General features: G+C 42.0%; 2 protein-coding genes and 1 long non-coding RNA gene across 3 annotated transcripts in view; 1 reads left to right on the top strand and 2 right to left on the bottom strand.

Moving 5' to 3' along the window:
* LOC137146251 (uncharacterized) overlaps positions 1-16,294 on the bottom strand; it is a 16,486-nt gene extending 192 nt beyond the window's left edge. Inside the window, exons 1-2 of the long non-coding RNA XR_010917870.1 lie at positions 16,253-16,294; positions 1-441 (exon numbers count right to left, since the gene is read on the bottom strand). The exon at positions 1-441 is cut by the window's left edge and continues 192 nt beyond it. This is a non-coding gene — a long non-coding RNA (uncharacterized lncRNA). The remainder of the gene's footprint in view (positions 442-16,252) is intronic.
* Positions 16,295-21,562: 5,268 nt separating this feature from the next.
* Positions 21,563-39,803, bottom strand: CUNH18orf63 (chromosome unknown C18orf63 homolog). The gene is made up of 12 exons (XM_067537456.1): positions 39,670-39,803; positions 38,848-38,926; positions 37,401-37,457; positions 35,953-36,064; positions 32,140-32,181; positions 31,431-31,507; positions 29,503-29,612; positions 29,283-29,379; positions 29,052-29,164; positions 24,138-24,321; positions 21,661-22,269; positions 21,563-21,577 (listed from the first exon to the last, which is right to left on the bottom strand). The coding sequence occupies exons 1-12, from the start codon at positions 39,801-39,803 to the stop codon at positions 21,563-21,565; spliced, it is 1,629 nt and encodes a 542-aa protein (XP_067393557.1).
* Positions 39,804-45,273: 5,470 nt separating this feature from the next.
* Positions 45,274-67,961, top strand: CYB5A (cytochrome b5 type A). The gene is made up of 5 exons (XM_067537506.1): positions 45,274-45,466; positions 61,001-61,129; positions 63,370-63,399; positions 66,337-66,371; positions 67,462-67,961. The coding sequence occupies exons 1-5, from the start codon at positions 45,320-45,322 to the stop codon at positions 67,538-67,540; spliced, it is 420 nt and encodes a 139-aa protein (XP_067393607.1). The 5' UTR covers positions 45,274-45,319; the 3' UTR covers positions 67,541-67,961.
* The last annotated feature ends 3,960 nt before the right edge of the window (positions 67,962-71,921 follow it).

Raw genomic sequence — 71,921 nt, 5'->3', positions numbered from 1 at the left:
ATAACCGATAATTTACCAGAAAGGAAACACAACCACTCTACAGCCCATGTCGTCTAATTGTCTCACTGCAGAAAACTTACACTACCAAATGTAGTCCAAACTTTGTAGGGATGACTGTTCTGCAGGTTCTGAAAAGTGAATTTGCATTCTAATGTTCAGCAATCACAAATGTGATTTTGCTTCCAGTTCTGCGGACTTGGGTCCTAGATTTTGTAATTTGTGTATAAGTTAGATTCTGTTCAAGTGCCCAGTTGCCTTTGGGAACAGGCACTGATAAACTAAAATTATGTCAATGACTCCTTATCATTTAAAAATCAATATTTTTGAGGTGGAAAACAAACAAGGAAACAAACAAACAACCTTTCTTATAGTTCTGGCAGAAATGTTCCTACTCCACACGATGAGACAAATGCAAACAATGACTTCTGTTCTCTCTTGTGCCTAAACAAATTAAAATGCTGATTAAATAGAATCCCTCACAAAATCCAAAACGTTTTTATGAAAAAACACCATCCTGACAAAGCTATACTACAATAATATATACCAAGAATGTTCACATTAGGCTCCAACAAAATCAGTCCCAAGGTGAAAATATTTTAATGTTCACCCCAAGTAAATGTTGAGCTACAATGCTTCAAAAAGTTATAGCAGCTAGCATTATAACACTAATTTCTTTATTTTTATTTCATATTTAAGTATTCAAAATATTATTAAAAAACATATTGGGGGAGACAGCATGTAATAATCACAAATAAAATCCCATACAACATCTCATCTTAGTTACATTGATTCTGATACAACTACTCAGATGTCTCTGGCAGACATCCATATCTCTTGTGATTTGCTGGAGAGGGGTATCAACAACTGGACTTAGATAAATCTTTTACAGAGTGATGTTCATTCCAAGGAAGTGAAATTCATTAAAAACCATAAGAGTTAAGGATTCTGGCATCAAACAGACCATCTGATAATCCCCCAGGAAAGATAATGGCCATTTAGTTTCAAACCATTATCTAGACAAGGAATAACTTGTTTAGCATTTTGCAAGTTTTAGTAAAGAAGGAAAGAGGCCTGGGGGGTTGGACAGAGCAAAAAATAATTGTCACAAGGACTGTGACTTCAAATTGACAAATGGTTTGGGTGAAAGTTTAAATTTGTAAGCATGTGTATTAATACTTAATAATACTTAATTAATACTTAATAATCTCTGAAAGTGTCAGGTTTTATATAAAAATAATGGGATTCCCCCCTACCCCCCCATATAATTAACTAAATATCCAAATCCATTTCTGAGGCTCATTAACTTGAACTGTCAAGATGGGAAATTTGTAGTGACTCAGTTGTATTGAAAGGTATTTAATGTTCAATTTTTCATCTTGTACCAGGTACCACTAACTCTAAAGAAAACAGAACTGAGATCACAAAGCCCATTTGTGACCCTAGACACCACTGTATCCACATCCTACATGCTTCTGTAATAATGTTTGTATAAAATAGGCCTTTTGAGGAATTGTAGGGAATCTAATAACATGCTGATTATTAATATAATTGTAAAATGCATGTGTTAGTGATTTATGTGAAGTTATGAATTCCCTCTGTATGATATTACTAAAATGTGTTTGAACCAGAAAAGTCTGCAGAGCGGGTAAATAGATTTTTTCCACACAAAGAAAAGGCCAGCACCTTCAAACAAGTGCAATCACAGTCAAGTGACCATTCATTGGCATATCAGAGGCTGCAGGGACAGATCAATGCACATTGTAGAAAGTACCAGTGGGGAAGAAACCAGCATGAAACTTCCTTTATATGCCTCGGCACCTTTCTTCACAGTATTGTGAGAAGGATACATTTCAGAATTTCATTGGACTATAAAAGAGAGCGACACAGAACCCCAAGTTATTTTTCACCTAAGAAGACAAGGGAAACCAGCTCCTTGTACTTCTGTGGAAGATCCTGACTGACAGAAAGTCAGCTCTGGCTAGAAAGAAGAAAGACTGGTAAAAAAATCTACCTTGAACAAAGACTATCACTTGTTAAGTCTTAGCAACTAGAAAAAACAGTCACTAACTTTTCCGTAACTTGTTCTTTGAGATGTGTTGCACATGTCCATTCCAGTGTAGGTGTGTGAGCGCCCTGAGCACAGTCACTGGAAATGTTTTTCCTTGGTGGTAACCATTGTGTTGGCTCCAGCACTCCCTGGCGCTGCGTGCTCAGAGCGCCGGTATAAAGGATCTGGCCAACCCTATGCCCCCTCAGTTCCTTTTTTCCAGCTAACTCCAAAATAAGGTAGGAGGGAGGTTGTGGAATGGACAGGTACAATACATCTCGAAGAACCACAGTTAGTGTGATACTGTATGACTGAATATGACCATTAATATCATTGTTATTGCCACTGTTACACAATTGCAACAAATCTTGTACAAAGTATGTCATCTAAGGTGTCAATGGAAAAGTTATGATTTGCTAAGTATGATTATCCTGTTTATATGCATGTATCATTTTTGTATCTGAAGTTATGAATAATGGTTATGTACTGGTTTCATACATGTGTGTTGGATTCCTGGCTAACACCCACTAGATAAGATTTACATCAAGGCTAGACAGCTATGTGTTGATTGCCCATTAAGGACACTTCACTTTAACAAAGGGTGATAGAAGAAACTCATCCTGTCCAGTAAGCCTTCCTGCGGATGCCTCAGCAAGAATATGGGCCATGGCTGCCTCTGAGAGTCATCAAGCCAGGTAGGACATGTGATATGCTCATGTGACCCTAGACTCCATCTTGAGCCAGTGACTTTCCACAGAGTATTTGAGCTGTGTTTGAGACAGTAAATTTCCAGGCATGTGCCAGAAGATATAAAAGACCCTGGACACATCTCCATTTTGCCTCCTTTCTGCCCTGATTTTCTGGACAGTGGATTTACAACTAAAAGAGACATTTTGAACTATGGACTGAGGACCTTCCAATCTTTTGGAAGTTACCAGACAGACTTTACAAGATAGCAGCTTATTCCACCACTGTTACAGACTTTGCAATTATTTGTATGTATATAATCTATTAACTATTATTAACTCTCTTCTTTCTTTTATTATTAAACCTTTAGTCTTTAGTTACTAAAGGATTGGCTTCAGTGTGCTTATTGGGTAAAATCTGAGTTATATATTGACATGTCTAAAGGCTGATCTCTTGGGATTAGACAAATCCTATGTTTGATTAAATTTTTTTCAGTAGCCACTCATCATAGAGTCCAGTGTTTGGGTGGGACAAGGGCTGGAATGCCAGGAGACTGCATCTTTGACTTCTGGTTAACCAGTGTCATCAGATAGAAGTTTACTTTTGTTACTGGCTTCATATAATCTAATGACAGAATAACCAACAGTTTGGGGTGTGACTACTCTAATTCCCAGAAGTTGTCCTGAATTTGGCATCCTCAGCTGTGACCTACTGAGGCACGGTGGCAGTTAATAACTGTTTTTTCTTCTTGGAGTGTTTGCACACGTCCATTCCAATGTAGGTGACTTCCAAGATGTAACATAGGGTGGTGGGATTGAAGTTCAGGGACATGCTGACTGAAAAACAGCTCTACCAAAAGTGACATCGTCCCTGGCTTGTTGAGTGATGGCGTAATGAGTAGAAAATGTATGCACTGACGACAACAATGCTGGATAAGGACTGGGGCCAGGAATGCCGCTGCTGATGGACATAAACAGGCAGGGGGGAGCACGTTCCTTGGCCCTCTGCCAGGAAGCCATCTGCCTGTGGGACTCTGCTGTGAGGCACGATTTCCACTTTTCTGCCTCTCACCTCCCGGGAGTGAGGAACTTAGTATTAAAGTCTGCAGCCTGGTCCTGGGGCAGGGCCTCGGCGAACTGCCTAAGGGAGTTCCACAGGTTGAAATTATATCTGCTCAGGAGGGCCAGATGGTTGGCAATCCTAAACTGAAGGCTTGCCATGGAATAAATCTTTCTCCCAAACAAGTCCAGCTTCTTATTGCCCTTGTTCTTGGGAGTCGACCCCAGCTGATCTTGCCTGTCTTGCTGGTTAGCTGCGTCAACTACCAGGGTTCCCGGGGTGGGGTGTGTGAACAAATACTCAAACCCCTCAGCCAGGACGTAATAGTTCTTTTCGGCCACCTTTGACGTAGGGGCGACCGAGGAAGGGGTTTGCCACAGGGCCTTCACAATCTTAAGGACCCCTTTGTGGACCAGCACATTAAAGAGGCTATCTGCTGCCTCTTTTAGCTCCTCCACCTCCAATCCCAGGTTGGAGGCCACCCTCTTGAGCAGCTCCTGGTTTGCCCTGAAATCCTCCAGTGGCACAGAGTGATCCCGGGAGACTGCCTTGTCAGGCGAGGAGGAAGAGGACTTCAGAAGTGCAGCCTGTGGTTGTGCCCCCTCCTGGCAAAGGGTTGCACCCGCTGAGGTTCCCTCCAGGGGGTCTGATTCCTCGTCCGAGAAGTGGTGTTGATGGGCCTTGTCCTGTGCCAGGGGCATGGACTGCACCCCTGACAATTTAATGGATTAGGGCCCCGGCCCCACTTAGATACACCAAGGGGTCCAATAAGGCCATTGTTGCGGCCACTGTCCCTGAGCCCAACCCAGGGCCAACTGCACCACAAGCTCTGACGCTTTGTGGGAGCGTCGACTCGCCCGATGACTGTCTCCCTGGAGGACCCCAAAGCATCGTTGGACTCTGACCTGGACTGGCAGTGCTATATTCGTCCTTGGTCCCGGGCACCCTTCTGTGCCGGGGGCCGCCCTCTCGATGCCACCGACCTGGAGGACAATGATGACTGCCTCCTTCGCTGCGAGCGGTGCCAACGAGCGGGGGTGCACTCCAAAGAGCTAGAGGTACCGGAGCGTCATCTCGGTACCAATGATTTCCACTCTCTTGCCCTGTGGCTCTGCAAACATCTTCAGTGACTGAGGTCGGCACTGTCCCGACCTCAGTACCGAGCCAGACTCATGCAACTGCGGTGCCAAGTTTTCCTCCAACGACCAGGTTCCATACCACCTCGATGCAGGTGAACTCATCGGTGCCGGGTCCTCCGACCGTGACCAGGTTCTGCGCCATCTGGGTACGGGCGAACTACTTGGTGCCGAGGATCTGGAATGGGAGCTGTCCCCGAGGGCCGCCTGGCAGACCTCGACCGGTGCCGACTCCTGGTGTGTGCTGCCTCTGGTGCCGGGGAGCAACGTCGGCGCCGAGAGGGAGACTCCACGTCCCATGCCGGAGCAGGTCGGCTCGACGACACTGACCTGGAGCAACTACAAGGGGAGCGGCTCTGCTCCACCCTCGGAGACCGTCTGGCAGGCAATCTTCCGCCCCATACCGGGGATCTCCACCGGGGACCCAACACGGGTTTCCCCCATGACACCGGCCCCTTCTTCCTTGGCAGAGGGGGGGCGGAGGTGGTGTAGGCAAGACCAACAGGCCCTTGCTGCCTGAAAAGCCTTCGGTGTCGACAGAGTCGGCAGGGGTACTCTCCCACTCCCAGGAGTTGGGGGAGGCTCCCTGACCGGAGAGGCAGGCACCGGAGAAGTTTCGATTGGCTGGGTTCGGTGCATCTACGTACTCGACCCTGCCCGTACCGTCGGTGCAGGGAAATGTCCGTGCTCCGTGCGCTGCTTCTTTCTCCTCAGTGCCAGTGATGTTGCACGGTGCCAAGTGGAGGGCGGCGCTGATGGGGAGCTCTGTACTGAAGTCACGCTCGGTACCGAGGCGGAGCAGGTCGGTTTGGACGCCGAGCAGAGTGCTGGCTCTATCAACAGGGCTTTCAACCGTATTTCTTGGTCCTTTTGAGTCCTTGGTTTGAAAGCACTGCAGATCTTGCACTTGTCCTTTCTGTGGGCTTCTCCCAGGCACTTAAGGCAGCAGTCGTGGAGGTCACTGAACAGGAAGGCCTTCCCGCAGGAGGCACACTGCTTGAAGCCCGGCGACTGGGGCATGGCCCGGACGCGCGAGGTCCCTGCAGGACTGCCTTATCTCTAACTATACTTAACAACACTTAACAACTACTTAACTAAATAAAACTAAACGTAGAATACCAAACAAGTCTCTTAAAAAAGGAGAATAGTACGTGCTGTGAGCAAGGCTAGTTCCAGCAACCGTCACAGGTGGAAAGAAGGAACTGAGTGGGCGTAGGGCTGGCAGCGCCTCATATACCATGGCATGTGTGCGGAGCCAGCACTACGGGATCTGCTAAGGGGAAAAACGTTCTGGGTAACCATGCACGGAGGCATGCACACACCTGTAGTGGAATGGACATGAGCAAGCACTTGAAGAAGAATGTGAAAATAGGCATCTTTCAAATCGAGGGAGGCATACCAGTCCCCGGGATCCAGATAGGGGATAATGGAAGCCAGGGAGACCATGCAGACCTTCAGTTTCTTGAGGTTGCCGCTGAGTTGGTGTAAGTCTAGAATAGGCCTGAGACCACCCTTGGCTTTTGGAATTAGGAAATAGCGGGAGTAAAATCCCTTCCTTCTTAAATCCTATGGAACCTCTTCCACAGCTCCCACTTGGAGAAGAGCTTGTACCGCCTGGACTAGAAGTTGCTTGTGAGAGAGGTCCCTGAAGAACGACAGGGAGGAGGGTAGCAGGGGGTAGAAATAAATTGGAGAGTAAAACCTATCTCCACGGTGTTCAGCATCCAACAGTCTGTGGTGATACGAGACCATGCTGCGCTTAAGTGGGATAGGTGGTCCGAAAATAAAGGGGATGCAGGATCAGGTGGCACAGGAACTGGTATAACATCACGGGTATCCCATTAAAAGATGCTTTGAACTCACTGGGTGTCTGGGCGGGCCAGATGTCGATACAGAGATACACAGGGGTGGCTATCTGTGCCTAAAATCCCTATTCCATTTCCTCTGCAGGTCTTGACAGGACGATGAGGCGGAGTACTGGTAGACTGCTGAAGCCTGTAATGCTTCCTCGAAGTCGCTGTGGTATAGAGAGTCCTTCAGAGTCCTCTAGAGTCCTTCAGCTCATGGACTGTCATGTCAGTCTGCTCCAAAAAGAATGATGCACCTTTGAAGGGGAAGTCCTGAAAGGATTGCTGGAGACTGAAGCTCCTATGTATGGCTCCTATGTATGAGCTCCTATGTATGGCCACTGCAGAGGCCATGGACCTGGCTGCCGAGTCTGCTGCATCCAGGGCTGCCTGCAAGGAGGCCCTGGCTATCGCCTTCCCCTCTCCACCAGCGATGAGAACTCCTGCCTGGACTCTTGGAGAAGCAAGTCTTTGAACTTCAACATGGAGTCCCATACATTGAAGTTGTATCTGCCCAGCAATGCCTGCTGGTTGGCGATCCTAAGCGGGAATCCCCCAGTAGAATAAACCTTTCTACTAAAAAATTCCAGTTTCTTGGAATCTTTCGCTTTAGGAGTTGCTCCTTGTCTCCCCCTTTCAATGGCCACAGAGACCACCAGAGAAGGGCGATCAGAGTATAGGAATTCATAACCCTCAGCGGGCACAAAGTACTTCCTCTCCAGTCTTTTTGATGTGGGGGGAAGGGAGGCTGGGGTTTGCCACAGGGCTTTCACTGTGTCTATAATGACTTCACTGAGACTTTCAATGGGCCGCCGTGACCAGGATGTCAACAAGGCTATGGGAGGATTCTTTCACTACATCCCCTTGCAAGTCTAAGTTTGAGGCCACCCTCTTCACTTGTTCCTGGTGGGCCTTATAGTCGCCTTGAGGAGGCAATATGCCTGCCACTGATACCACCTCGTCCAAGAAAGAGGAGGCCCTGCACTGGCATGGGGCCCTCCTCCTCTCTTTCTGTGCCAATGGGATTCCATGGTTCCAGATCCTGAAGCTTGGTACTGGGCTCAGTACTGAAGTCCGGATCGGGCACTGCTTGATGGTATGGAGGTGCCCTTCTAATGATGGCTACTGAGTCAGAGCATCACAAATGGGGTCCTGGCATCAGGGGGAATCCCCATGGGTTCCAAAAGGGACACTGCCTTGGCATAGGCCAGGGACTGGTAGGCCAAGAACTTAATGGCACTCCTGTGCCGGGATTCCCAGTGGGATAGGGATGACTGGAGGGATACAAGGGTGAGTCCTCAGATGAGAGGAGTATGACCCAACCGCTGAATCAGATGATGAGCCCTGCTCCGGGGACCATGGAGTTGTGGTTCCTACTGGTGCCAGTGATCAGTGCTGGGGCAGGAAGTCTTGCACCAGGACCAGCAAGGACAGTTTCCCTCTGGATGGTACTGCAGGGCCTGGAACCAGACAGCACCTTGGGGCTACATGCTCCCTCCTGCCCACCACCACCACCAACTCTTGTACTGCAGCAACAGCAGTGCAAAGAGTGCCAGCAGGTCTCTGGCTGCAACAAATGCCTCCGAAGTGGACGGCACCACAATGGCACTGGTGCCGCACTGTCCCTATGGTATCAATGGCTCATCTGGGACTGGAGTCCACAGTACCTGAGTATGGGCCAGAGTCAACAGTGTCGCCTGTGATCCTCAGGCAGAGGAGTAGCTTGACTTAGGTCACACTCCACTATGCTCCCCGTGCCTGGCCTTTTTTGGAATTGGGGCATGTTCCCTTTCGGCCAACTTCTTTCTCAGCACCGGGAATGGTGAAAGGTGCTGAGATTCCCGTACAGCAGGAGGAGCACTCTGCACTGATGCTAAAGTGCGGTGCCGAATCCAACCAGCTTGTCTGGGAGGAAGGTCTAAGCACCGTTTTCATCAATAGGAACTTTAACCTGGCTTCCCGGTCCTTATTCATACGAGATTTAAACTCACGGCACATCTGACAGCAATCCCCAATGTGAGCATCACCCAATCACTTTAAGCAGCTAGAGTATGGATCACGCAAAGGCATAACCTTGTTGCAGAAGGCACAAGGCTTGAAGCCCAGTGACCAAGGCATGCCTTGGCACTAGGAATGGACAAAACTCTGCTAACTGATGGAGAAGCGCCAACTAACTAAACTAGCAATTATTTACACTCTAACTATACAATATGAAGAAACAAAGACAAATGAAGACCATTGAGAACAGCTTGCCATAGCAAGAACAGGTCCAGTGATCATCACAGGCCGTAAGAAGGAACTGAGGGGGCACAGTGTTACCTGGTTCCCAAAATGACAAAATTCCCTTCCTCCAGGATGTCTAACCAGACCTCAATTTTAGAGTGCTGTGTGCAAAGGTGAGCTGATGTATGCACTGAATGAGTGTCGCATGCAGACGATTTTAGAGCTGTGCGCACAGTTTTTGAGGTGTAGTGTGCTAAGTTGTGTACCATGTGCATAAGGCGGGTAAAGGAATAGTTCTGATTGGTGGGAGTTTCCATACTTAAGACTTGAGAGCTTTCCTACTATTGCTGTTCACCCACGTGGCAGCCTCCAGTCAGTTTACTCCCATTCTCCTGTGACCCCTGAGAAGGATGATCCTTCTGTCAGTGTTGACAGAGAGACTTACCTTAAGTTTTTCGTATCCCTGCTGTGGATTAATCCTTGTGGCTCCTGGTTTCTGTTCCCTGCATCTTCATTGTTCCCTGTTCCTGTCCTGGTTCCTGCCTCCTGAGTCTTTGTCATTCCCAGCTCTTGTCCTGGTCCCTGCCTCCTGCATCCTCACTGTTCCTGACTCCTGTCTACTCTGTCCCTGCGGTTCCCGTTCCCTACTGGTCATGTTTTCTGTCTTCTCTGTAGATAGACTGGGAGGTGAGTGTAACAGATCTAATTTCTTGTTTATACCCGATACTGAATTGTTTATTCTTTGGGGTTCCAAGCTTTACTGTCTTTCTGGTTCCGTGCTAAGAGATGTGTTTGGTTCACAAGTTGTCTCAGTCTTCCCTCCAGTGAGGCCCTGGCTGACAGATGCTGGCTGAGGTCAACGGCTTGGGAGGTTCAAATAATAAATTTGAACTTGTTGATTAATTTGCATTTTGGGGTGTGGTTCAGGCACACTGGCTCTGGGTGGGAACTGAGCTTGGTATCACGGCATCTCCTTGCACATAATGAGAAAAGTCAACATAGGATCAGCTGGGCCTTTTCACTGGCGCTAGGAGCACATGGCACCAGGAGGGACCAGGGCTGACCCAACAGGTACCCCTGGGGGAACGATTTCTGGTGACTATGCTTGGGGCACGCACAAACCTACAGTGGAATGGACATGTGCAAGCACTCAAAGAAAAAAGCATATTTTACTTTTATTTGGTTGTAACCATTTTTGTCTTTATTCCTTGTACTTAAACTTACTTAAAACCTCTCTCTTTTTGTTAATAAACTTGTTTTACTTTTATTCTATACCAGAGATTCTCAAACAGGGGGACAAACCCCTTTGGGGGAGGTGAGGAATGTAATCGGGGGGGGGGAGAGAAGAGGGGGATGAGGGGATGAGAAGCTTTAGGGGGAAAGAAACTTTTTTCACACATTTTGTCCACAGCAATTACTAGCACATCTGATTCCTCCAGACATATCAGGTGCTCAGATGGCGCTGTGCATTTGACGACATTATGCATTTTGATGGATTTCTGTTAAGCTTGCACAACATTATACAAAGTTGTTGCCATTTGTATGTTAATCCATTTGCTATGACGCTATGTGCACACTTAATTGTAAGCATTGACTACAATTATAGTTTTGATTTTGCTCTTATTACAATGGATAATTGGCTCTGTTTGAATCAATGTCTTACTGTTTTTAATATTTAGTGAGAGTTGCATGTTGATTTTTTAAAATTGGTATATGTACTTGTGTGGGGGGGGCAGGGCATAAACTACTACAGACACTAAAATGGGGGTGTGATCAAATAAGTTTGAGAACCACTGTTCTAAATCAACCCACTACTTTGTTGACTTGAAGTGATTATTAACTGCAGTTAAAGCAACAAACTGCTGTGCTTTTGTCTTTTTTAAGGAGCAATGGAACTTATTATTCCCCTGAATGTTCTAGGAGAAGACTGGACAGATGGTTTTGGGGAATTTTGGGAGTGAGGATGTGTTGACGTCACTTAGCTAGTAGTATCGAAGGCTTGGGAGACTATGGTGTAATAATCAGGCTGCTGTAGTCAGAACTGCTGAAGAAGGGCTGCTCAACACAAATACTCAGTGCATGCTTGTATGCTAGCTGGGAGCATCTAGACAGGGAGCGACAGAAGCAAAGCAATTTAAGGCACTCAGGTTTAGGACAAGTGGTAACACTTCTCACTGGTCTGATTTGCACCACAGAACATGACACCATTGCAGCTTCATTCCTTAACTTCAATACTCTTCTGAGGATTCAAATTCAGAAAAACACAAAACGAAAGTTCAATTCACTAAAGAGAATCAGACAGTCAACTTACAAGCAAATGTCACTGTATTTCTGCTCCAATATTAGTTTGGGTTCTATTTATGAAGTCAAGGTCTATAACATACTAATTACAATGTCTCATTATGTAATAATGAGAATAAATAAGTTCTATGCTCTTGTAAAACTATGATGGATGGGTATGTTCATTTTTATTTTACTCTGTAGATGTTTTAATATTTAATAAATGATTAACAGTCATTAAGCAAGGACACTGTTGCCTGATGTTTGATTCCTTCTGTGTTCAGGTAAACAGAACTTTATGTCTTTGTAAATAAACAAGATTGCCTCAAATGAAATACCTGACTCTCTCACCAAATTTTCCTAATTGGAACCAGACTGACCAAATCTCCTGGTATGTAACAAAAAACTCCTGATTCCTGATTTAATAATGTTATCTTCCGCAATGTGGAAGGGGGAACTCAGGGAAGACCATCTCGTGGTGCCAGGGCCAGGAACAGGTCATCACGGGGTGTTGCAGGGCAAGGCCCTGCCTGAATGCTGTAGCTAGAGAGCTTCAGTTGCCACTGGAATAGGAGGTCATGGCTGCTGACATCTTGGATCACATAGCTCAATAGTGGCTCATGCCCTATGAGACTGGAATTATGCTGTCTTGCTATTGGCTGAGGTGGGAACTGTGAGTGTGTCCCAGTGGAAGAAGTGAAAGAGAGAGATACACACACACAACCGGAGAGGAGTGGAACTGGGGAGAGCACAAGGGGGTGGAAGTGCCTGATGCCTTCCCTTGTAGTGAGCTCAATGTTGGGCAGGGAGGGAGAAAGGGCTCAGGCTGGGTCTGTGGGGAAAGGGTCTGAAAGGAGTGCGAAGCTGCGGTTAACTCAGCTCTGGAGGGCCTGGGACTTATGAATTGGAATCTGAGCTGGGTGGGGAGGGCCACTGATGGGCTGGGGTCTCACTTCATTGAGACACTGAAGTCTGATCAGTTATTATAATGGGTTTACGTGATTTCTCCCTCCTAGAGCCCTTTCTCTCCCAGCTTTCAAAACAGGAACTCTCTGGAGGCATAATGCTCTCAGAAAAGAGCCAGTTATTTTAATCCTCCCACTCCGCACGCCAAATACTGTGCTCTTTGTAATGAAAGTTTAATATAGACAGTTTTGTCCCCTTGCATCCATTTCTAAAAGAAGAATTACAGCAATAGTAAAGAATGAAAAACATTGAAATGAACAATTTTATATATGGATTTAATTTGCTGAAACTTTAGCTCCATGTGGGAGGGAAGAATCGGTGCATCAAGGGTGCAATTATTTTTACAGAATACAGATTTAATATAGCGGTCATAGTCTGATTAAAGATCCCACCTTAATCATTGGCTATCTTGTTTCTAAATATGCAAATGCTTAATAGAAAAACATACAGCAGCCTGTTTTTCAGGAGTGTATGCTGTGGCGAGAGCCAAGGGGGTGGTGTGGCGAGCTAGGGTCAGCCCCTTGAGTCAGGAGCTGCTGCTGCGAGGTGAGTGTGGGGCAGGCTCATGCTCCAACTCCTCCAGGGTCTTCCAATCCAAATCCCCCCCAAATTACTTTGAAAATGTTGATCATTATGACTGGAATAACCTTCAACACTCCAAATTTGGCTAACCAGCTAGGTCAAAAGGGATAACAGTATCAACAAGGGACTGCAAAATGGCATCAAGGGGGAAAATTGATACAGTTTAGTAATTAAACGTGCAATGTTAAATCGGAACAATCCTACACTCATGGACTGATGGACTGGATAAATAAATTTAGCATTAAACCATTGGTAAGGTATGTGGTTTTTTGCATGGCTCAGGGGTTTCAACCTCTTCAGAAAGGCACTAATACTTACTAATGAACATAATCCATAGTAGATTATTATTACTATCAAAGCTGGTCAGGAAATGATTTTTTTCTGATGAAAAACTTCGGGGATTTGTTGAAAAATCATAAACTGAACATTTTCAGGTATCAGTTTTCCAATTAACATACAGATATTTCCATCTATAACAATTTTTGTCTGTGAAAGATTTCAACCCAGCATATTTTAATCGAAAATGTTCATTCTATTCAAGCTATTACAATACTATTTACATTTCTATTTCATACTTAGTAAACGTTTTAAAAATAGTTTTGTTAAACCAAAAGGTAGTTTTGTTCCATTACAAAAAGTAGTTCCTAATAAAAAAATTAAAACAGAAGGACTTTTCTACATGTTTTCATAGGGTGAACCACATTTTAATAGAAGTAGTCTTGTGGACCTCCCTACCCATCCATTCAGAATTGGTGAGACCACTTCCCTTTCTATTTGTGATCATGTGGCTCACCTCTCCTCCCCTTCATAATCACATAATATCCCTGCGACATCTGTAGCAATTGCTTCAATGGAAAAGTAGTATTTTCAAAGTATTTAATATATTTTAAGCTTCTTTAAATGAAATTCAGCAACTAAAACTGAGGAAGAAAATCAGCTCTACATGACAAGGCAGATTTCTGCAGATGAACAGAAAGTGCTTTGAGAATAAGAGTGATTCACAGAACAGTTTGGGAACAAATGTTCTGCTATTTTAAATATCTTTATTGCTCTAACCCCTTTTATATTTGTAACTTTTTTCTCCCCTTCTTTTAAGATCCTTCTGCACCTCTCCTGACCTCCCCTACAATCCCAACTTCCTTTAAAACAGCAGTTTTGTGACCCAGAAAACCACAGCAATTCACTTCCTTTTATAAAAGATTAAATTGGAATACTGAACATCTGCAAATTTAATTTTTACCTTAGAAAATGAATGAAAAGTGGCTGAAATGGTCTATAAACTGCTAAAAATTTTGGTCATATAGATTTTGGTTAAACTATAAAGGTTTGACTCTTAATCTTTAACTTCTCTTATTGTCCCAAGGAAAGGCCTGAGTTCCTCTCCCAAGAGAAGGTGATTTTATATATAGTGGACAAGATTTATTAAATATTGTTCCTGATGCACTTCTCACACTGGCTTTATATCAGTGTGATCCTACTGACTTTAGTGGAGATACCCCTGATTTCCCCCAACAAAAATTAGAAGAAAATCAGGACCATATCTGTGATTTTCTGTGCCAGAGGTTATGGAGCTTGGCTCCTATTGAGCAGAAAAACTCTCTCCTTTCTGTAAGGAAATTGTAAATAAAAATATTTATATAATTATAAGTTGTGAAGCCAACCACCTCCTGCAGAATACAACAATGAATTTATTTTAAAAACTTCTCATCTCAATATGTTGCCCCATAGTAAAAGTTAAAGGCTCAGGAGTAATCTTAAGAGAACAAATGTCAAATGCAAACAAGCATTTGTAAGTGCTGAATATGGGTGCAACACTGGCACAACAGCAGGACAGGTCAGGATAGTAAAAAGAAGCTGTAGAGCAAGACTTCTTAGTGCCAGACACTCTGGAACCACTACACTGGCAAAGGCTAGTTTAGCAGTAGGTTTCTTTAGGCAGCCTCCAGCACTGAGGAAAAATCCACAGCAACAGGATCCTTAGAAACCATTATATTCTAAACTCTTTGGGACAAAGATTGTCCCTTTTTGTGTTTATACAGCACCTAGCACAATGCAGCTTGGGGAAGCTGGGCCCTACTGGCACACACATAATAAAAAGCTGGAATCAGCTTCAGTACAAAATTTTGATAATGCTAATCTCACAATTCGGAGCAAATGTCTTTAGTACTGAGGCCTTGGTGCTACTCAGAGATTTCAGCACTACAGACTAGGATGTTGAACCCTCTAGCACAGATTTCCTTTTTGATGGGGACATGCCTCAACTGCCTGATTCTGAAGCTGAAGGGGCAGATGACTAATCAAATATCACATCTAAAGACCGGGCTTGATCAGGGCCTGAGATATGAAGGTCTACACACAGAGCACACTCATCTAGGGACTGGGCTTTCCCTAGGCAGAATAAAGAATGGGTTTTTATGTTATTTCAAGGGATGAATCCACCTCAGGGAACAGAGGGGCATGAAATGCACTGCTTGACAGAGCCTGAATGCCTGGCTATCATCACTTATGCTGAAACCAGAAACTGAATTAAAAAGGAAATAATCTTTAAACACTTTCCCTCTATTAAGACCCTGTGCATTCTCATTTATTTGTGTGATGTATACATTGTACTTTTGGTCCAGTCGTGACTCATGTGATCCCTCTCTTCTTTTTTTATTATTTTGATATTTTTCTTTTGGACTCATGTAATCTCATTTATCTTGATGATTGTTAATCATAGAGTCTGCTCCCTCTTGTAAGTTTTGGTTGATAACTTTTAACTGGCAGCATAATGAATGAAACTGCCCTTTTCTATCATGCTCTCTGCATCCCTAATGTACAGGAAGAATGTTTTTCCCTAAAAGACTAATACTAACATAAACTTCCCACATTTTGAGCCCTGAATGGAACTGTATAATTTTTAATGTTTAGCATGGCAGCCCAATTTGTCCTTTTATTAGTTCTTATCTCTGCCCAAATTCCCAGACATCATGCTCAACCTTACAGGAAATGATGCACATAACTTCAGCTGGATAGGGTCCTGTGATGTTAACTATACCTTAGGTTAAAACTGCATTCAGCAACTCACAGAAACTAGATTTCATTTGATTTGAAAAAAGAAAGAGAAATTATCCAATCATACATGAGTTTAAGTCAAGTCGGAGCACTTCTAAGGGCAGGAATCTTTTATATTTCAATATACAGCTTGTTTGCCAGAAAGGATCAGACAAGCAAAATGGAAAGACAGCTCTATCTGCAAGTGTTCGAAGAAACCAAGAACCCTGGCTTTGTTGTTATGTTAGTATTTTATACTAGCATCCAGCTGATCGTATAAGGCAATTTCTGTACAGACAGTTTATAAAGTAGTTGTGATCCTTAAGAATGGGAGAAGACATATAGAGTATTATTTTATGAAAGAGAAGGTCAGATTTGTAACACAGAAATACCTCATTTTTCTTTCCATGCTCCTTTACATCCACATTCTAGATAGAAGGCTTACTTGTTCTGGATTTCTTTGACTTTGAATAACCTCCTCCTTCTTCCTGCTAACAAGTTAAAGTAATAAAGCAAGGTCAATTACAGCACTTTGTGCTGAGTAACACTAAGCCAACAGCTAAACTAACAAATGTCATTTCTTCATATAAGAAATTTTGATTGAACAGCATAGGAAATAGAAAATAAGCATTGATCAATTAAACAATGTTCAGAATGTGGGGATAATGTACAGTATGTAACGGAAGATTAAATTAAAACCAAAATTGCTGAAAATATCCTTTTAAATGTTGGATCTGCCATCCTTTTGCTCATTCACTTAGTTTCGTAAGGTCCCTGTGGAGTTCATCATAGTGTTCTCAAGTCTTGACTATTCTAAATAATTTTGCAACATCTGCAGATATTGCCACATTATTTTTCACCTTTTGATGAAATGAATGAGATACTGGACCAGATAGACCAGTGGTCTAATGTAATAAAGCATTTCCTATATACCTAGTTAGTGCTGTGTGAATACTTATGCAGTGTTGATGTGATCAATGAAGCTGATCGCTATGCACCTCAATTTCATGTCTCAATACTTTGGATCAAGGAGATGGTGGTAATCTGTAACATACCTGAATTATCTGCAAACTGAAATGACTTTATGGAACCATAAAGTTAATCAGTCTTCACTGTAATTACATGCATTGGTATGTGAAATAGATGGAGTCCACGTTTTCTACAATAGTTTCTTTGCATTATGATTAAACAGAGTAAAATACATGTGCAGAAAAAAATGTTCTAAATTGATGGCATTTACATTAGCAAACAGGAAAAGCTTTCATGCAATCAGAAGATTCTCATTCATATGACCATTATAAAGGGGATTAATAAATCCCAGAAATAAATTGTATGGTATTGTGAATGACTTTTCTAACAAGATTTTTGTGTGGAATCAGAAAAATTATTTTCATAAACCCTAAAATAATAAATTTACATTAAGTAAGATTGTTAACCTTATCAGTGTTACTAAATAGTTAATTTCTGAAGGAGTATGTTTCCAAAGTTTTAAAAGTTGGCAAAAAAAATTCTGAAGATACAGGACTGAAATACAAATTTTACTTTATCCAGGCTGTAAGGGATTTCTTGTATTCCCTGTTTTGTATAGGTTTAACTGATCAATATTCTAAAGTCAAAAAGTACATAGTTTTTTTTTATCACTTAACGTGTCTATGGATATTAGTGAGTTTTTTACCTGCCTTCTTTTGCCACAACCTTTCTTTGAAGTTGTTTTCAATTGGGTCTCCATGTTTGAGTAAATCTGCTTTGAGGCCACTGCTTCACAATGCAATGGATCATTCACTGTCAACATCTTAAAAGGCAAAAGTTGATATTCCTTCATTAGCTGAAACTCCAGTACTATTGTAATGCTTATCATGACAGGACTTCTGATTGATATTTTTGGCTGCTTAATCTCACCATTACAATCCACCATGACCTGTAACTTCTATTAACACTAACACCAATGTGAATTATGCAGATAAATCTGTCACTCACTGTCCAAAGAATAGACCTCTATCAATATGTACCTTTTTTTTTTTAAATGAAGTACATTCTCACTCTACCAACTAACTTATGTCTGTGAAGCATTAATAGCCTAGTGCTCCACATTTCTAGAGACTTTGGCATTTAAAAGTCAGTAGACATAATGAAGAACTGTGCTCACAGAATATATTCAAGATCCCCACACAACCAAAACCCCTTCCTCAACCCTCCCCCACATAACAAACAAACAAACCCCAACAATAATAAAGTTAGACTGAAAAAGATTTACAGTCTACCAAATTCATCTTTATAAATTAAGAAAATAACGGGAAGAAAAATACCACTTCAAACCCTGTGCCCCACTCCCTGCAGTTTTTAGGATAGAGCATCTTTTCATTCACTCTTGGTGAAGTGAGTTCTTAAACAGCAGCAATAAAAGGTTCTATATCTTGTGAAAATAGTATAACAAAAATATACAGATAATTTTCTTAAAGTTAAAAGCCTCTGTAAATACAAATTAAAAGCAAAAGCAGGAGATTCAAAGTACATCTTATGTTCTTGAAAATCTGAAAAAACTTGGTGCCAAATTCATTCCTGTTATTTCATTGAGCTCAGTTTAGCACTTCTTGTTTTATTAAAACACAACAAAGGAAGTGCATACTTTAAATGGTTTTAGTGTGCCATTCAGCCTGAAGGTCAAGTGCTGTTAACAACTTGCATTTTTACTAAATTGTAAGCAAACAGCTATTAGACATGCAAACTCTTTTAATGAACATGTAGTAATAGGTGTATCTACTAAAGTTTCAAGCTTTGTAAAAGCACTGGGCCTATATACTCTGTAGTCTACAGCTATGAGGTGATACAATCACACATTTGAGCCGGTATGACATGCCATCCAGTAACTGGTTGTTGTACACAACACTGTGTGAAGACAGACTGACACATAGAAAATTGAAGCATATTATTACTTACTTACTGGAATGAAGTAAAAAGCAATTACCCTTCCTTTCAGAAAGTCACAATTATAAGGTTGTTGAGCGGGGCCGTCCCTCCCTGTCAATTACAGAGGGATGCCACACCCACTCAATACCCTGCTCCGGCGAGTATTGGCCTATGCCGGGGAAGGGAAACAGTCTTTTGGCCCGGGAGGGGAAGCCCCCAAGCAATAGTGCAGAGCCCCCAGCTGGGCAGCACACAGTTCAGGCACTCCCGGGGTGATCAGAGAGGAGGAGAGGGACGCAGGCCCACCCGACTCCACTGCGTTCCAGCCCAGGTCCCTAGCCATGGCAGAGGGGTGTGCCACGGAGTCAGCAGGGTCCCAACCACAACACGCAGACTCACTTTCCGGTCCCTAAGTCCCTGGACCGGGTTTCCCCTCCCCTGGGCTACTTCCTGCCCCCTTTCCTTCAGGTACCTGGTGAGCCACAGCCCAGTCGGCCTCATCGGGGTAGTCCCCAGGGGTAGGCTGCAGAGCCCTTCTGTCACGCTGGTTAGATGGCGGGGGACATTTAGAATATGGTTTAACATCAATATGTCAAAATCATAATAATTCATGTGAGATATGCCATGTCACGTACTGTTAGAAAGGTTAACATGTATTAGGTAAGATGATAATACTTAAGTTCATGCGTGATATATGTAATGGAAGTTATGGATATATTTGACATACCTGTATTTCAAATTGTAATGCGTGAGACACCCTAGACAGGCGGAAGGACAATAGCCTGTTCAATGGCCCATTAAGACACTCACAGAGGCCAGGGGCCCAGGGGAGAAACCAAAGACAGACCTGAGGAGTCACCAGGACTGGCTCATGTGACTCTGGACTCCAGTTTGGTTCTGGTAAAATTCCACAGGCAGAGTGTAAGGGACCAGAGGGTATATAAGGCAAGGCTTTGGAATCCATTTTATTCTCCAGTCGGGATTCAGCTTCAGCTACCAACCTACCTCTGGATCAAGCCATCTGCAACTGAAGCTGTGAAACAAAGGACTGAGGCCCATCCAATTACTGGATGTATACCAGAGGAACTTTACAAGCCTGCAAACACCACAATTCTTCTAGAAACCTGATATATATGGACTTTTAATCATTTGTATGTATCTGATTACTTTAAGCCTTTAACATTTCTCTTATGGTTTGTTTCTTTCTTTTATAATAAACCTTTAGTTTTAGTTGCTAAAGGATTGGCTGGCAGCGTGGTATTTTGGGTAAGATCCAAACTTATACTGATCTGGTACTGTGGCTGACCTTTTGGGGTCAGAGGGAACCTTTTTAGTAAAGAGCATAGAATTTAAATAACTGGTCTCTTTATTTGGACCTAGTGGCTGATTGGGAGCCGGAGAATGGAATGCAGTAAAAGGGGCTGTGTGTATTTGTGTACTGGTTTCTTGATAACCAGTGTGGTAAATCAGAAGCACAGTTTGTGGCTGGTTGGGAAGTCTGACTTCAGTGCCACCCACCAGTGCTGGGAGAATCTGCTCTCCTTTTACAGCCTGCCCTGACCTTTGCATTTGCAGGTGGCTGCCCTGCGCACGAAAGGGTCACACCCTTGATATTATCAGGGGCTGGTAGGTCGGGCAGCTTGTCGGGGAAGTCGTCATAGGGCAGTTCCTCCAGGTTCAGGCCCGTCAGGGCCCTCGTCCCGTCATCAGCCTCTGGCAACTCCGCCAAGGGCAGCTCCTCTAAGCCCGGTCCAGTTCGGGCCCCCTCCTCGTCATCTGCGTCCTGCAGCTCCTCCAGATCCTGGCCCGTCTGGATCACCGGGTCCTCCGGGGTTACCTCTGGGCCCCAGGCCGCCTGCCACTCACTCGCCGGCGCCCAGGCCCGCGCCCTGGTTCGCTCGCCTGGGTACCAGACCACAGGCAGCTCTGGAGAATGGGGAGAGATGTCCTTCCCCTCTAGGAGCTTGCCCCGGACTGAGCTCATGGGCCTTCCTTTTATACTTCCTGTCCCGCCCCCTCGCTTCCAGGCGGGTGGAGAGGCAGTCTCTGGCTCCACCCCAACAGGCTCGGCCTCTTCCTCCCTGTCAGTTTCAGAAGGAGGCCACACTCATTCACTACAAAGGTATACAACTCAGATGATAAAACAAATCATACTGCCTTACTGTAAAAGGAGGCAATGGTTAAAGATTGAAATACAAATTAGAGCAAATATTAGAAACACACAATCTACTTGGCAGAACTAAGATGCAGCATCAAATGCAACGAAGTTGAATTACTTCAGCGCAGCAAGTGCGCACACATCCGCATCCACACGCACACACATACACATGCAGAGTTAGTGAGAACTAGTAAAAGTGAAACCTATTATTTACTGTACCTGCTCAAGGCTGAATTGTGAATGGTGACTGGCTGGCTTGGTGATATGGTCCTTTGATGATTTTAGTGATTGTTGATGTTCTTCTCTTTTGGGTCTGTGCACTGTACGGTTTAAAGCCAATCTGTGAATATTTAACCTTGCTCCTTCAGTTGGGCTCTTTGTTTGATGCTGTGATATGCTGCTGTTTGCAATTTCTTTGTTCGACTCAGAAATCTGTAGATGTACCTTCTTTGAACTGTAACTTTCCCCAACAACTTTTGTGGTGTTTTGATTTGCTAACTTTCTGCCCTTTTTTGTAGTGAAGCTACGTGGTGCAGGTTTGCTCAAACACAGATCGGCGTTTGATGTCTGAAGCATTGATTTGTCACTAGCAGATAATGAAGAATTTAGCTTCTCAGGTTTGCCTTCACTTGAATTCCTACCTGAATCCGGGCTATTAGAAAAAAGAGAATTTGCCAGCTGCCTACCAGGTTCTGTTTTCTGCTCATATGTAGGTCTACCACTTTTTACACTTACTTTCCCAGTCATTCTCTGGACAGCAATGCCATTAGTAGGAGTTTTGAAAGGCACAATTTGGACAGGTTTGTATACCTGACTTACATTGGGTTTGCATACAGTTAATTTAGACACTGTGACATCTCTAACTACTTTTGGTGAATGCTGTAAAACACTCCATTTTTTCTTTCCTTCAATGGCTCTTGTTGCCTTTACATTCATTTGCAGCAACTTTCCTTTGAAAATGGGTATAATTCTAGTGGCATCTTTCCTCTGAGAATCCACAGGTGAATTCTTAGACATTTTTAAGGATTCAGCTGAGTGCACTAATACCCCTGATGCTCCTGGAGTCTGCTGTTGCTGTCTACTATGCATTGTTTTCTCCATGGCCTCAGACATAGCATCCTCTGGACATGGAATGAGATTTGAGAAAATACATGTTTTTGGCTGATTGATCAAAAGCTCCATCCTGTGGCTGACCTCCGAACTGCATTGTGAAGACTTCTGCTGCAAAGTGTCTCTCCTTGGAGGAGCTTGAGTCAGAGATACCTTGCATATCCGCTTGCCATTCAGATTTGCAGGTTTAGAGTTTACTCCCTGAAACACACAGCAGTTGCCAAACTGAATAAACTGAACAAAGAGAGTTAACAATGCTACAATAACTTACCCTGTATACCACATATAATGTATACATTTTTGTATTGGTTATTTTACAATTCAATTTTTTAAATAACCTGGAATTAAGAATATTGTTTGCCTGCTATTAAGACATTTATGGAAAGATTTTTTTTTCAGGTTGATAAATGAGAATTAATATGTATGCAAATATCTGATTGTCAAGATGGCAAATATACTGCAGAGTATATATCCTTTCAAGCAAGAATAAAAAAGCATGCAACAAGCTATATATAGAGATTACTTAACCCACCACTGAAATGAAGTTACACTAATCATGGATGGAACCCAGCAATCTTTTAACATCACACAGCAACAATAAAAGACACAAGGGGATTCTTTTAATTACAAATACAAGTAGAGAAACCATTTCAGTAATATGCTCCTTTCATATCTGTTACAGTATCACATGATTTTATTCCCTCTTTTGGAAAATCCACTGAAAGGAAAAAAACTACTCTGAAAATTCTGTCTGACTTGCCACACTGAGTTCCTGCTACAACATCCTCTTTGAGGAAAAGGGTTTACAGCCAATAGGGGGAGATCCAGTTCCACCCTTCAGGATCTTGAGGCAAACTCCTCCGTGCTGCTCCCCAGTGCTCTTAGTATGCCACAAGAAACCTAGCTGCCTTTGACTCCCTAATCAGCAGATATGTTCAACCAGCCCTCTCTATAAATGAGTAGTAACTGCTATCATTCAAAATTAGTTTTGCTCTGTGTATAGTTAACTTCCATTACGAAATTATTCTTAATTGCACAGTTATCACAGAGGATAGTACAGTGGCTATTCCCTCCCTCTCATACCAGGCTTACAAACCACCTGAAACCTCACAGAACTCTGACTGCATGGCTTTTGTATGCCGAGATTTCTGTGGACTTGAGGGATGAGGGACAAAACTCATTAGCTTCAGTCTTCACATGCTTTGCTTATGAGATGCACTTTTTGGATTGCCACATTTCTCAGAAGGGGAAGGACTTAACTATTAGAGCAGTACTTCTAAAACTGTGGAGTGCAAAGCAATTTCTAGTGATCCACACAGATCTGGCAAATTGTCTTCCTTGTCTCTAGTGACTTCTACAGACATCTAGACTTTTCATAATGAAGAGATGCCTGTGAAAACTGTGGGAAATAGCCATCCTAACTTTCTTTCATTAGGAGCTGCAGCTACTGGAGAGAGACAGAAAGAAAAAGAAACAGGAGCCTCACTCAGACACTAGATGGTAACATTTTCAAAACTGCAATTTCTACTGCATTCTTCAAATTCTACTTCGTTTTTAAAAAATTAAGTTTTCTTCTTTCAACTGACAAGTAGTCATCACGTGTGCTACTGCTCAGCAATTTTGTATTTCCTACATCTTATTAACCTAAAAGAGTTGTGAATTCCGCCTCCTCCCCAAACTTTTCACCTCTGTGAACTTCAGCCTGACTGGAACCATTTAAATGCTTCCAATAATAAGTCCAGACACTTATTTTCTATAATTTTCTTCTTTTTTAAAGCAAGAAAATTAAATGCTAAAAATAGTATTGTAATATTATGGTGGCAGAGTTAAGATAAAAAATTCAGGAAATGGAAACCTTAGGTTCCAAAACTTGGCTACATATCACTTCCATATTTTGTTATATAGTTAACAGTATATAGCAAACAGTAATATGTCCAGCTACCCATTTAACTAGAAAAACACAAGTATTAACAGTTATTTATGGTTAGAAATACTTTTATATTCTTGCAGTGCTCTGAAAATTCACTTTTTCATGAAAGAGCACTTATCATGAACATTGTGCCCATCAATATAAATATTAATATAAATATAAAACTTCTTACGTGCACAGTAGGTTTGATGAGCTCCTTTGTGGCATATAGTGCTTTACTTGTCATTTTTACTGGAAATCCACATAGATGAGGAAGTTTAGACTTCAGGTCAGAAAGAAAAGAGCTTAACACGCCTTCTAAATCTACTCTACTAAAATATTGCACTGGTTGGCTTCTGATGCAACTTAAAGGGTACCTGAATAAGTGTTAAGGGCTATATAAGGTGGATTTTAGCATTTTGTATAATTAAATTGTTAATCCTTTTCCTGAGTAAAAACTTACAAATACATGAAAACTTCTTCAGAAGAAACAATAAAAATGTTAAAAAACAAACAGTTTTACTATTTTTAAAGGGAGCAGAGACAGGATCCGCAGCATGGAAAACAGCGATGTAACAGGCACGCCTTCCTACAAGCCATAGAATGAAACAATTCCCATTTGCTGCAGGCTGTCACGTATCATCTTCAGTCTGTGGAGCGCCGGTTCTAGTCCCGGGAAACAAGCAGAGACTGGTGGGATCACATCGTTATGAATGTGGGATAATGAGCACTGGCTGCATAACTTTTGTATGTGAAAGGCCACTTTCTTTGAACTTTGCATGGAGCCGTCCCAAGCCCTGAAGCACATGAATACTTGCTCGAGACCAGCTCTGACAGTGGGGAAGCGAGTGGCCATCGCTCTGTGGAAGCTGGTAACCCCAGACTGCTACCGATTAGTTGGGAATCAATTTGGAGTCGGTAAATCCACCATTGGAGCTGCTGTGGTGCAAGTGTGCAGGGCCATTAATAGGCTTCTGTTAAGAAGGGTAGTGACTTTGGAAAATGTGCAGGACATAGTAGATGGGTTTGCCGCAATGGGGTTCCCAAACTGGGGGGGGAGGGACAATAGATGGCACGCATATCCCTATCCTAGCACCTGACCACCTTGCCACACAGTACATAAACCGGAAGGGATACTTCTTAATGGTGTTGCAGGTCCTTGTGGATAACGGGACGTTTCATCGACATCAATGTGGGGTGATCTGAAAAGGTGCATGATATGCGCATCTTTAGGAAATCGGGTCTGTTCAATAAGATGCAGGCGGGCACTTTCTTCCCTGACTAAAAAATAAACATTGGGGATGTGGAAATGCCAATAGTGATCCTAGAGGATCCTGCCTATCCCTTGCTCCTGTGGCTAAGAAGCCCTACACCAAGCACCTGGATAGTGAAAAGGAGCATTTCAATAACAGGCTCAGCAAGTGCAGAATAGTAGTGGAATGTGCATTTAGCCATTTAAAAGTCAGATGGAGATGTCTGCTTACTAGGCTTGACATCAGTGAAAAGAACATCCCATCAGTTATATCTGCGTGTTGTGTGCTCCATAATTTGTGTGAAACAAAGAGGAAAAGGTTCCCCAGGATCGGGCCGTGGAGGCTGATAGGCTGGCTGCAAATTTTGAGCAGCCAGATTCCAGCGCTATGCTTAGAACCAACCGCAGAGCACTTTGGCAAGCATTGAAAAAACCGTTTTGCAATGAACTGCAATAATGTACGTCTGTGTTGTGTCTTATTTCCCATCCCCCACCCTTGCTCCAGCGGCCCCCTCCCCTTCTCTCCCCACTCAAGCTATAAATGAATAAAGATGTTTTTTAATGCTACGAAGTTTTATTTGTGACCCGTTTTAATGGGGAAAAGGAGGATAACTTAACATTGTAAAGTGTCACTGTACAAGCAACTCTGTTTGCGTGCAGTTCTTAAAGGGGCCGTCACATCCTTCTGCTCATCTCCACAGGTGTGGAGTGCAGCATATGCTGCACCCTGCTCAGTATCCTCCTAGACCGCTTGGGGGTGGGGGCTGATAAAGTGGTAGGTGGCAGGGCATTTTGGAGGGGCTGCAGAGGGAGTCTGTCTTGCTGCTGCTTTTCCTGGAGCTTTACCAGACGCCTCAGCATGTCGGACTGATCCCTCATAATATGCAACATGTCCTGTTGCGTATCACGTTCCTGCGCAGATCTTCTGTGTTCCATGTCCATGTCTAGTTTTTTCAGACAAGGACATCCTCCAGGCTCTGAGCTCTGTGTCAGCAGACACGGAGGCGTTCATTAGTTCATTGAACATGTCATCCCGTGTTTTTTTCCCCCTGCTTCCTAATCTGGGAAAAGCTTTCAGCTGGAGTTTGGCAAGGCCGAGATGTCTACTGTAAGATAAGCAAAGCACAAAATTGCCCTTGTTAGCTGACCCAAAGTAGTAAAGGAAACGTTACAATGTAAAAAGTACTCCCCTTCATGTTCACAAGGCTAAGCCAGACCCGCATTCCATTCTGTACATCTCAGAAGGGTCGGACTGGAGTTACAGACATGGTAAGCAAGGGGCCCTTGCATCTGTTATAGAGAGGCTTCATTAGCACTAAAATCCACAATCCACACTTGAGCAAGGAGAGGGATCACCAGGCTCCCCTGTAACATGCCCAAGACCATTTTGGAGGGAATTGGGCAGAACAGATTAGAGGACACTGCAGGTGAATTCTAGCAGCAGAAAACACATGGCAACCAGTGTTCCGACCCATAACACCCATTGCAACAGTACTAGGACTAGGACTAGTCTTGGGGAGGCACCCAAGGACCCCATCCATGGTAGAGGAATAAAACGGAGTGACTGTATTGGTTGGTACTTTAAACTTGTGACATCTTCCCTAGGTGACCATGTGTGATATCAGACTCCTGAGGGTAATGCAGGCGGAAAGGAAAGATTTGCTGCAAGCACTGGGGTACAGGCCTGGCCCTTATGCTGCCATGCTGTGTTCCACAACGATGCCTGCTCATTTAATAGCAGAGTGGTGGGGTAAAGTCTCCTACTGTGGCTGAAGAAATAAAGCTGCCCTCCCCAGAAACCTTCAGCAAAGGTTAACAGATTACCTACAGGAAAGTTACCTTGAGATATCTACGGAGGATTCTCGAAGTATATCTCTACACATAAATAGTCTGCTCCAGGAGTAACCCTTCACTGAAGTTTGCCACTACCCAGTAATACTCTCCCCTCAAAAACACAAACCTTTTAAGAAGCTGGACTGGGGACATAACCGCAAACATTAGATTTGCCACACACACTCACCAGATGTGCCTTCCCCTGCATCTCGATCAGTCCTGCTGTCTTGTGTGTGACTGGAGTGCTCTGGAGTGACTAACAGGTCCTGGCTCTCAGAGAGTATGGATACCCCGCTATCCTGCACCCTGCTCTCCTTGTCCACAGAGTCCTCCTCATTTGTCCTGGACTGGGATTCTTCCGAGGTATCAGTGTTGTGTGCTGGCACAGTGGTGGGGTCATCACCGAGAACTGCATGCAGCTCTTTGTAAAAACAGCATGTTTTGGGTGAGGAGCCAGAACAGCTGTTAGCTTCCCTAGTTTTCTGAAAAGCTTGCCTTAGCTCTTTGATCTTAAAGCAGCACTGCTGTGCGTCCCTGTTGTGCCCCTTCTCCAACATGCCGCGATATCTTCTCATAGATATCTAAATTTATTTTGCTGGCTCAGAGCTGAGGCAGAACAGACTCTTTGCTCCACAGACTGATGATATGCAAGACCTCTGGTCGACTCCAAGCTGGAGAACGTTCAGGCTGTGCAGTCGCCATGGGCAGTTCAGCTATAAAGCTCTCTCCACGCTGTCTAAACTGGAAATGGAAATTCAAAATTTCTCAGGGCATGAGGGGAGGAGCTATTTCCTGTGTACATGGCCACGTTACAGCAGAGCGTGAAAAATGTCCAGAGCGGTCACAATGGGGCATTATGGGATACCTCCCAGAGGCCAATGGAGTCGATTTACATTGCACTCTGCCTACCCTGACACAAATTTGACTCATGGAATTCGAATTCAGTGCTATGCCACTTGCAGAGGTGGTTTTATTAGGTCGACTTCTACCACGCTTTAAATCGATGGAACTTACGTGCCAATGGAGACGCATACTTTAGGAGTCAACGTTAGCGGCGTTATGTCGACCTCCATTGCCAGTATAGACCAGGCCCCAGTTAATTAGAACACATTCTAGTCTACTGGCAGCCATTTCAGCAGCAACATAAAATTTCTGAAACAAGTATTAGCAATGCTATTATTTTTTCAGTATTTCAATGACGCAGTGGTGGATTAAAAAAAAAAAAAAAAAGCTATAATATGGAAGATATTCCTCACCAGATTTCACAAATTGCAAAGTAAAGCAAAAATGAGGCCTAAACTGATTGATGGTGCCCTTGTAAAGGATGACCTGCAAAGAAAAGTCTGTTAGTGTCATTCCTTGTTTCCCTATCAAGAAGGCCTGAAAAGATTTATTTTTATAAAAAGGGAGTTTTTCTGCTTGTGTTTTAGATTATAAAGTCAGAAGTCGTCTAGCTTGGTTTTTTTTGCAAGACAATTGTTGACCAAGGAACAAGTAAGTGTATGACTTCACAGATGATACGGAGATGAAACCAGACTTAGGCTTCAATTATGCAAACTTTTAGAATGTGCTGAACTTTAAGCATGGGAGAAAATGTTTGCAGAATCAGGGACTGAGTGAGGAAGTGATTTTATTCAGATTAAGATTTACTAAAACTTAATTTTTTGCTTGATGATGGTGTTTGGTGGGATTGTTTTTGTTGTTAAAGCCTATTTAACCCTTACGTCTGAGCAAATAGGTGTAAAAAAATTATTCTCTCAAAGATTTGACATTGTAGCCCTTAAAAGAGTTCCCAATGCATATCTCAGGGTCCTTCAAGAAACATCTCCAGCAAAATAGGGAAGACCAGATTTGACATTACTCAATAACACAAAAAGACTGAACTGAATATTTTGGACCATCTTCTCTGTTGACATAGTTCCATTCACTTCAATAGAATTACGACTGCAGTGAATTTGGTCCCTTATTTGAATTAGAGTTTGGATCTTGAATAGAATGGTAAAAGAGAAAGCAATCCAACACAAAAGAAAATATATACATAAAGGATATGTAAAGAGCCGTTCTCCTATCAGTTTGAAGTAAACACTGCAATATATTTTTGTCTCTCCATAATCATCTGGAAGGATATATCCATACTAAAAATAAAATAAACATATAAATGGTATGTTGTTATAAACAATGTGATTAATACAAAAACAATCAAAAGAGACACAAAAGGAAAAAAATAATTTATGTAATCATGTTCTTTCCTACCATATTCTTCCAGTGCATCTGAAAGTCTTTGTATGAATGAAAAGGACACTCTGGTGGAATTATATGGCTGATATTTATGATCTGACCCATTTTCATGCTGTTCAGGAGGTAAAGCAAAGACGGAAAGCTAGATATCACTAATATAACCCACATCATATTTGAAAACACAGTTATTTGGTGAATACAGTTTGTTTCTGCTGGAAATTAAACAGAAACCTACCTTGGCAAGACATAGCACCAGTTACTTAAAATGGAATGTCTCTGAATGACTGTATTTTTATTGTTGTCAAATATTTTTAAGATGTTTGCTGAAATATCAAAGTCTTCCAGCTTTAAATAGAAAAAAATTGTTTGGTTATTTTCAAATATTGCTACAGTTATGCAAAGTGAAAAAAAGAACACAAAATAGCTAACTGGCATTCAAATATACTATTGAAACGTATACATGATTATTCATTTATGTCATTGCAAATGGCTAATTTTAGAATGATATTCACATTATCACATGGCAAAGTCTGTTTCAAATTTTTAAAACCTATACTTCCCAGAAACAGCTAAAGAATTACAAGACTTAAAGGCTGATGAGTCATATTGGAGGTGCTTTAACATGCAAGGATACTGGATACAAAAAAAAACTGAAGCACAAAATAAATGTCCTCAAACTAAGAAGATACTTACTATCCCTGCAGAACTTTTAAATTCTACTCAGAAATCAGCATATTCCAATGCTGGACAATCTAGTGACAGTATTTCGCCATAATAACCAGGGTAGCAAAAGATCCCAGCAAGACTACCAAGAAGCTACTTGGAAAATCAAGAAATGGCCAGGTATTCTGAGAGAAGATATGCTGGAGCTAGAGCTATAGACACTCTTTCAAACCTGGAGAAACATTTTTTTCTGACTCTGTCATGGCTTCCATGCATCCAGTGACAGAAAAGCTCTTTCTATTGCTGTCTGTCTTCAGACTCTAGTGAATTATGGACCACAATTGGATTAGATTGATTATTGATAACAAAAGCACATCATATTAAATCCCATACTCACTGCCTGTGTCATTTTCGAGGCTGATATGTCTTGTGTCATGTGACACAAGTTGTCATGTGATTAGTATGTTGTCCGTCTAGGGAAAAAGGTGGAATTCCTTTCTTCTGAGAGCCAAAGATATTCCAAAGGATAGAAATGAATTGGAAATGCTTGCTTTGTAAGCAAAGTAGTAATCAGAAATTTAGTGCTTATTGCACCAGATCTGGCTATCAGAGCTGATGCTAAATTCTTAATATTGAAGTATGGTTTCCTGATATATTTGCTAACCATATTCATGTCCAGCATGACCCAAACTGCTCCCAACTTTTTTGGGTATCACAAAGAAAATGCAGCAGGTTCCAAAGAAGCATTGTGCAAATGGGACTTCTTTGATAGCTCTAATGGCTATCTAATGGTTGATTGATGGTTTTGAACATAACGTTACTCTAAACTATTAATGAATGAAAGTGAGAGAAAGATTATCTCCTTGGGAATACTGAAGAATATTATGGTATAAGGAGACCTAGTGGCATAATGACACCTATCCACTGTAATTATCATGAACTGTGTGTAGATATCCTTCTATTCCGTGGAGACTACAAGGAAGGGGTCAGAGACCCTAGTGTCAAACAGGGGTTTTGGTGTTTGTGGATGATACAGTGCTTGAATCTCAATGGCTTCATCTGCTTCTATTGCTACTAATTCATCATCTTCTCTAGAGGAATACTGTTCTGCAACATCTTTGCCCAGTACTCCTAAAGGGATGTGTGGTTCATATGAAAGATTGGCTATCCTTGGGGGGAAATTGCTACCAGCATATGTTTCCTTTTTCCCATGCTCTGTTACTATTTTCTCTGAAAGCCTCTTCAAACAGTAACTGCAGGGAACTCTCACAGCTCTGAAAATCTGATTGGCGTGACTGTCGGACTCCCATGGATACAGCCATATCCACTAATATATGGTATAATATATATTTAGTACAAAATGAGGATAAGAAATTAACATGGTGCATTGTCCAACAGCAATTGGGAATAAATATCTTGATCCCCAGATAAAATACAACCAATTAAAAAGTGCAAGTAGGATGAATAAAGTTAGCCATAGAAATTAAAACTGTTCTGTACCTCTGGTGGTGGTAGTCGAATTGTGCAAGCCTCTACACTGATACAAAGCTGGGTCTCTGATACATTGAGGTCCATAACTGAAATAAAATCAAAACCCCAAATATTCTGTATATCTATATAATTATCTCTTAAGTGAAAAGGAAATAACTTGCTCCTGAATATATTTTCCAGGTGCAAATTTAGGTGCCAATGTTTTAAAATTTAGTTCTTAAAATTTATATTTGAGATATAAAAATAAAATAAATATATATTTTCTACATATTTCTTCATAACAGACTAAGGAGCAAGCCCTCTGTGTCCTGAAGTTTTAAGAACTGGAACCTTAATGCACATGACAACCATAATTACTCATTTTATTTTACCTACTGTCACCAAACCTCCATACCACTTGTACAGTCTGAACTATATTTGCCTAAAATTGACTGTTATAATCAGATCCTTTCAATCGCAGATTTCAATCTATGGTCATAGGTTAACATTAACAGTATAAAAATACTCCTCTCTCTTACAGAGGTGCAATTGATTTGAAAACTTTCCATTTAATTTAAAGAGGAATCTGCCAGCAGGTAACCTATAATTGAAGTTATTTCTAGATTGCAAAATGAAAAGATACTGTGTTAATATACTAAGATCATGGCAACTCTCGTAACCACAATACAATTTTACTTAAGTTCTAATACACTTAAAGTATTAACAATATTGTACTTACCAACAGCATTTTGCCTTCCCATGTGAGACAGAAAATTGCTTCCTTAATAAATAAAATAAGTATGTATTATTTTTATAAAATGTATGCATAAGGCTAGTATATTTTAAGGCTTTTATCTCAAAAGTATTTTATGCAACAGAAATGGAGAAAGTGCATAGTTTATGTTGTGTGTCAGGGTTGCTGTGTGGTTTGTTCTTTCATACAGAAGAACTGTTTATCAGCGAATTTTCCATTGAATCAGACGTGGCATGTAAATCAACACAGAAATATGCATGAAAGTACATTATGAACAACTATATACACAATGCTTCTCTTTCAATAAGGAATTTGTACACAGAATTGCTTTTCATTAGGTAACAATTAATGTAACTTCCACCACCTCAAAAGTATGTATATGTGGGAGGAAGGGGGTACTTTGTCTGGACAAGTGAGAAAAAAGGGGTGTGGGTCCTTTAATGTTGTTCCTCTACTTCAAACGGAGGTGGGTAGGCAGAGAGAGGCATTACTAAAGCAAGGTCTGGCCAGAAGGGCTCAGGTAAGTCATTGGTCCCTTGTAGAACAGGGGGAAGGTATATATGCCCTGTCCTGTCAGACAGAACCCTCTCTCATGGATCAGCGGCTCCTACCCATTGGACAAGTGTAGAACTGGGTTTTTGTGGTTTGTTGTGGGCACTGTGTTAGTTGCCTTTTACAGGAGTGAGAAGGAATTTTTCCCTCATCATCAGACTGGCCATAGTAGTATTGTTTTTTTCACCTTCCCCACAGCAGCTCTAGGACCTGACTGGGTCAGTCAGGAGGTAAGGTTAAAGTTGCTGCAACCTGGTTGGAGGCCAATGCAGATAATTATTCCATAGAGAGTCTGGTTCTCTGATTAACTGGAGTTGGAAGTGGACTTAGAGGAAGGCATCCTCTAAAGAAGTTGGGGAATAAAGTTGGGACTCCTAATGTACCTCTGTGTGGTGCTCCGAAGAGACAACTCCCTTTCCCTAGCCCCTTAACCCTCATGTGAGGAAATGGCAGAGGGGTCCCAGCAATGGCTGCAACAAGACTTGGAGTGGGGATGGCTGCCATCAGCTCCCACCCAACTGGTGGAAATGAGTGAAAAAGGAATGATAATCTGCACTTTATGAGTTATTGCTGATGATTTCTAGATGAGTTAAGTTACTAAAGTTGTAGCCTAATAAACCACATTCCTCACATCTTGTTCTTCTTGAATATCTGGGACAAATTCATCAGGCTCAAAAAGAGAGCTGGATAGAAATACTGCTCAGTGTTCTGTCATCCACTCAAACCAGCTGATAGATTAGCAGCAACCCCCAAACTACCTCATGTTTTTCACATGAATAAGTTTTTTTCTAAGTGATACTATGAAATTAAGAACTAAAGAGTGGCTTTGATTCAATTAGGGGTCACTGACAACAAGCTGGGTAGAATGTCTCAGAAAGTACTCAGGGAGTTGGGGGAAAGGTGCTGTATAATGCTCCTCATACTGGTTGATGAAAGGCTAGTGTGTACTTTGTCTCCGCTCTCCCTCATATCAACCAGTTGGCCATACCCCCTGAGGCCATGGAGAGCTTGTGTAAACATTCTCCCTGGGTCACACGCAGCGCACTTGATGGAAAGAGACAGGCTGAACACTCTTCTTCATTAGCATACATGTACAAAACAAGCTACAGTGTAACTTGAACTGTAAAATAACTACTGTAGCAATATCCTCCTTTGGGTAGATAGGTCACACCTCAGAACCACTCTGTAGGTGCTGAAGGTTCTCCTTCAATAAAGCTAAGCCAATTTTACCTCAGCTGAGGATCTGACCCTCTGATTTTAATGCTTTTCTTGGATACACTGATTGGTTTTAAAGGGATGTAAATATGTTTTGAAAATATTCAATAAAGAAAAAATTATTCATATATATATATATAAAAGATCCTAATAATAGTAAGACTGGAAATAAAACAAACATGCATTTTTTATCCCAATTTACACTGTAGAATAAATCCATACAATTTCTGTAATGGATGAACAGCATGTGGTTGTGACAGAACCACATCCATCAGTGTCTGGCTTTCTACATTTGCTAATTTGCCACCCTTCTCCCATTGTTCAGTTAATAGGGGAAACAATGTTAGGTGGTAAGAATAACAACATCTACCCTGATGGAACTTGGTGGAAAGGCATGGTCTAAAAGCATGAAACTTTCATCCTGTATAAGCAAAGTGTGCAACTTCTGTGCAACAGAAGTGTTGATGATGAACAGGTGATCGTGAAAACTATTTCCAGTATTTTCATAAATTGTTTGCTGTATTGTGATATTTGATCATGAAAATATTGACTGAACAAGTTATGGTCAATGTAAATGGTTATTAAATCAGTTATACAAAGGAGAGGGGAGACAGAAAAATTGAATTACTTGTGTATGTGAGGTCTGAATGAGCTCTTCCCCGACATCTAGTGATGAGCTGGGGAGGAGGACTTTAGGAGCTGACCTTGTTAGCATGGGCACATTCATCCTGCCTAGGTGTCCAGCATCGGTGGGCTGTTTTACCCAAATGATCACTTTTGGCTGGTGTTGGATCACAAGTCACTTTGTTGTTGTTAGGGGCAGGGGTACTAAAGGGCTGTTATCCTTGTTGTGTGAAACAAGGGTAGCAGAACTGTGCTTGGTATACCCTGATTGAGGAACTCACACTCAACTAAACTGCATTCGCTAGGCAGGGGACGTGGATATCAAAAAGCCCAGTGGAGTTGAGAGAGGGTAGGGAGAACTACTTGTACTGTGGGATGTGAACCCTGCCTAAGGGTCCCAGACACAATATAACACTTCCTCACTCCACTATGTAATAACAGAGCTGAATAAGACTCAAGTGAGAGTCTTGCTGCAGACCAACAGAGCTGAAATCACTGACAACCAGGTCTAAGCATTAGATCTGCTTTGGGGTAGTATCTCTGATGTAAGAGACTGCCTAGTCTGCATTAGCAGTGAGATTCCCCCACTAACAGCTGAAATCACTGAGAGCTGTGTTAAGTGGTGGGACCTCAAGACATCCTGGAGCGATGAGCGGGCAGCAGGCGGAGCGGAGCAGTGGCAAGTAGCTGGTGGAGTTGACTGGCAGATACCAGAGCGAGCACCCCGACAGTGGAGCGAGCAAGGTGCCTTTCCCCGACAAGGGTGGGAGGTGAACTCCACAGATGGATCTCTGAATTCTGGCTCTTCACTGACCAAGGACTACAACTGTGAGTGGGTTGTGGTGAAGAGAGGGGCACGTTAAAGGAACTTTTGGTTGCTGGACTTAAGAACCTGAGACAAAAGGACACTGCCTAACTAACTCTGGGGTGGGTGTTTTGCTCACAGTTTTATGGTAATGAATCCTGCTTGTGGCATTTACCCAAGTTAATGTTGGGTTACTTTCCCCATTTTATTAAAAGTTTCTTTTTTATAGTCAGATTCTATGCTTGCAAGAGGGGAAGTATTGTCTCTAGAGGCTCCAAGGGGAGATGTGTAATTGTCCCAGGTTACTGGGTGGGGGCATCGAGCCGGTTTTGTTTTGTATTTTTGAAAAGGAACCCTTAGATATTGAACCCGGCCCTTACTGCTGCTGACTCCAATTGGCGGAAGAGTTACTCTTGTCCTTTTATATTATTCATTAAAAAATTAAACTAGGATAAAGAAACAATCATAGAAATATAAACAAACAAAAAGCTAAGACTAATAATCAAAGAGTAAGCAGTACATGCATGGGCAAATATAATTTAAAAAAATAATACAGTACGGAAAGTCAAAGGGTCAGAATCTGACCCAGTTGAGTAAGATACCTTGTATCAACAGATGACCAGCCTTATTCCAGCTGGGGGCAAGTCTGGTTATAAGCGTGTAACAGAGGCAGGATTGAAGGACTGCTGGGCCAACTCTCTCTGGAGCCTCAATCTAATAATATTAACCAAGCAAAAAAGGAAAGGTTTAAGTAACTATTTAATAAGTAGATTTTAAAGCAATTAAGTCAAGGTTTTATAAAAGATAATCATACTGAAGTTTTGGACCAGATCCTGAAAGATGCTGAGCATCTGTACCCTCCATTACAGTTGGGAACTGCAAAAGATTTGAGCCACTTGGGATCAAGCCTTTTATATTTTACTGGACACCAACAGTAGGGTGCATTGTAATGTATTCTATGTTTTTGGAGGGGTAGCAAGTTTGGGGGAAAGGAATGACTGAATGAGTTTATATACAGTACTTGTCAGTGGATACTGTTTGTATCTCATTCCAAACTCTAGCCAGTATTCCCAAAATGTGCACATATCAATCCCGCTGCCTGTCGAGCCTGAGACCAAAGATGTTTTTTGATGAGATCACAAGTTTGGTTGATAAAGATAACTGTGTTGACATAATATACCTAGACATCAGTAAGGCATGTGACTCAGTCCCACATGACAAATGTGTTAAAAAAATAGCACTGCACAAAAATCAATGTAGCCTATATTGAATGGATTAAAAACTGGTTATCTGACGGATCTCACAAAGGATGTTTCTAATGAGGTCCTGCAGGGATGTGTTCTCAGTCCAATGCTATTCAATATCTTTATTAATGATCTGGAAGAATATATAAAATAACTACTAATAAAATTTGCAGATGACATAAAAATTGGTAGAGTGGTAAATAATGATGGGGGCAGATCAGTTATACAATTTGACACAGATCACTTGGTAAGGTGGGCTCATCTGCACAAAAGGCATTTTAACACAGCCAAATGCAAAGTCATACATCTAGGAACAAAGAAAGGTAGGCCACAATGAAGATGCACATGGCATGATTACAACTATTGGTTTTGAGTATAATTACCGGCTACCTACTTAGCAGTTTCTGAAAGTCCACACTCAGCAATACAAATTCAAATGTTATATAATAGGCAATATAGCACAAAAGAATCATAATATACATTACGAACACAAAATTAAAAAAAAGGTCATGGACCTTCACAAAGTTTTCTGTATTTCGCATTATGTGGTACTCTAAACCAATCCTATAATACTATACTATAATACTATATAATACTATACTATACTATACACTATATAATACTATAATAATATACTAAAACATTTTATGCAAAGTTTAGGTAGGGAAAGGATTTTCCCTCCTTTTCCTCCTGGCTGTTGAAAATGAATTGTAAACACTATGAAAGATCAGTTTCTACTACCCTGCTCACAAGTACTGGCAACAATGATTATGCAGATAAGTGTACCAGTGTCAAGAATCACTTACTGCAGCTCCATGTTTCTCTACATAAGCCTGACATTTTCCTGTTTTGTAAAAAGATATCTAAACAAAAAAACAAAAAAGATTATTGGACCCTTTTGAATTTAAAAGGAGTAATCAACAAACAATTACTGGTGCAGCCATACCACTTTCTGTACTAACCGTTCTTTCAGAGCCAAGTCCTCCCTGATATCTATCTGTCTTAATTTGTTGTTATTATTGGTGGGTTTTTTTTTTAATTATTGTAGCACCTACAAGCCCTAGTCATGGACCATGGCAGAGGTTTCTAATGAAATTGCTCTGAGACTACCTCAAGTGTCCTAAAGTGGGGGTAACCGAAAAGATCCAGAATTGACCCAGGATGGCGGCTCTTGGTCTCTTCCCTGGCTGATAACGCTGTTCTCAAGGTTAGCTGAGAAGAGCTATTTTTCTTTATGCCCCTAACCAATGACCAGTTGGGAAGAGCTATTTTTCTTTGTCACTAACCAATGATGAAGACAAAACATTTCATTAATGCAGTTGGATGAAAATGTCTTCCCACAGGGCTGCCTCTAGGTTTTGTATAGCTCTGTGCAACTTACGACATGCAGGATCCCATGATATTACCAACCCCCACTCCAACCACCAACCAGTTTCTGAAACTCTGCTCAGGTTGCTGGGGAAAGAGAGAATTGTGAATGAGAAATTTTTTAAATGACAAACCTAAACCGTCTGGTATTTATATAGGAAAGAAAATACAATTTAAATTACATGGAAAATTTTTAGCAATGTCCATTTCAATTTTTGCTGTTTAGGAGCTAGAATTATATGTTTTATTAGATTTTGCATATTCTCCCTGATACCAGAGAGAGAGATGTTTTTATACATTCAAAAGTGAATATATAAATTAAATAAAGTCAGTGTTAGATTTCAGGCCTCACCCAACAGTATCTTTGTTTTATAAGAACTTGCTCATTAATATGTGAAATGAATGATAGTTTAAAAACACCAGGCACAATATTTTAAAAATACATAAAATATATAGTAGTATTTAACATTAAAGAATTGCATAATTTAGTTTATAGTGAAAGCTAAAAGATCACCTTTATTGTGCAAAAGACTGTCCCAAAGTATTCCCAAATATTTTGAGTAAAATCCTGGTCCCACTGAAGTCAACAATTTTGCCACAGACTTCAGTAGGGCCAGGATTTCACTTCTCATCCCTTAAGGCAAAATTCACTGTACCTCTCTATAGGAAGTGATGACTCACCTTACTTATCACTGTCCTTTCAAAGGGCCATTTCTTCAATGGAAGAAATAATATATCATATGCCTTATTGGTGCTAATGTATCTATTTCGCATTAATAACCATTTATATTTAATTGTATCAATTTACTTATAATAGTTCTGCTAACAAAACAACTTGGAATATATAGATAGAAATACTAAAGTATCAAAGATGTTATTACTGACCGCCATTACAACTGAAATTTGATTCAGTGTTCCAAGGACAGGTGAGGAAAGGATGTCTGGATGCAGAAATAACAATTGCCTACGAAGATAAAACTTTTCAAAATTAATTCTGAACCAGATTTCCTCTAAACTGGGCTTGCATTAGGTTACCTTTATTTTAGTTATATTTTCCCAAAGCTTAACTACATTTTCCAGTAGTTCAGTAGAAAACGCACAATAGCTCAAGTTACTGGTTCACCTCCCACCCACATTGGTCAGTTAAAAACAATGATCTGTTAATTGTTTGGAGGCTTTAGTGAGACAAAACAAAATCCAAATTCAGAACTGGCACTCTCTCTCCTCTCTCTCTCTCAGAAGGTAACGGGGAAACAAAACAAGAGTAGGCATGGTAACTGGAGTATGTTGGGAATGTGAGTGTGCTTTTTGGGAGACTACTATCACTTTATTCTTCACCTCAACCTCTGTAAAACACTGTAATATTTCAGGTGAGACATTCAAACAGTTCCAGCTTTGCATCTGACTATGGACTAACTCTGAATCTTTTATTATTCCCTTATGAATTCAGTGGTCCACTCATGACAAGTGACTTAAAATTGAAACTTTCACAAACTAGAAAGGATTTTGTTGCCTGCCCTCCCGACTCCCAGCTATCACACAATTTACCAGAACAGCTGTAGGGGAAAAAATATATTTTGTAATAAATATCTCATAACTGTTAGGAACTTTACTGATTTTGTTGCAGTTTACTGCTAATTAAATACTTCACCCAAAAAAATAAAATTACTTCTGAGAATGTTAACCCTCAAAATTATTTGCCTTTACCTGCAAATCTTCATCTGTGTATTCCTAATCTCAGTTTCTGCCAATTTAGGACTCAGTGTAACTTTAATGGCACAGAGTTTTCGTAGCTCAGGAAGACTGATGAAGAACAGTGACTGGTGTCTAGTGTCATTCATATTATTTTGTTAACTGTCCCAACTCAGCAGCTTGGTCTTTAATAAAAGAAAAATATTACTCCATTAACATAAAAAAGAGGATATGATTAGGATATTGTGTAATTAGGATATTGTGCCTGAGGAATGACAGTAGGCAGCCTGAGGAAACCATGAGAGACACATAAAGATCCCTCCCCACCCTACACCCATGCTGGAAACGTAATATATAATAGGGGCTGTATTACATTTCTGTGTCCCTTCCAAACTTTGTCCCCGTTTTCAAACTATAGGGGACATTATATTCTATATTCTTTTACCATGCTCATCCAGTATCTGAACATTTTCCAGTTGTGCATTCAAGCATCTGTCACGTTATTTGTTCTCATCCTCTACCCAGAAGGAGAAGTGTGTGCAGTGGAGTATTTTGTTTTGGTAGGGATTTTTTTAAATATATATGCAGCTATGTTTATGTTACAGAAGGCAAGGTCAACAAAATGCATCCTGCACTAGCAATGGAAGGTAGTGAGATTTGTGATGATCCTTAGGAATTCATTCCACAGTCTCACACTTCCCCTGAGGGAGTTATGTCTCTGGCAAGGATGATTTTACCCTTATTAAATTGGTGCTAAAGACATGCTGCAGCTGGAGTTTCCTAAGCACTGAAGGCCAACGTCAAAGCACGGAAGTCCATGCTGAGAATTCCTCCTCTTTAGCTCTCTCATGCTGGTTTTTCCATAGGAACAGATGATTAGGAAGCAGATCCGAGCTCGTGTAAACTGTCATTGGTACCCCACTAAAATCAATGAAAGCTGTAACAATTTACATAATCTGAAGATTTGCCCCTAGGCCCTTATTTATTGCAGTGCAGATCAGATAAAGTCTGAAAACTATAGCATAACTTGTTTAGAACTAGATCACATGACACAAAAAGTTAATGAACAGCTATTTCACTGCTCAAAGAAAATTTATTCCTCTACCACAGCAGCTGCCACATTCCAATTAAAAGAAATATTCCAGAAAACACAAATAGTTAACTAAGAAAGACTACTTGTATCCAGCCCCACATCCAGGTATTGCATGCTAAGTACAGACCACTATACTTATACTCCCCGCACCCCCAAACAATCAAGAAGTCTGGAATGACTACTAGAGCAGCAGAAATAGTATCAATCATAATGTAACTCCCTTGTTAAAATTCTGCAAAGTTACAGTTCATCAGAAAAGATTATTTGTAAATGATGATTTAAAAAATCTGCACAAACACTTATTAATAACTAAATGTCACAGACCAACGTTACCATTACAATTTTATTCCAGTCTATGCCTTGCTTAAAATACAATCACATTTATTTAAAAAGAGTTTAAGTATAATTAAATCTGTAGCCCAAAAAGTTAGAGGCCAGCAGTTTATCAGTTAAAAAAATCCACTGTAAATAAAATGCAGGGTGAGATGTGGAGCTGCATATTGTACGACTTCAACCAGACTTAAAGCTGAAACTAAGGGCACATCTAAATTGCCCCGCAGTTTGGATTACAGGGGTCTGAATAGGAGTGTGCAGCAAATGCTGCACTTTAGCTCCCCTATGTGAATGCTGCAAGTGAGAATTAACAGTTTCTTTGAAGCAGTTTGATGAGGATTACATTCATATGCAGTTGCAACCCTTTAGTTTGTGCCCACAGCACCTACACAGGGGAATTACAACACAGCACTTTGATGTGCATGGCTATTCACACCCCCATAGTACAAACTGCAGGGCAGTGTAAACAAGACCTCAGAGGAGTCACATATGAGATGAATAGGTAAACAGTACTGCCAACCCAAGTGTTCAAAAATCATGAGTCAAGTCCCAAAAAATCATGAGAAGAGGGATTGCAGGGTGGTGATGGCACTCATAGGTCTATTCTCCTTTTCCCTACTTCCCATCAGTGGACCAAAGAGCCAAAACAATTACAGACAGTAAAAATAAGATTTTAAAAACCAAGTCTGGTCACACAGTCACCCTGACACTCAGTTTTCTGAAAAGTGATGTCAGTGTGAAAACTACTTTAAGTCTTGGAAGCCCATCTGTGGTTGAACATTTTAATAGGTATATATGCATATAGAAATTAACCTCCTGGATCAGACCAGCGGCCCATCTAGTCCAGAAACCTGTCTCTCTCGGTATATAATATTTCAAGAAAGGTACAAGTAACCCCATCCTAGACAATTACAGTATATCTTGCCCAAAGAGAAGTTTCTTCCAATCCCCTGTCAGCGGTTGGATTGGAGTGAAAAAAAATGTAGCCTATCTAATACAACTGCAGATGTTCCCATTAGCCACATAAATACAAAATATGAAGAGAAGCAAGTGTCCAACAGGCCAACACCACAAACTGCAGATAAGCTCCCTCTCCCACTCACTTGTTCATGCATCACTTGCAAAGAGATGGCTGAGGAAATCTCTGCCCGACCTCCAAGGTGGCACAGGCTGTTTGCAGATTGGCAGTGCGGTTCAATGATGGATGCTGTTTGGCAGGTTGAGGATCCCCTTCAAATAAATACAATTCAAACAGCTGTTTAGTTTGCCCCCACTATTCCTTTCCCCATATCTTTCCACCCAAGAGAAAACTGCCCCAAGCTGGCCACCCCCCAGAGCAACTTCCAGCCCCTAGGAGCAGCGTTTGGAGGCTTTGCTTTGGCTTTAGAGCATGAGATAGACAACACTTGCTGAGATTCATCAGGCCAGCAGCTATCCATCCTCTTCCAAAATGTGAATGGGGTTAGTTCCGTGTGGAAGGAATTGTTCCCCCCCTACCCCACGAATAAATAAAGCTGAGGGGGGAACAGAAGGAGCAGCTTGAGGTGAGCAAAGGAGAGAAAGACCCAGCCCACCCCCTGCACCTTATTTAGTGACAAGTGGAGCTCTGGGCGGGGAGGAGCAGGACAGGGCCCGAGCTGGGGGAGGGGGCTGTCAAATGGAGGGACAGGGACAGAACCACAGCAGGGCAGCCCCTAGATTCCCCCTCATCCCTACGCGGCCCCTCACCCCAACACCAGACTCTCCCCGGGCAGCGGAGGGGAGGACGACTGGGCACGTGGACGTTCTAACCGCGCGTTCCCTCCTCGAGCCGCCTCACCACGCTCTTCCACCTCGCCTGGGGCGGCGGCAGCTTCGCGCCTTTCCTCCCCCCCCGGCTCTCTCCCGCCCGCTCAGCTCGCGCGGGTTCGAGCCCAGGCGCGCGCGGCTGCTGTGCCGGCGGCGCGCGCCCCGGCCGGGTCGGAGGAGCTCGGGGCTCGATAGACTCACACCAAGCCTGAGGGGGGGGCGCTCGCCTAGGGGACAGGAGAGCCGAGCTGGTAGCTGAGCAGCGCCTTAGGGTGTGGCTGGCTGCGAGAGACAAGCAGCAGCAACGTTCTGCTGGGTGATGGCGGCAGGTGTTGGCATGAAGCACCATGGTACCCGCGGGGGGGCCGGGCACCACCGGCTGAGATCCCCATGCAAAGCTTACACCTAATAGGGGGCTGTATAAGGAGTCGCTGGGGCCCAAACATGCGCCACAGATGTGGGTGCCAGGGGCCCAACGCATGACGATGAAGCTGGCCTGCTGCTTCCCAGATTATTGTGGCTCTCGCGCCAATTTTCAAGGTTTCAGTTGGTCCTCTCCTCGCCCAAGGCCGGGTTACCAGGGCAGAACAGATAAGGGGACCCTGCACACTCCATGCAACATGGCATGTCTAGCTGGGTCACACTAAAGCCCTAATGGTCATGACAGGCCACGTGGCGGGGGGCATTCTGAGTTAGATTGAAATGAAATGAATTTCTGTCTGCACTATAACCACACTAAGACCTGCGGGGCTCCCTGCGGGGCTCCCTGGAGACTCCTGAATCACCACAAAGTGGGGAAAGATTTAACACTGAAACTTCAGAATCGCTGGATTCCCTTAAGGGCAGGTGTAGATATAATAAGTGGGAGATGATGCCATTGCCTTTCCATTAGTGTTACTGAATTACATACAGTTTGATTTTAATTAATGGAAGTTGCCTGCATAAATTAGCAAAATGAGATTACCTGTTTTAGGGGAATTACACATTTTACCATTATTACTGCATTTTCTCTGTTCAATTCAGTGTTTACTATTAATTGATACTGAAGAGTTTTGACTCACTGAAGCTGTGACATTCTGACTACGCGTTGTAAATGGCACAACCAGAGCCATAATGCGATTACTGCAATGGCAGGGAAGAAATGAAAATTACATTAAATAGATGATCAAATCACCAGTACATAATTCACAATTGAGTGTAACAAAATGCATTTGCATGGCTAAAGATTTAAGTTTTGCCAAGCTAAATAGTACAGCTGGTTGGAAAATTTTGATGAAAAACAGACAAATATTTTAATACAATTTTACCCCCATTTTTCAACCAGTCTCATCAAGATAGGACTTCACCATAGGCAGTAAGTGTCTGCACAACCTGCCTGTTTGGTGGTAACATCCATTTATAAACTGGCAATAGGTTGCTGCCACCTATACTGAACTATTTATTCTGTTTCTCTCGCTTCTGAAGTTATGCTCAAGTTTCTCTTAAATTTTAATGGGAGATTTCTTGCTTTACAGATTTCACAACATCTCTTCTCACCTTCTGTCATATCTCCACAACAGACTTCCCCTATTATGTGGGGCCTTCTCATATTTCAGGGTACTTTATGAGCGCTCTGTACTGAACTGGTACACAAGGACTATTGGGACATGGCCTTGGAAGACAAGAGAGCTGCAAGGCCTATGGAAAACGGGGGTGGGGAAGGGAGATTTGAGGGGGAGCTCTAGCGCCAAAGCAGCCTGGGGAGTGAGGTGGCAGGTACCAGGAGCAATTGACAAGAGGAGACCACCTGTGTGTCTGGAGTTAGGGGCCACACTAAGAGCACACTGGGATGCATCTATGCCCATCCTAAGCAGCAGCTCTCAGGGCCAGGTCTTGCAGTGGTGTGAGAGGTAGAGGCTGCGGATAGAGAGAGGGGCCTTTCGAGGAAGGGAGAAAAGGGCGAGCAGGTGTCCGGACACGCAGAGCAGAGACTCGGGGGCCTAAATGGGAAAAGGGGGAAGGCTCAGTCTCAGGTGTTAACTTGCCGGGGGGTGGGGCGTTTAGCTCTCTCGGCGTCACGTGATCACCGTGTGGCTGGGGTGGGTTGGTCTGAGGGCACGAGACTCTGTTCTTCCCCTTCTCCCCCCGCGCTGACGCAATCAAACTGTGTTGCAACACTTTCTTAGAACTAAAAGAGCCTGGAACACTGGGAAAGTTCATTCATCATTCAACCAACGAGCGGCCGCCGCGGACAGGCGGAAGCGACGGGCTCTGATAGGCCGGGCGGGCGCTGCCTGGGATCCAATCAGCAGTCGCGCCTGCCCCCGGCGGGGTGGGGCCGCCTAGAGTTCTCGGCGGTGTGTGTGGAATCCTCGCTCATTTCTCCGCCGACTCGGCGCCGCGGTTGCCGTTGCCGGAGGGTCGCGCGCTGCTCAGCTGGCTGGCTGGCTGGGTGGGTGGCTGGGGGAGGAGATGGCGGCCAGTGCCAGCGAGGCCGGGCGCGAGGCGTGGCGGGGCCGTTACTACCGGCTGGAGGAGATCGAGACGCACAACCACAGCCAGAGCACCTGGCTCCTCCTGCACCACCGCGTCTACGACCTCACCAAGTTCCTGGAGGAGGCGAGTGCCGGGCCCGGGGCCCGCTGCTGGGCGGTTTAAATCCCCCCGGGCGGGCGGGCTGGTTTGGGCTGGTTTGGAGGGGAGGCAAGCGCCCGGCGGCCTGGGCTCCCCCTGCAAGCCGGGGACGGGCCGCGAAACTCCCGGCCACCGGGTTCGTGATGTCCCGCTTACACGTAGGCCTCGGGCAGGGAGTGTCCTGAGCCAGAGCCGAGATCGTTGATTTCCCGCTGCGGGGGGAGAGGGGGAAGGCTGCGGCCGCGGCCCCCTCATGGGCAACCCGTGGGGCTGTCCCTTTAAAGCAGCTCGGCGAGCGTCAGCGTGAGGAGCAGCAGGTCCCCGATACGAGGGGAGGGGAGGGGAATGGCGCTCAGGTTTGCTTTTGGGACTCTCTTGATTTGGCCAGGTTAGGAGGGTTTGAAAATTGTGGTTGGTTTCTTGTGCCGCGTGTGCTAGGAAGGCCTGAGGCGGGGGGAAGGGCTGCATGTGGGGCTGGTGTGGTGGGGGACAGAGGTCAAAAGCATGAACCATCCCCTTGCCTTGCTCTGTGTGCAGTTCAGAGCATGCTCTCCGCCGAAGCCTGGGACCCTGCCGGTTTCAGCCCACGGGTTCCAACAACGTCCCCACAACCAGTTGTTCTCCTGGAAGGCTGACCTGTTGAAAACTTAATGTCCAGGGCATGTGATATATTTAACCTTGTTTCAGCCTGTGCATTTAAACGGTGACTGTTCTTTACCTTTCCCCCCCCCCCCCCCCCCCAAAGTCCCTTGGAAACTGCTTTAGAAAAACTACATTTAAGAGAACGTTAATATTGTCAAGTGCTCAGTTGCAAACTTCCACAGTTAAGCATGTATGCTTGTGTAAGTGCATGATCACCTTTCACTTTTTTCAGAGCCTTTAGTAAATTAATAAGATATTGGGAAAAAATCATTAATTATGCACTAACTTAATAAAGCAGCTCTGATTGTGCACTGTACAAATTCCCTAACTAGTTTTTTGAAAAAATTCTCTTCATTATGACTATTTTCAAATGCAAATATCTAATTTGGCAGTACATTCATCTTGAACCCTTGGTTCATTAACTATGCAGTATTCAACTTACTATGATGGCCAAAATTTTGTTCTGATATTCCATATGTGCACAGGTGTGATGTCAATGCATTCAAGGGTGTTACTCCAAATTTAGTGTAACTTTGAATAGGCTTTGGCCCAGAATATGCTTGGGTCTGCAGAATCGAGGCCTCGGTTATTTCATAACCCTGCCTTGTTATTTAAGTGTGCTTCAGGGCATAAGCAGAGTACACTTAAGGTTTTGTCTGCACAAAAGTACCTTGTAGCTTTAACTAACTGCTGGTGCAACTTTACTGGTGGAAGCTGTAGTGTAGACACAGCACAGTGTCTTCACTATGATTAATGTGAAATACTCAAGCCATATGTCTACACCAGTGTCCACTGTTTCTGTCTGCATCAGTGATGATTTACTGCTATGACACATTCTAGTGTAGACACAACTACAGAGAACTCAGATTCTTATGCTTTGAAACATGGAGGTTTAAAACACACTTAAGGACTATATAAAAGTACATGAAGCTTGTGAAGTGAAATGCTCAGGGTTACAAGAGTGCAGGGTTGAGTTCTGTGTATCCATTACTAAGCTTTAACAGAGTACTCAATCATATTCTGTATAAAGAAGTGTTTATCTGCTGTTGCAAATAACACCTAAAATTCCTATCAACTAAAAGATTAGAGGGGGGGGAAATTTATCCACTGTGCAATCTAGATGGTACATAGATGAACAAGGCTTGGGTTCTGTGAATCTTTGCCTCATAGGGGATGGTGGTTGGAATAAAGTAGCTTAAATCTGTGTAGGGTTAGATGTTGTGGTGATAATGTGAGACTAGTCTATACTGTAGCTCTTGCTGTTACCAGTGGAACCATACCTGTGCTGAATGATGACTCTTATGCTTGCTTGTGCAGACAAGGTCCATGTGTAATTGATGATGAAATCCTGGGGAAGAGTGAGTGGAAGGAGGTTTCATATCAGCTAGTGAAATTAGTAGTTCTCTCTGACTGAGACAGCTTTCACTAAGCAGGTAGCAGTGCTAGCAAATCTTTTGACAGATTTAAAAGCTAATGATCTTCTGGCAACATGTGAAATGTTTGCTCAGGAACAACAGCTTAAATAATTCTCTCTTGGAAATGTGTGTTATGCAATTAGTAAATGTTAAAGGGAACATCTTCAAGTAAATATGCCTTATTTTCATTTTACAATGAAATTATTCGTCTTGATATCCATAGAACAGATGATTAAGCCATGTAAAAGTAGAGCATATCAAAGGTTAACTTGTCCATAATCAGAATTTGCAAGATCAACTATATGTATTATTCAGGCAGCCAAGGAACACGTCAGTTGCTCAGTCAAATTTTACTCTTTTTTACACTGGTGTAACTGAGCGCTGATTTTGACCCACAGAGTATGATGTCCCTGAGGCAGAAGGAGGTGTGAGATGCAGCTATTTATCTTTGTATAGAATATTTTTCATGTGCAAAATTTGATGTTGATACCACCATAGCATATGTGAATTTTTTATATCTTTCCTGCAAAGATAAAACTGCTGTTTGTAATAGGTGTTTTCTTTGTCTTCATTTTTTTTAAACAGTTTGTTCATATGTAGTACAATAGTCACCTTCCACGTGTCTGGGAAGTGTTTTTATAAGGTGCAGCAACTCTGTTAGTATGGAAGATCATTCGGCTGATGCTACAATGAGGGCACAGTTTGATCATGAAGACTGAAAGCTTGGTGGCCCCACCACTGCAACATGGAGATTATTTATTTAGTGTGTCCATGTCTCTTCAATACCTCAACATCATTCTAGGGAGAGGGTACAACTCATACCTGATAGGGTACTACATTCACACATGCCTGTAATTGTTTCAAATCCTGTATTTGTCCTAATGTTGGTGGGGAGGTAGACTGGAGAATTGTTGCAATGTTTGTTTATTTTTAACAGAAACAGAAGCCTTTTATGAGAGCACTTTATGTGGCAACCTTGAACAAGAGTGAAGATTTTCCTCTATATGGCTATTAAGAAGCAAAAAAGATTATTGGGGCCGCAATCTTAAAGTTCTGAAGTTGTATTTCATCATCTTTGAATAGATGTTTCTGAAATTGAGCTTTATTGGTTTTAAGGCTGTATCTACTGGCACTACCGGTTGAAGTGGTAAATAAAAACAAATTCAAGTGAAAGAAATAGGCATTTCTTTCTCAACTAATTGTTCTAAATTAATATTCTTTTTTTTTTTTTTTTTTTTTTTTTTTTAAAGACTTCAGTATTGGAGTGTACAGTTGTGTAGGGGTAATGAATATGAGGGAAAAGATCCTGCCTTAGTAGGACATCATTTAATAAGGTCCATGGCATTCTTATTTCTTCTTTGCTTCTTAGCTGCTTTTGAGACCCTCTGTGTGCAGCTCATCTGATGTCCTAACATACTCTCGACAAGGAGGAACTATATAAGGGTACATAATCACTGGAATAGGCTTACATGGGAGGTTGTGGAATCCCTGTCATTGGAAGCTTTTAAGAATAGGTTTGATGGTCTAGGTTTGATCTTGCCACAGTGCAGGAGGCTGGACTTTACTTCTCAAAGTTCCTTCCATCTGATTCTGTGAAGGCATTACAACACACAAACAGCTAAGGGGGCATTGGGCTATCCTCGCTCTGTGGTATTATGACTGCATGCTGGAAGGCTGTGAATGGTTCCATTGGATGTGCCGTACTTGATCTTTCAGTTGTCTGGGCCATTGTAGAAACATTGTTACTCAAACCCAGATTACATCATATCATAGCAAAAACTTGACGGCCATTTAGGATCTACTCTTTGGGATACTGAGAGCTCCTCCCTATCCATTGAATTTGGTGCAGGTTTGAACCTATAATAGTGCAGTAAAAGCCATTAACTTCCTTTCTACATCCCTCCCCCTAGGCATCTTAAAAGTATTTGCTACATCCTCTTAATACGTCGATAACCAGTAATATTTAATTGTCTTCTGGCACATCTACAATAACAAACCTAGTAGTTCAGAAGAATACATTTCTGCAGTATACGATTTATTAAACTTGTTTTGGTTGTCTATGTACTCTTGCAAAATAGAATAGACAGATATATCAGCTTGAAATAATAAATTGTTTCATGCTAACAGGAGAGGGAATTGCCTGTTCTGAGGATGAAATGACTTAAAACTTACATGCAGTGATTCTTTGCGGGAATAAATTTTCTTAAAAGTAATGCATGAATTAAATGGAGGGAGGGTAATAGATTTGTATGTCCGGATTTAAAAACAGTTCAAGAAGTACCAAATACCTAGTACTTACCTAGCATCTTTCACAATAGAGATGTTATTGACTTAACTGACAGGAGATACACATGTGGAAGTGAGGAAGCTGGGACAAAGGTTGTCTTGCTGAAGGTCATACAAGACATTTGGGGAAAGACCCTAGAAGTCTCAGTTCCATGCCTTAAAGAAAACATTATCATTCCTTGTAAATTGCTGCGGGTGGACAACATTATATACCTGATGGGTTGGGTGGATAAAAACGATTTTTAAAAATCAGGTTTTTTATTTATTAAATACACATTTTTTTAAAAAGCCATTTAAATTTAACTTTGAAATTGAAAACTTATGTTGAAGCTTAAACTACTTTCCTATTAAAATAATTTAAATTAAAAAAGCAGTACACATTTGCTGTCGCGTTTTAAAGGTAGATGCAGAAAACATTTTCTGCATTTTACTTTAACTCATTCATTTCAATGACTAGTTAATTCAAAGTTAGGAAACCAATTGAGAGTTGAAAAAGCAGGAAAGCTTGTTTTTCTCTTTGAATCTATGAATAAGAGCTAGTGTGAAGGGATGAGATCGGCTAGTTCTAAAATATTGAAGGACATGGTAACCAGAAACAATTCAATGTATTAACTACAGATAATACTACTTTTGTTTAATTAATTAATTTTTAAATGCAAAACATGTTTTGGTAAACTTCTAAAAATATATCTAACATGTTTATGGTTGTTTTTATTTAATAAAAAATGCAACTTTTTCATTTTTAATTGAATTTGAATTTTCATCCAAATAGATCTTGACACAAGTAAAATATGAATCATCATCTAGTAAATAAAGTACATATCATTTAGGGATGTGAACAGCTAAATGTCTAAATGGTAAGCCGTGATCTTACTGTTTAATAATTAGTTTAAAGGTTGCCCACAGGGGAGCCTTCCCCTGATCGAGAGCTGCCAAGCTGTGGCTCTGCAACTGCACATCCAGGCCCTTGTGGACAGGCCACCTCCTCCCCCATTCAGCAGCCTCAGGCAGAGCTAACCGGCTGATGCCGCCAGCACTCAGCCGACAGAGCTGCTAACTCCGCAGCAGTTCAGCGGGGCTGGGCCAGCTGGAGGAAAAGCTCAGAGTTGTCACCACCTGATGGCCTCACCCCACACCTACTTCTGTAACTGCAGGGTAAGTTAACGTTTAACCATTTAAACATTCTCTTTTTAGAAGTTTAAATGGATAGTTAATTAAATGAATTTTTAAATCCCTAGTATCAGTCACCATTTTCTAACATAATAAAAATGTAAATATTAAGAATTTGAATATATGTATGTTAAGCTTCAACAAATGTGTATAGATATAGTGTATTCTCTTGAGCAGCAGAAAGCACCATGCTTAGTGTAAAGGCTATATTTACTTGCAAATCAACATATTTTAATAGTTACCAACCAGTGAGAATCAACCTTTATTTAGGAAAATAACTAAAGAACATTGCAAAACATGATTAAAATCAATTATTTAAATTATGGTTTCCTGCTTGCTGATATAAATCATAATTAAAATTGCTGATTTAAATCATATTGATTTTAATCAGTCCACACTGCTTATGGGTCCTGGAGATGGATAGGTTACATTCTGGGTCCTGGAGGACATTGACAATCTAGACCCAACAGCTTTTTAAAAAAACCTGTTTAGGACTATAGAGAATTCTCTGAAGTGTGAATAGCTTTATCTCTTGACCATGAGGGAAGGTCAGCAAAGACTCCGGCTTGTGGAGAGCTATTGCTCTGAATATCCTAGATGTGAGACACAATTCTCAATATAGCTTTTTAGATTGAAAAAAGTGATGGATACAATTGAGGCTTTTAAATTTGCATTTATTGTACTGAAGTGGTTTTCAGAGTCATGGCCCTATGACAGAAAATATTTGAGATGCCTCTCCTATAGTTTCGAGTCCCGCCTTTAGGAAACAATGTGGTCATGACCCAGTTTGAGAACCTAGTGCATTTTAAATGGTTAAGATATTTGTGATTTTTACATTCAAAATATAGAAAGTAACATAGACGCTGTACATACAGTACGTGTTAAATGACAGGTTTTAAAGGATGCGTGTTAGGTTTCTGACATGTTTTTCTTATATGTAACATAGTGATCCCCTTATCAATCTGCAAGTCCAGTGTGATGAACTGAAGAATGTTTTTCTCTCCTGAAAAGAGAGACCGAAACAAATTGTGGCCTAATCCAGCTCCTGTTGGAAATTAATGGAAGCTTTGCCATTAACTGCAGTGGGAACTGGATCAGACCCTTGGAGAGACAGATTTGCAAGAGGAAAAAGTTGATAAGAATCTGAATTGTGCCTCTCCCTTTGAAGGCTCTAGATGTGATCCGTATTAGAAACAGACTACTACACTTGTTTTAATGTGTCTGTTCCTCAATCTCCTGTTCAGGTATTTTAATTATCAGCTCAAGTGACTTGCATCCCAAAAATTTGTCTTAGCAATATAATTTTCAAAGGTAAAAAATGTATTTTTGGTCTTACTCAGTCAACTCCAATTGGTTCTGCATTAGCTGTGTGATGTCACATTGGGGAATTCATCTGGTAAGAGGCTAGTCAGCTACCTCAAAAATGGAATTTGAGGAGTTGACAGATAAACAAAAGTTACTGGGATGCAGGAAGGAGACTACTATGTCACAACTATATTTGTTTTTTTTTTTTCTGTATGGACAGATGAATCCATTTGTCTACAGTGGAGCTGGGGTTTGATTCCCAGCTCATGTAGTTGTACCTGTACTAGCTCCGCTTGAGCTAGCTTGCTAAAAATAGCACTATAGCTGCTGTATAATGGGCAGCAGCTTGGGTTAGCTGCCTGAATACATTCCCGGGGGCCAGGCTGGATATGTACTTGGGGCAGCTAGCCTGTACTACTCCAGCTAAGCTGCAATTTTAACATGCTAACTCAAGCAGAGCTAGCACTGGTATGTCTGCGCAAGCTGGGAACCACACCCCTAGCTCCCGGTATGATGTAGCCTAAGTGACCCTATTACAGGACTTGTAACATCATTCTGTAATGTAACAGGATAGTTCAGTTCCACCTGCACAGCAAAGAACGCTGGTAACGTATCGTTGGGGCTGCTTAAATGCAACAGTCTGTGTGTGTAATGTATGCATGCAGTCTTAACACTGATTGCAGAACCTTTCAGTTTTATCACATAACTAAAATATTGCTGAAACATGGGGAATGGTTTGAGAAGACTCTGAAGTCCTTGCTCTGAGAACTGCAGCTAAGGAAGATCTAAAGTATTTGTGGGAGCTTACCAGAACTTGTACAGATTCAATTAAAATAACATTTAGTTCTTTATTAGTAGTGTTCTTAGTATTGATTCTTCTTTGGAAAGCACTATCTACTTCATTTAACAGATGGAGAGGGCACAGAGGTGAGCTGACTTGTCCATGGTCACTCAGCTGATAGATTAATTTTTTTTTAAATCCAGTTTCTCCTTTTACTCCCTCTCCAGCCCTAATAGTTTAAAAGTACAAGGAAAAAATTGAAATTATTCTTCCAGGTTTTTGAAAACTTAGGTGAGGATAGAACTCATATCAGATAATTTTGGTGTCAGTTACTTCATCTGGCAAAGTACCCTATACAACCGGGGGGGGGGGAGGAATCAGTCATTCTGAGAGCAGTTCTTATATCCGTTTGAAGCGATTGGTTGAAGCAAATCTGTATCTATAATGGGGGTAGATGCAGTTATACTGGCAAAAAAATTCCTTTTGCTGATATAATTTATTCCATTTGGAGAACTGGCTCAAGATATACCAGCAAAAGAACTCTTTGGCTAGTATAAGCTGTATCTCTGCTTGCTGGTGCAGCTGTCATTGTATCTCTAGTGGTAAACCGTTTTATATGTAGACATGTCCTAAGTTACTGTTGTAGATAACAGATCCTACCTTTAAGGCCTGATAAGTCTTTCCACTGACTTCAGTGTGCTTTGGATCAGATCCAGCGTGTGGATTTAAATATTATATATTCTAATTGGTTAATAGCCGGCATAATTTCATTTCTTGTTACTATTTGTTGCCATCTTCAGCAGAGAATTAGTTTAATAACAAATTGTTTCTTTCCTTCTTCCTTAAGTTATGTACTTCATAGTATTTATCAATTGTACTTAATGGCTGATAGAATACTACTCTGAATTTTGAAGCCAACTGTCTGAAGTGGTTTTCTCTTGTATCTGGGGGCTATTTATTTTCAAGCATAGGATATGTAAAAATGCTGAAAGCTTTTTTTTTTTTTTTTTTTTTTTTAAGTTCGATTCACTTTTTCTGAAGACTTGGACAGCAAAGTTACTTGCCTAACTAACTGATTCTGTTGATTCAGTTTGTTAAACATACTGTACATCTCAAAGTAGTCAAGTTCAGTGCTCACTTAAGATCTTTGTCCTGGCTTTTCACCCAAATAGTGGTCAGAATTGATTCAAGGGCAGGATTTGTAATGAGTGCCACATCTGCCTTATGTAATCTCTCTTCTGCATACTCTTTTAACCTGTTTTGGCTCAATTGCTATACATAATCTTTACTCTTTGCACTTGTTTAGCCTCTCCCTCTTTTGCTTAGTCATTGTGGATAAGCCCTGGACTCTTAATCTGCACAGACCTAACTTCTTTAGAGAACTTCTAAAGTTACATAGTAAATGTATTTAAGATAATGAGAATTAGACAAAATTTATGGGTATTTTGGCACTGCCGTACTTACTACTTGAAACTCTGGTAGTAGCAACTGTTTCCTTGTAAGTGTGAACAGGGATTATTTTCTTGATAGCAGTAGGCTATAATGCAGTTGTGAAAAATGCCTGTGCACACAGCTCAGAAGTGTGAAAACAGCTTATTTTTTCCTCTGCTTCAACTGCTGGGCCTTTCTTTTCATTTTGCTCAAACATGGCAGAACGTGGATAACAGTTGTTTCAGTAATTGTTTTATTCATACTTTTTATATAATAAAATTATATCCCCCAATCTACATTAAAAACATGATGCTTGCAAAGTACTTAAAAGTTAGGAAGTGAAGAATTAAGGTTTCCTGTGTGACTTTAATGTGGCTCTCTTGTGTTTTGCATTATGGTACATGATTACATACTATTTTTTTCCATAGGATCATTGCCTCATTCTGTGAATAGTTAGTTACTCCATATTTTTATTCTTTCCATTCAATGTGTGGTCTCAGGCCTTAATTAGTGCACATCACCTAAACTCTTTACTGAATTAAAAAATAATTTCCTCATGGGCATTTCTTTGGTGCTCTCATCATAGGATCTGAGTACTGTGTAAACATTAATGAATTCATCTTCATGACATCTCTGTGAAATTAGGTGGTATTATCCCCATTTTTAACCTGGGGAACTAAGGCCTAAAGAGATTAAGCCTGAAATTCAGTGTCCTCTAGTTTTGAAAGCCCAAATTAAGACTCTTAAGACCTGATGTTTCTTTAAATGCTTGCTCATGTCCATTCCATACTAGGTGTATGCACGCCGCATGCACAGTTGCTGGAGAATTTTCCCTTAGAGGTTTCTGTAGGACTGGCTCTAGTGCTCCCTGGAGTCATGCATGCATATGCCAGTATAAGGGGCTCTGCCTGCTCCACACCTTCTCAGTTCCTTCTTACTGCCCATGATTGCTTGGATGATCCCTCTTGCTGTAGCAAGCCTTCTTTCCCGGTGGTTTGGACTTTGTAGTATATTGTAAGTTAATTAATATAGTTCTTAGTGTTAGTGTATGTAGTGTGAATAGTTGTACTTGTCGTCAAGTGATTTTTTCGCCCCAGGGCCAAGGCATGTCCTAGTCCCCAGACTTCAAGCCAGGTGTCTCCTGCAGCAAGCCCATGCTAGTAAGTTGTCTAAAGTGCCTTGGGGAAATTCATGTTAAAGAGAATTGTCAGATCTGCAGAAGCTTGAGAGCATTTACTCAAAAGATAATCATTCATTTCAGACTGGCCTCAGAGCCGAGCCGCTCCAAATTAGCACCAAGCACTTTTGCTTCTGTGCAAAGTGCTCTCTACCAGCACTGTTCTCTATCCATGGTACCAAGGAAGAAGCATAAGAAACATCGTGCCAAGAGAAGGTGTTCTCCAGTGCCGAAGAGGGACAAGCAGGGAGTGACTGGTGTAGTGAGACCTGCTTTGGGCCACTCGTCCTCCCCAGAACCACTGTTGGCTCCAGTGACTCCGCCTAGAGCACTAAGTCTGGTCTGTGACCCTCCTCTGATGCTCGGGAGCAGTCATGGGACCTTGTGCCTGTAGGCTCCTTTAACTCTCTAGGCTTTTCAGGCAGCAAAGAATCTCATGACCCTCCCGATCTTGCTCACCCCGCAAGACTCCCTGCCAGTCAATCCTACCAGGGATAGAAGGAATCAAGGGGTGGTGAGCTCCATCACGGCACCATCCAGAGGAAAACCCTCCTGTTACAGCAGTCTCTGACCTGTTGTCGGTTGCTGGTTCCACGGCACTGGCTGGAGGCAGAAGCAGGTACTGCATCACTATGGTGTTCGAGGGAAGAATCCTCTTCAGAGTCTGAGGAGGACTCCTTTGCCCATGCTATGCACTGGACTTTGATACCGGTCCCCCAGCTGGCGCTTGGCCACCGGGCCACTGGCTAGTGCAGTGGCAATATTGGAACCTGTGGTGGTTTCCCCTGTTACCAGGGCCCTCTTCCCATTGGTCATATGCCATGGTGACCATCCTGCCTAGCGCTGGACCCAGACTCTGGTAACGACTCCGGTAATGAGGTCCAATGGAACTGGTGCAGGTGGAAGAAGAAGAGACACCCCTCTCCCGGTGCTGGCCTCTTCCTTGTCATCCCCAGACGAGGCAGTTGCAGGCCCTAGTAACCCGCTCCTGTCGGATGACTTCAGGGCCCATCAAGAGTTCAGTGAAATGGGTTGCTGCAAACTTGGGGCTGGAAGCAGAGGGAGTCTGCTCACAACTTAATTGATATCCTGGTGGCAGTGGCTCCCGCCAGAATGGCCCTGCCAGTTAATAAGGTGGTGTTGGGACTGGTGAGGGTGCTATGGCAGACCCCTTCGCCTCTGCCCCTACTTCAAAAAGAGTGGAAAAACAAAACTATGTATAGGCCAGTGGGTTTGAGTACCTGTACTTTCCTCCTCCGAGGGTCCCTGGTGGTGTCTGCTATAAATGAGCTGGATAGACTTGGGCAGTGGAGCACTACCCCAAAAATAAAGAGCTAGAGGCTGAACCTATTAAGATGCAAAGTCAATTTGATGGGCAGCCTCCAGTTACATATCTACATAACCAGCAGGCTCTGTTGGGAAAGTAACCCGTGGGACTCAGTGGCCAAATTTAAGGACTCCCTGCCACAGGAGCCAAGGCAGGAGTTCACGGCCATCCTGGAGGAAGGCAAGATGGTGGCCAGGACTTACTTGCACGTGGTTCTGGATGCGGCTGACTCAGCAGCCAGGACTATGGCGTCAGCAGTCACCATGAGGTGCTGTTTGTGGCTCCAGTCATCAGGCCTCTCTCTCAAAATGCGGCAGTCCATCCAGGATCTCCCTTTTGAGGGTACTTCCCTGTTCTCTGAACAGACGGACTCCAAGCTTCATGGCCTCAAAGACTCGAGGGCCCTTGTTCTCTCCCTGGGTCTTTACACACTCCTGGCCTCCAGGAAGCATTTTAAGCCCCAGCAGCCTCCCAGATTTCCAGAGCCTCCCTGACAGAAGCCATACAAAAGAAAGGGAAAAGGCCATAAATGTTGTCAGCCCCTATGTTGTGCCTCAGCTTCACAGTCAGGCTCACATAGATACCCTGGCGGGACCAGGCAGGCCTTTTGAAGGTATGCCCAAGGACAGCATACTAGTCTTAACTCCAGTTCCATTCCGCCTGTCACCCTTCAGCCCAGCATGGTCTTACACAACATCAGACGTTTGGGTGCTCAGCACTATAACAGTCAGTTACACCCTCCAGTTTTCATTGACCCCTCCCTGCCGTCCCCGTCCCTCTTCAGGGACACATCTCACAAGTAGCTTCTCGTCCAGGAGAAAACCTTCCTATGAGTGGGGGCGGTAGAGGAGGTCCCGATGTTTCCTAATCCCAAGGCCAGGGGGGTCTATGGCCCATCCTGGACCTGTCGCCTCAACAAATATCTCAGGAAACTGAGGTTCTGCATGGTCTCCTTGGCCTTTATCATTCCCTCCCTGAATCCAGGTGACTAGTACGCTTTACTTGCCTTGGTGTTCCTCCACTAGAACTCAGGCAGAGTGGTACAGATCTTGACGGACAACACAGCCTTGACGTTTTACATCAACAAGCAGGGAGGTGCTCAATCTTCTACCCTATGCCAGGAAGCCCTCCTGCTGTGGGACTTCATGAAACATGCCATTCACCTCAAGGCATCACATTTCCTGGGAGCCCAGAAAACACTTGACAGATCACCCCAGCAGATCCTTTTCCTCTCACCACAAGTGGTCTCTTCACCTGGGAGTTTAGTGTCATCTTCCAGAAGTGGGGGCCTCCCCACATGGACCTGTTCACTACCAGACAGAACAAGAAATGCCATCAGTTCTGTTCACTGCATGGGCCCAGTAGAGGCTCCGTCCAATGCCTTTCTGCTCTCATTGGCAGGCCATCTACTATATGCCTTCTCACTGATCCCCTTGTTTCACAAGGTCTTCCTAAAGATCAAGCGGGACAAGATGAAGATTATTCTGTTAGCTCCGGCGTGGCCATGCCAACATTGGTTTGGCATGCTTCCGGACCTCTCAGTGGCAGCTCCATTCATGCTCCCACCCCATCCAGACTTGATTTCACAAGACCATGGCTGGTTGCTTCATCTGAACCTCACTTCCCTGCACCTGATGGCATGGTTGTTGCGTGGCTGAACCCTGAAGAGCAGGCCTACTCAGTACAGGTTCAATAGGTCTTGCTAGGTAGCAGAAAACCTTCCACCAGGGCTATCTACTTAACTGAGTGGAAATACTTCACTTGTTGGGCCTCCAAAGGGAGTCTTTCTCCATCCTGGTCTACTCTGCAGTCGATCTTGGACTACCTGCTCCACCTGAAGCATTGAAGTCTGGATTTCTAATCTATTAAAGTTCCCTTGGCAGCCTTCTTGGCCTTCCACCTTACAGTGCAGGACAGATCAGTGTTCTCCCATGAGATGAGTCAGATTTCTCAAGGGCCTGGAAAGACTCTATCCTCAGGTTCGCAATCTGATTCCCCAATGAGACTTAAACATGGTCCTGTTGAAGCTCACCGGGCCTCCCTTCTAGCTATTAGTATCTTGTTCCATACTGCTTCTCTTGTGGAAGGTTGTCTTCCTGGTGGTGATCATCTCAGCCAGAAGGAGCCCCATGATCAAAGCCCTGACATTAGAACCCCCTTATACGGGGTTCTTTAAGGATAAGGTCCAGCTATGCCCCCATCTGGCCTTTCTACCAAAGGTGGTTGTGCAATTCCACAACAACCAGGACATTTTTCTTCCCATCTTCTTTCCAAAACATCCCAAGACCACTGAGTGTTGGCTCCACACATTAGATGTTAGGTGGGCCTGGTCTTCTATATTGAGAGGACTAAGCCCTTATGCAAGTCTACACAATTCTTTGTAGCAGTAGCAGAAAAGATGAGGGCTGCTAGTGTCATCCCAAAGAATCTCATCCTGGATAACTGCCTGCAGCCATCATGAGAGCTCAGGTTTCATCAGCAGTGTTCCTCACACATGTACCAATGCAGGACATCTGCAGAGCTGCAAAATGGTCATTGGTTCATACCTTTGCGTCCCACTATGCCTTCATCCAGCAAACCTGTGACAGGGAGGGGGTGTGTGTGTCCAAGGAGAGTGGAGTGAGGAAGTAGTATGTTGCATCATAGGTACTGGCTGGCTTAGGGGAATGGTGATGGAATGAGGTGGTTTTCACTTACTTTAATGGTTTATGATTTGGGTCCAGTGTAATTTAATTACTAATTACATATAACTCCAGTTGGTACTATTTGCATAGAAGTTAAGAACTGAATGGACATTGGGAGAACTGTTCTCAGAATTCTCTTTCCATCCTTGTGGTGCATCCAGAATAGTTTAAATGAAAAATGAGAAGAAGCTTGCATGGCGTTCGGTTCTGCTACTCCTCTCGTGTAAATAAGTAGAAGACTTAATTCTCCAGTAAGCTGTGGGCATCTTACCTGAGTGTTGATTTTGCTTTTAAAACAGTGTCCTCAGTTGTGCTTTTCAAATTAACTCTAGCTGGCTATTCTTGGACACTGTCAGTTGAAATCTCACTGATCTGACTTGTCCTGCTTATAGTTATAAGAAATAGCTAAGGCAGAGAAAAGAATACTTTTCTCTTTTTGAGGGTTAAGTGCATTTGATAGCACATGTGCACAGCAATCGTAGATTTTTTTTTTTTCATAAAGAAAAATATGGTGGTTAAACCACAACATGGACAGGAAGAATTGAGCAGATGTAAGCATTTTTTTTAATGTGAGCATTCCTTTGAGTTACATGTGTAGGTGTAAGAGTTGTAAGGTAAAACTTTCAAAAGCACCTAAATTCCATTGATTTCCACGGGTCTTAAGCAACTAACTGTCCATGCAAGTTTGAAAATTTTGCCCAGATGATTAGCTTGTCAATTAGCAGGTCTCTAGTTTTGGTTTACAGATACTAGGGAGACTTTAAAGATATAATAAAGCTTTGATAAAGTAAAAAAGTCATTTGTTGCCCTCATTATTGAAGTCCATAGTGTGTAGTGCATTAGGATTTGTTTTAGTTCTCACAAGAAGTGTAAATCCGTATGTAGGAAGAATGCTGTAGTATTGTTTAAAGCTAATTTGCTTATGTGTTTAACTTTCTGTCATGCCTAGACTAGTTCTGTCAGGAATGTCAGATGCTGCTTCTAGCAATTGTAGTCATCCAGGTGGAAGTTTTGAATGAAGAAATTATAGTTTAGAATGTAGGAAAGAAATAAGTTTTGCTAAAGGGAATTGGGGAAAAAAATAAGGGAAGGGATTTTATTTTCACTCTTAATGTGTAAACCACGAGGCTCTTTAAAGTATTGAAGAAAACTGAATGTCCTTTATAATATGCCTAACACATTATTTTTCATAATCAGTCTGGTTTGACATCTTGAAAAATCTTTCCACCTCCTGTGACTTCTGGAAAATACTGGATTTTCAGTAACCGTACATGAGATATGACATTTTTGTTCGTTTACAGCATCCAGGTGGTGAAGAAGTCCTAAGGGAACAAGCTGGAGGAGATGCTACTGAAAGCTTTGAGGATGTTGGCCATTCCACAGATGCCAGAACGCTGTCTGAGTCATTCATTATAGGGGAGCTTCATCCTGTGAGTACATTATCAGTGTGCAAATATTGATGTCACTGCAGTTTTCATTGTTTAGACATTTCTGTGATAAGTACACTAAAAATAGCACCGATGGTTACCAGTTCTGGCCATACCTTTATTATTGCACCACTTCAGCTAACTTTGGGTGAAACCAGCATGCTTTTTCCTGCTCAGGCAGAAGCTGAGAGTAGAGCACTGTGAAGTGCTCGGATAATGTGGCTGCAAATCCTGGTAAGGGTATGGTTTATCTCTCCTCTTTTGAAATGCATTTCAATCTAAGCTAAAACTCTTGCTGTGAAAACTAAAGAACACAAAATCATATTACACTTTTCAATCAGTACATCACTATCTCCTCAAAGATAAGATATAATTCTTTAAAATAGTATATCTGAATTTGTTTAAACCTTTTATAAGGAGTACCTACCTTCAGTACAGAAGGAAGTATTCAAAATAATGAATACCTTGTACAGGATATAGAAGCTGAAATGGGACAGGGTCCTGTGCGCAGCCCACATGTGTGCCGTTTATCACTTAAATTAGAAATGTATTTCAGAATCTGTGCTTCATTATCTTAAAAAAACAAAACAAAACCCCAATTTCTAGTCCTTTTGGTTGTCAAGATAATATTGAAAAAACGAGGAGATTATAAATTATTACATGGCTAAAACAGATCTAAATCTTCACCTCCAACTTCTTTTTTGATCACTATGAAAAACACCATCCTACCTGTCAGTTGGACCTATAAACCTGGCCATCACCTTTGATTTAGACCTCTCATTAATTCTTTGCATCCTGTCTAAGTCTTTCTGATTTTTTTTTTCCTGCAATACATCTCTAAGATACAATCTTTTCTGTTCATCTGCTCAGGTAAAATTCTTCCAGGCTGTTAGCAACTCATGTTTCACTTACTGGGAAAAAACAAAACAACTTTCTCTGGCCTGGACAAATGAAATCATGCCCCACTCACATCCATTCAGAATGTTGCTGCAAAGGTCATTTTCCTAGCCCACTGTCTATTTTGACCATCTCACTTTGTTTGCATCCCTCCACTTGACTCCTTCTTCTCTTTCATATCAAACATATGCTATTTTCAAAGTCTTTCATGGCCTATCCTCACACTCCTTTGCTCTGATGCCCAGAAAAAATTTAACAATGTTTAGGTTGCTCGTGTGTTGATACACTGCCTATTGTGTTGACCAGTATTAGGTCATTGTTTCCTTGTACTCCCACTTTTGTCTGTATCCATCTATTCTCTTCTTTTACTTAAATTGTAAGCTCTTTGGGGTTGGGAGCCTTTCTTTTTAGTTCTACTTGTACACCACCTTGTACAATGAGGTCCTGATCCATGACTAGGGCTCTTAGTTGCTATGGTAATATTACTAAATAAAATGATCCAGAGTCTCCCTGAGGGTGGAGAAAAATTGGAAAAACAAATAAGGTGAGTTGCCACGCTCTTCATCATGGGTTAATTCTGAAACAGACAATGTCAACATTAAGTACTTTATTTTGGGGTATTATACTAGAAGTATTCAGCCAATATGCTAACCCTAAACTGCTTCACACCTCATGTAAAACACCTAACTGTCCCTCACTTAGAAACTAGAGATTGGCAGCTGTCATCTTGATAACTTCTGTGATACGCATATCTGATATATGCATACAGTTATCTGAGATATAACAAACAGAAAACACTGGCTTGATACTGTTTCATAATTAATGCATTTATAAACTGACTTTTTAAAACTTATATGAATCTGCCACAGACTTTTCATCTGCTGCCTTAGGGTGCCCTAGAATTCAGGGTCGTTGCAACAGAATGCCACAGAGCAGGTGGGACCTTGATTACTTTGTTTCTATCTACTGTACTTGTGTGACAGGAGCTATCAAATGAGGGTAGTTGTTCAGTTTGTTATTCACTAGACTAGAGACGTATCTTTTAGGAACATAGGAAATTTAAATAGGCCGGTGCAAGGAATTTTGAAATGCATTGGAGAATTACATTCAGTTGAATAAAGAAACATTCTGGGAATTATTTATAAGCAAATAAAATGATTTTGTGACTCAACCTACTAGATAACTTAGGATCTTGAAGCTGCCTTCAACTGCCTTAAGACTATACTGCAGGAAAAATAGTGGGGAAAAAAATTAGTGGAACAGCATGGTTAACTGAAATTAGTGACCTCAGAAATCCTCTTGTACACTTCATTCTTGTCTAATATTTTCCCCTTATTTTCTTGCAGGATGACCGAGAAAAAGTTCAGAAACCAACGGTAAGTGTCATTACTCTGAAATCTGTTGTTTTATCTGGACACTGAGGTTCTTTGCACACAGTGTCCCCACTGAGAAACAGAAGGACATGAAGGTCAAGTTTAAACTACTTTAAGGTTTAATTTTAAAGTAAAGTACTGTGCTTGCCCTGAGGACCCCTGTCAATCTCTCTGGCTTTACAGTAAGCATTTCTTATTGGCTAAATTTTTTTCCTTCCATTCTTGCTGAGACCTCCACAAACAAAAGAGAAATAAATTCCAGTCTTTCATTGACTCAACTGATCACCACCCTTAATGTACAGTCTATTTTCATGTAACCATTTCATTGGTTGTATGGGGAAAACTACAGATAGTGGATTACTTAGCCCAACTCCCACACCCATGTGTTCAATTGCCATCTGTACAAATCAACACAAATTCCCAGTAGAAACCTCCCAGGCACAAATCAATGCAACCACTCACACAACAATCAGCAGACACAGCAGTCTTAACACACACAGCCTCTCATGGTAGCACACACCCCTTATACACTGCACGCACGAATCCATACAACTTTCCCAGCACAACACAGCCATAGGCAAATCAGCACAAGTACCCACACAGTGACACTACCAGGATACACAATAACCCTAAATGTTACTCTGAAGTCTAGAATTGCTGATTCAGCATGAAATGATGGAAACAGCTACAAGTTGAGAGACCTTTTTGTTTGGAATATCACCAGTTTCAACCATCACTGGGATTCATGGTCCATTGCCATCCAATTTTTACGTTCTGAGCCATTTTCAGTGGTTTTTAGACACGTGGCCTATGAATTACCTCTGCAATAGCTTGAGCTTTCAGCTACTAGTAGTTTAATAAATTAACTAACTTTGCTACATTGAACAGATTTTAGTAAGAACATTAACTTTTATTTTCTGATTTTCTGTTGAAATGTGTGTAATCTTGGCATGCAGTTCTTTGTATTTTAGTATCTGGTTTTTAGATACAAAAACTGACGATGCAGGTTAGCATTTAAATGATTTTCTTGAAGTCCAGATGTCCCTGCGATAAATGGGAGAGTGGAGGAGTGAGCTCTCACAATTGCTCCTGCTGTTTGGCTGGAGAAACTGTTAAGGGTTGAGTTAACAGGGCAGCAGCACATCTGAAAAATATCATCGAAGACTATAAAAACTTAAGATGTGTATTCTGTACATATATGTTTGTGGGACCAGGCTTTCTGTTCTGGAGGATTTACACAGAGATAGTTCACTCTTTCAATAAGAATTAGTCTTCCTTTTGTAAACAGTCCTAGCAGCCTGTGTTTCAGTTGAACAGGGAAGGCTATGCATTGTGATATCTTTTGTACACACTGGGCTTTGTAAAGTGTAGGCAAATGCTTGAGTATGTTCAGTAGTGACTTTTTTCAGTTGCTGATAACTTGTCTTCAGTTCCACACTCTTCAGAGTGGATAAAAATAATTTTAAAGTCAATTTTTAAAAAGGTAAGATTTTTATTCTTTACTTTCTTCCCATTATATAGTCCTAAAACATCTACTGTAACCATCTGTATTTGTTTCCCAGTTGTTAGTAGATATTCAGATTTTCCATAGATTTTTCTACTAAGAAGTTTCATATTTAAGCTCTATGCTGAATGACAAGTCCAGGAGCTCATTGACATTTTTTTCCTGTGAGAACAACACAAAATTGATAAGCAAATAGCCTGTGCTATCATTAAAATCAACACTATCTTTTCATTTGTTGCACTTCCATAAATCAAGAAACTGAAGTGTTTTGACCAGACTAAACTTCTTCATTAGGAGTTGCTGTTTGAAGTCATGGGATTTGTGCTCCAAAGTCCTTAAGTGTTTTTGAAAATCCCACCCTAACATGCCTATACGTAGGTTATAGAAGCCTAACTTGAGGCTCCAGTTTTCAAAACACAGGCCTATATACATTTAAAATAATGACTAACTTTATTAATGTATTGGAAGCTTTATAATTATCTGACACTAAAGCAATATTATTTTGACATGACCCTAATCTAATGTCACTATGAAGTTGTTGAATACAATGTTAACCCTTGATATTGTGAATACTTATGCATGTGCTTAACTTGAAGCCATTGGTAGTTCCATTGATAACGCCAATTATCATATTTGTAAAGCTTAATACCTGCTTAATTGTTGATCAAAATATTTAATATTTTGGTTTTTTGCCTGTAGCAGTTGCTTTAAGTTTGAATAAGACATCCTAACGCAGTGGCATTTTAAAAAAATAATTTAGTTTATTATGAACTTGAAAGTTGCTGTAGCACAAAACTTCAAATTAGTTTTACAAAATTTCAGTAAATTAATTGTGAATTGCTACACCCTCATTCTCAATAAGGAATATTTATGTACAAATATGGAGTTTTTAGTTTAAATAATTGGCAAGCAAGAAGCTTTGGTCTAAAAATAATTTTGTTTTTCCACTGCAATAATTCAAACAACTGAAACTTTCAAAAATGTTTACGTGACATCGAAACCAAGCATGGAAAGTTTAAGCCCCAAAGAATATTTCAAAATAATATGAACATCTAAATAGTTCATCAAGAGTCTTAGATATAACCTTAACTGCAGAAGTTATGTTGGGCAACCACTAACTAGTAAGAGAGGACATTACAAACTACTTGGCAACAATTTTAGGTAACCATTTTGTTATAAACAAGGTATAAATTGCAGCAGGAAACATGGGATCAGAATGTTATCTGATTAGCAAATTACCACAGAACCTTTTAACAATAATGCTGACTTCATCCAGGCATGGAAGCTGAATTTGTGGGTTGTATTGGCTAGTTGTTGGGAAAAGGTACAAACTAAAGTGTTATGATGAATCCATTTCCATTAGCCAGTTCTCTGGGGCGATGAAGGGGGAAATGGCCACTCATGTTCAGTATCTTAGTTATGACTTTGTTTTTCAGGAAACACTTATTACAACTATGGAGTCTAATTCCAGGTATAGTATGGCTTATAATGTCATAAATTAAAACACAAGGGTGCCTCATGGTTACCCTTCCCTAGTTTAAAGAAGTTGGGGGGTGGGAATACTGTTCAGTTCAAACTATTAGCAATTGAAGTGGATATTAGGGCTTACCTGTGCTAGGAAGTTAATTTGGAGTAAGATAAGAAGTTAATATAAAGCAAAAAAGCATTCCTGATTAACTCCCTGTGTGGATGCTCTTTATTCCAGAATAACTAGGGAATAACTTCCAGTGTAGTCAGGCCCTAGGAATGGACGACATGTGAAAGCTGTTGACATGTAAATACCAGGTTTGCTTCTCAACAGTCTCCAGGACATCATGTCATGTAACTATGAAGACTTTATACTTCATCTTGAAGTTAAGCATTTACCTGGCTCTAGAGCAGACTCCTCTCCAGAAGTGCTACTAATGCAGGAGATACTTGATGATCTTACTCAGTGGTGTTGCTGCCGTCACTGGCTACTCTGATTGTCTTATTGATAAGCATCAGCTCAGAAAAGTCTGCTATTGTTGCTGCATCTAAGTTAAATATAAAGAGGATGCTGAATTAAACATAGAGCAGTACATATAGCAGAATTAAAAAATGTGCACAAATGTTTTGGGGATTTCAATCCAGCCAGAACTTCATGCATTAATGTAGAGGAATCCTGTGACTCAAGAACCTTCCTCATCACTTCCAATAGAGGACTTGAAGTACTTCAAAGCTTTATTGGGAAAACTCACATGTATCTGCTTTTCAGTGGATGGCACTGTTCTGTGGTGACAAGACATGCCTTTAAGTTTGACTGGAATCTTATTGTTTTCCAATCAGTAAACTTATTAAAGCTTTATTTCAAAGTCAGACTATGTACGCTGTCATGTTAGCTAGCAGGAGCATGTCACCAACACTTGGTACTAGACCAACCTAAATGTTCCCCCCAGTCAAAGTCTGCCTTATCCTCATTTGAAGGGTGGAAAAGAAAGAGATCACCAAGTAAAACATTTATAACCAATAAAATGTTAAATCTGTAATTTAGCAGCTCTTGAACATTGCATGAAAATAATTCTCACTGTGATTCCTTCTAGTTTGTGGACCAATTGGGTGATCCCAGCAATAGCAGCAATTATTGTGGCCCTGATGTATCATTTCTACATGTCGGAGTAAGCATCCTACTGAGGATAAAAGGAGGGACTGACTTGGGAAAGAAAACAGAAGTCATCTTAACCCACTACACTTCCTGACAAAAGCTTAATATCTGAAAAAAGAAATTTTTAAAATTGAACTTTTCCAGAAAACTTTCTGCTGTGCACTTTCTTCTTAATGCTACCCTTTACTCATTGTTTAAGTACTAAAGGTAGTGTGTTTTATCTTCTGTATAAGACTGTTTTATTCTCTAATGAATCACTTGAGATAACTGCTGATTTCTGTATTAGAACAGACATTACATACCAGACTGAAACTTGTAACAGTGCTTCTTTAATGTTTATTAAGGCTCTGTATGAGTTCAATATGAATCCTTCAGCCCTAAATGACTGTGAAAACTGGTGGGCATGTGTTCATAAAAACACTGTTGTTTTAACCTTTTTACCCATAATCTTGTATTCTTTGCTTTCAGTCTAGCACTGCTGTCAAACCACTTGTTTTTTCTTTAGACATAAAGAAACGAATTCCAATTTTTTACTTTCTATTTAGAAATAAAATAGAGGAAGCTTAGTGTGGTAGCAGATCTAAGGGTCTATAAAGGGTGTAAACATACAGAGTCTAGCCTATACAGTGTGTGGTGCTGCATCTCAGGCTATATAATGGCCTACTTCAAAGACCTTCCTGACATTTTGGTACCTAGGACTGGTACAGGGTGCTACATAAAAAGCCAGTTTGCTTAATTCAGTTGCTCTTTGGAAAACCATCACTGAAGCATAGAAAAAATTAAATTTTTAGTATAATGTGTAGCTGAGATGTCCCAATTTTTCCCTATTTACTTTGCAAAAAAAACAAACAAAAAACCCCAAACCTTTATAGGTTCTACCTTTTTTGGGAAAGTATTCTGTGTAAATTCCACAACAGGTAATTTTTTGAAGTGGAACAAAATATTGCTTTTATCAACCAGTGCTCTGTACTGATGTGACTGTAACTTGCTCTACAACTTGAGTGAAACCTTTATGCAATATTAAGCATAAAACTATGATATCTAGAAAGTTAGTGCAGATTTTGATGATCAGCTTAACTACTGAGTTGACTGTGCTCCTTCTTAGTACTAAGGAAAAGAGGTAACATACAACTTAGTTAGCATGAAGTAAGTGAGAGAGGAATCTTGCTCTTTGCATTTTCTAAGGCAGTATTTTTTAAATTTCTAAATATTTGTATGTACAATATTCATGAATAAAAGCACAATCCCTAGTGTAGCTTTCCACATCCCTGTAAGCTCAGATTTTTTTGTCTCAGATGTATTCATGCATCAGGTAGATTTTTTTTCTATGGATATGTTTACACAGCAATGTAAGCCTAGGGTTTGTGGGACTTGAGTCAGCAGGCATGTCCACAGCAGTTAACCTAGGTTAAGGATTTTCTGACCTGTGCTTGAACCAGTGGCGTATGGAAGGTCTCCAGTGTCCCGGGGCTGAAGCCTATATTTGCACCCTACTCAGGTCTTGCACCCTCCCCCCAATGCAGGATAGGAGGGAACCTGGTGCCACCCTCCCACCCCTAGCAGCCCTGTGGAGGGGGCTCTGTACCTGCAGGAGAGGGCATGAAGTGGGGGGGGGGGGGATGCAAATGCAGAATTGGCTCTGCTGCCCCCTTCCCCACAACAGGCACACAGCGCCCGCTTCTCCTACCCTGCAGCCTGCCATTGGCTTGGATGGGGTGGCCTCAGCCCCACCCTGGCCTGGGGAGGGAGGCTGAGCCAACCCTTCACGATGCGTGGGGAGGTGCTGAGGGGTGCTCCTCAGAGCCTCCTGCACCCCTCTCCTCCCACCCATCATGCAGGGCCAGCTCATTGCGCTCCCTGCACTTACCTGTTGCTCTAGCCCAGCACCAGCTTGGATGGGGGGCAGCCTCACCCTCTAGCCAGGATGGGCGAGCTGGGCCTTCATAACGCGTAGGGGTGTGGGGGGCAAAAGAGCAGATGCAGGAGCAGCCACCCCACAGCCTCCTGCACCCTCCCCCAGGCATGAAAGGCTGGCCTGGCGCCCTGCACTTACCTGCTGCTCCAGCCCCGCAGCCTGGCAGCAGCTCAGATGGGACTTGGGATGGCATCATCCCCCTACCCTGGGGAGGGCATTGGGTTGGCCCTTCATGACACGCAGGGGGTGCAGGAGGCTGAGGGGCAGCTGCACCTGCTTTCGCTCTTGCGGCCCCTCCTGTACATTGCAAAGGGCTGGCCCGGCCCTTCCTGGGGCTGTGGGGTGAAGCCACCCCATCTGAGCTGGTGCTGGGCTGCGGGGCCGGAGCAGTGGGTAAGTGTGCTGCAGGCCACCCCTTCACAATGGGCGGGGGAGCAAGAGGCTCTGCGCCCTCAGCCTCCTGTACACACGTGCGTGCTTGCGCGTGCACACACACACCCCCACCCAGTCTCCAGGACTGTCAAACTATTAAAATGAAACTTTGCAAATCTTAATGTTTAAAATGGGATGTTCAGTTAAAGTGTTTTTGGTTGGTTGGTTTTTATTTATTTTTGTGTATTTTGAAGTTTGACATAAATGGTAGGTTTCATAGGAAAGACACACCCCAGCCTCGCAGCTGCAGAGCAGTGCAGTGCATCGCATCCCTTGGGCTTGGGATGCAATGTGCTCTAGCACCCCTTAGAGATCCCTTATCCCTGCCCCTGCTGAACCCCAGGAGACGAGGGTAAGGGATCACCAGCAGGGGTTGGGGAAGCTTTGGGGTTGGCTCCCATTCACTGCACGCTGCCTGGTTGTCTCTGCACACGCAGCCCCAGGAGAGGCCTGGGAGCAAGGACCAGAGAACAGAGGAGGGACCAATCAGCTGCCTTGCAGGGAGTGTGAGCAGCAGGGCCACTGGCTCAGAACAGCTGTGGGAGGGATGACTTCCAACAACTTGGTGGATGGGATCCACCTCCCTGGCAATGGCAGTTCAACTCACTGCAGTTGAACTGGCTTGGAGTAATGCTCTGAAGGGTTGACCCCAGATTAGTTCTACAGAAGAGATAATATAGTCTGAGGCTGTATTTTCAAATAAGCAACAGATGGCTAATGCATGTTTCCCAGGTTTCTAGCCTCTTACCATAGAGGGTAATTGAGGACATGGTGCTGCATAATTGGAGAGAGTCTTTTAACAGATCTAAGGAGCCTAGTCTGGGCAAAAGTGTCTCTCAATTGTTCTTAAAGCTGAAGTGCTGTGCTTATGGATTACAGTATATGGTAATATCCCTTTTATTTGAAAGCTCACTGTCTTTGCAGTACCAATCTAAACTGCAGTTGAAAATAGATCCTTGTCTCCCCCATGTCCCCAAAAAAACCTTTAGAAATTCAAACTGTCATTCAATATTTTTGGGTTGTAGTCTTAAAAAAATGAATGTGATGTACTCTGTAGAGGTTTTTTTAATCCATTGTTTGGAGGCTAAATTAAGCAATCAACATTTAAGTACCAAATATTACTACTAACTCATATGTACTGTGTCTGAGCTAAGTACTATGTGCAAATTTAGGGGGAAGAAGTCACATTTTGCACAGACTAAATCAAAAGATTTTAGAAAGCTTAGGACAAATAGAAATGGTTTAATTGAATTTTGATGTATTTTAACTATTTGCACCTTAAACTTTGCACTGTTCTGCTAAAGTGCCACATATTTATAGTTTTGAGTATAAATTGTCTCTCTATAGAAGTAGAGTTGTTAATATTTGTTGTAAAAGCTGAGATGCAAAAAGTAAACAAGATTTTAAATTCCCTTTTAATAATAGAAGTGTTTTATAAGAGCCTGGTACAGGTGACATGTCAGAATTTTTCTTTCTTTTCAAATCTATACCAAGAGAGGGTTTTGGAAGAAAAACAAATTTAATCTTCATTAAATTCTGACTCTTAGAAACTGCCTGGTAAAGAACGACTACTCATCATAGAAATAGCCAAGGAAGTGAAATGGTAGATGAATAAAGTAGGGCATGTTCAGTCTGGAATCAGGAGCAAATAGACTATCTGTTTAAAAAAAAAAAAAAAAGAGGGGGGGACGGGGGGGGGCGGAGGGGAGGAATTAAGGGAAACTGTTCTTTAATGGAAATCAGAGTTTAGCACCTGAATCCTTTAGGGCAGGAATTTTCAGAAGGACTTAGTCTTCTGAGTTTCATTTTAATAGTTGGTACTAATTTTTGCTAGCAAAAACTTTTCAGTGTTGCAGAGCTAAAAATCAAAGTTAATTTTTTTGCATTTGTTTACCGCGCTGGCCTGCTCCCCTGACAGCTCCAATTTTTTTTTCACCGATTGCATTATTCCTCATGATTTGCTCTTCCAATTTTAATCTGAAGTGTTGAATTTGGAGATTGTGGACCATATTGTTACCCTCTTGGCTGGCCCCTGTGCATTACTCAGATAG

This window comes from Emydura macquarii, unplaced genomic scaffold (genome assembly GCF_026122565.2).
Source record: "Emydura macquarii macquarii isolate MOO-44397 ecotype Brisbane River unplaced genomic scaffold, CSIRO-AGI_Emac_v2 contig_431, whole genome shotgun sequence".
Lineage (NCBI taxonomy): Eukaryota > Metazoa > Chordata > Testudines > Chelidae > Emydura > Emydura macquarii.
The sequence above is the reverse complement of the archived record's forward strand: the minus strand, read 5'-3'. Positions and strand labels throughout refer to the sequence as shown.

What these genes read in the sequence shown, in the direction of transcription:
- CYB5A (XM_067537506.1), top strand. Translation starts at nt 45,320, where the DNA reads ATGGCGGCCAGTGCCAGCGAGGCCGGGCGCGAGGCGTGGCGGGGCCGT. An exon ending in TCACCAAGTTCCTGGAGGAG is followed by an intron (nt 45,467 to 61,000) that starts GCGAGTGCCGGG and finishes GTTCGTTTACAG; the next exon opens with CATCCAGGTGGTGAAGAAGT. An exon ending in TTATAGGGGAGCTTCATCCT is followed by an intron (nt 61,130 to 63,369) that starts GTGAGTACATTA and finishes ATTTTCTTGCAG; the next exon opens with GATGACCGAGAAAAAGTTCA.
- CUNH18orf63 (XM_067537456.1), bottom strand. Translation starts at nt 39,803, where the DNA reads ATGAATGACACTAGACACCAGTCACTGTTCTTCATCAGTCTTCCTGAG. An exon ending in TGGTGCTATGTCTTGCCAAG is followed by an intron (nt 29,380 to 29,502) that starts GTAGGTTTCTGT and finishes CCTCCTGAACAG; the next exon opens with CATGAAAATGGGTCAGATCA. An exon ending in TTATGTATATATTTTCTTTT is followed by an intron (nt 24,322 to 29,051) that starts GTGTTGGATTGC and finishes ACACTTATTCAG; the next exon opens with GTACCCTTTAAGTTGCATCA.